Source organism: Drosophila kikkawai, unplaced genomic scaffold (assembly GCF_030179895.1).
Source record: "Drosophila kikkawai strain 14028-0561.14 unplaced genomic scaffold, DkikHiC1v2 scaffold_179, whole genome shotgun sequence".
Classification (NCBI taxonomy): domain Eukaryota; kingdom Metazoa; phylum Arthropoda; class Insecta; order Diptera; family Drosophilidae; genus Drosophila; species Drosophila kikkawai.
The window spans coordinates 34245-102026 of record NW_027222514.1 but is presented as its reverse complement, the minus strand read 5'-3'; the positions used below and the strand labels follow the sequence as shown (position 1 = coordinate 102026).

Genomic DNA, 67782 nt, shown 5'->3' with positions numbered 1-67782 from the left:
ATAGTTGTTTATTTTTAGTTATCGTAGCAATATGCAGGGCAAGAGTTACTTTTATGGTTATGAGTTTAGCGATTTAGTTTAAATTTTAAATTTAAGTTTATGTTTTGTTTCTGTTTTGATTGGTTACTGATTTGAATCTTGTTAACGGTTTGGGTGTGTATGTTGAGTAAAATTTAGTACTGTTTTTATAACTTGGTCTTTAAGGAGTGAGTTTGCTACGATGCGAGGGGTGAGTTGCTACAGTGCCTCGGGGGCTGGAGGTTTGAAATTGCCAACGAACAATTTATAACTCTCCAGCTTCCCCAAGGTGGAGCTGGTCCAGTTTAGGTTGAGATTTTGTGGTTATCGCAGCTGTTAGCAAGGCAAGAGTTATTTTTAGGAGTTATGTGCAGAGTCTATAGGTTTTAAATTATTGATTTAGTTTTTAAGTTGTATGTTTTATGCTTCAGGTTGTTAGTTGACTGTTAGTCATTGTTTACTGTTTAGTTGCGTATGTTTAGGTAATTATAGGCTTGACTGTTTTGGTCGTTATCATTTTAGGTTTTGTTGTTTAGTTAATTCAAGTATTACTGTTGTTGCAGTCTTAGTCTCTTATTGATAGGTTGGTTGAGTGTAGCGGTGTAATTTTGTATTCGTTGTAGCATGAACAGTCAGTTGTGGGTTTGTGTGTGTGTGTGTGTGTTTGTATCGATTGGTTCTTGGTGGGTATGGGATTTATGAATTTAGTTTACCTTGGAGGGCAGTTTATATGGATTTTAGTGTTGCTTTTTCAGCTGATTCTTTTTAGTCGGACTAGTTGGGGTATGGGGGGTGGGGAAGGATAGGATACTGATGTTGAGCATGGAGGTTCAAGTTACCAGTAGGCAAGATGTGGCGCTCCATACTTTGCGATAGCATAACTTAATGTTTAGGTTTGGTTTGGGAGTAGGCTTAAGGTTTTGCATTTGCAATTAGCTATAATATAGGGTTAGTTATTATAGCTAGTATTTCGGCGCCATCGTCCTTTGGGCGGATTGCGCAGACTTCCAGGGGTGCATCTCATTGTTGATGGGCCAGTTCCTTATTTCAGGAGGCGTTAGTAATGGTAGCCCCAAGTTTGCTACGCAGTTAGGGGCTACAGATGGTTGTGGCTTGCATCCCGTCTTCAGCTTGCTATTATGCCGTTGCAGCAGGGTTTCCAGAGTCCACAGGGCTTGTATAGAACTGTTGATCCAGCATCAGGTCTAGTGCAGTTCCCAGGGCATGTTTGGTAGCCCTGCTTTCCAATGATCAACCAAGTGGCTGAAGGCATCGTGGGTACAGACATGCAGGCTCTATGGAGGGCAAGCCACAAGGTCGCTACGCAGTTAGTGGCTCGCATCCATTAAGTCCGAGTTTAGTCTTCTGAGCTAGCTGTGTGCTGGCTTGCATTTTGCTACAGGCTCGAGCCACTCATTCGCATACGCTGTTGGCGGCCCAAGATGGCGGGGGTTGGGAGCTGGTTGAATTAGCGCGTTCACGCTTCAGATCGTTTATAAAGTCCTCTTAATGGGTGCTGTCCACGTATAGCGTCCCACGCCTGTAGTTTTGCAGCATTATATTGGGCCCTTTGGCCTACTGCTGTGCTGCTGCATCAGGGTTGGCAGTGTGCTTGGAACTTATATAGATCAGCTGGGGCAGCAGCGGGTCTATGGCAGTCCACAGGCAGGTTTGCTAGCCCTGGATTCGCAGTACTTTGCCATAGGCTTTGGGCTTTTTTCATTGTTGTATGCAGCATAGGGGTGGGGGTTTTGGCTGAAGCTCCAGGTGGTCGTTTGTCATCTCATCAAGTGTGCTGACTCAGTTGCAGTATGGGCCACGCAGGCGCTACGCAGTTGGTGACCCATGTCAGTTGTTGTTGCTCGGTAGCCATGCGAGCTGCGCGATCGCATACGCAGTTGGCAGCTCGTGGCAGATAGGGCTGAGTGGGGATTGGTCTGCGTATCACATGGTGCAAGGCGGCTGCTTTACATGTCTCTGCCGTTTTAGGTATGCAGCCATCAGCGTACGTCCTTTATCTGCATGTAAAAGATGCCAATCCCAGTCCAGTGGAGCAGTTGGAATGCACGGCAGCGTCCAGTAGGGAGGTAAGGAGCCTTTCAGAGCAGGTTGGCATAGGTAGCAATCCAGTGGAGGCTTGTAGATTAACTGGTCATATTTGCAGTGGTGATGGTTGATCTGTTGAGTTAGGGAATGTATGAGTGCTTTGCAAGTTATATGGGGGAGGGACTGGGTGAGTATGGGATAGGTGTGGGGGTCTGATGTTTATTATTTTTAATTTTCAGCATCAGTGTTAGCATCTTGGCTTTGGTTCGGCCATATGGCAGGTATCGCACAGGCATGTTCGATGAGAGTTATTTAGTTTAATATTTAGCTATGTTGGCTGTGTTCTGATTGTCTCTGGGTGTACATTTGAGTGATATTTTGGCAGTCATCGAAGGTTTTGATATTGCAGGGTGCATGTCAGGATGTTTGGCATTTGTTCTGGCCTTAAGGGCAGGTCACGCACAGACTTAACTGCTGAGTTGTGCAATCAATTGTTTTGCAGTATATGTTTTGTTAATTCGCCCTCTGTTTGGTGTTTCAGGGAGTTCCAGTTGGTGCCGTTGGACAGCCGAAATATCGCTGCTGCCGCTCATGTGGGACTGGATGTTACAAAGTGCACGGTAGGATGCAGGTGCAGTGTAGCAGGGGTTCGTGTCTTTGCCTTTTCCAGGCTTGTGGTCACCGCTGAACGTCTCTCGACCGCCACACGGGAGTGGGACGCAATTCGCTGGGTTGTTTCGTCGCATGGTGAGCGTGCCCGGAAAGATGTCAATCCCGGTCCAGTGCAGCAGTCAGGATGCGCAGCAGCGTCCAATAAGGAGGTGCAAGGCCTTTAAGGATGGATTGGCGTGAGTTAGCGTTCGGTTCGTCAATCTGGCAGTTAAAGAGGACATATGAGTGTTTGCTTTTTGATTTCAGGTTTTCGTGCAGGTGTATGCAGGTTTGTTTGGGTCGTGCAGTCGTGGCTCGTCTCAAGTTTAGCTTCATATGAGTGCTGGTGTCCTGGCGTAAGCTGCTTTCCAGTGGGAGAATATGTGTCAGGCTGATTGGGTACCAAGCATCGTTTTTGTATGGCCCTAATAGGCTTCTACGAGGGAAATTCAGTATGTTATATGTTTATGTAATTGTTGATAATAAATGCAATTAACTATTAATTTTTTTTATATTGTTCTGTAGTTTTATGGGAGGGGAATTGTAGGTTATCAGAGTATTTCCTTATTTAAGTTTCTGATTAGTGCTGTCATATCTGCATTTGGCAGTAAGTGAGTTTATTGGCTGGTTTGTATTAATTTGTTCTGGCATCTAGTCCAAATTTTGATATTTCAATTATTTTGCAGTGTATGTTTTGTTAATTCGCCCTCTGTTTGGTGTTTCAGGGGGTTCCAGTTGGTGCCGTTTGACAGCCAAATATCGCCGCTGTCGCTCGTATAGGGCTGGATGCTACAGGTTGCACGGCAGGGTGCGAGTGCAGTGCAGCAGGTACTCATGTTTTTCCTTTTGCAGACTTATGGTCGCTGCTGAACGTCTCCGTCCGCCACATGGGAGTGGGGCGCAATTCGCTGGGTTGTTTCGTCACATGGTGAGCGTGCCCGAAAAGATGTCAGTCCCAGTCCAGTGCAGCGGTTGGGATGTACGGCAGCATCCAATCGGAGGGTGCAGAGGTGAGTTGGCATATTTATCGTTCCAGTGGAGGCTTGATTTTGATAGGCGTATTTGGTGCTGAGATTATCAATCTGGCAATTAAAGAGAACATGTGAGTATTTGCTTTTGATTTCTAGTTATGTGCAGTAGTGCAGTGTTGTTTGGACCATGCAGTCACGGTTCGTCTCGGGTTTGGTTTTATCTGGATATTGGCGTCCTGTCAGAGGCTGCTTTCCGGTGAGGGTGCATATGTCTGACTGCTGAGTGCCAGGGCATCGTTTGTGTGTGGCCCTAGTGAGCTTCTGCGAGGAGGGTGCGGCATATAATAGTTAGTATAAGTTATAATGGTAAGTGTATCTTATATCTTGATTGTAATCTGTTAGATTTATGTTGTTTTGTGGTTTTGTTAGAGAAAATTTTTGTGGGTTATCAAAGAGCTTTTTTACTTGGGTTTCTGAGTAGTGCTGTCATATCTGCATTTAGCGGTAAGTGAGTTTATTGGCTGTTTTTGGCTGTTTATTGTGCTGATTTAATTCTGGTATCTGATCTGAATTTGGTATTTATAAAAGCGGTTGGTCTAGAATAACCAGAGAGAGAGTTTTGGCAAGGTAACTAGTCTATTTAGTTTTTGCATTTAGTTATTACTTGGTTTTCTTGTCTTTATCTAGTAACTGTGTTATGCAGTTTAGCAGTAGGTCCATCTTTTTAGTGAGGGAGTTGACTGCTGCTAAGTTTCCCTGCACTGCCACTAATATGAGTTCAGAATTACCGGTTTGTCCCTGATTTGAGTTCTGACTTATGGTGTAGTAGCTACTGTTAAGAGGCATGTTGTTGGCGATTATATTTCTAAGGTTTAGGCTTCCTGAACTATTCATGTTTTGGGTTACAGGTTGCATTTGTTGCTGGTTTGCATTGTTGCTTGCAATAGGCGCAGCGCTTACTGCTAGTGGGGAGGGGTCAGCATCATTTGTTGCTTCAGGTTCTCTAAGTTCTCTGCGCTCTTTGCGCTTTAATATCTTTTGAAGCTGATCTCTATAGTAGCTGCAGCCCTTGTAGCTAGCTACATGGCTCTCTTTACAGTTGGCACATGTGGGGGCGTCGTCATCTTGCAGGTTACATTCCGGGCTGCGGTGATTTCCTGAGCATTTTACGCAAACTATGGGCTTATTGCAGTAGTTCTTTGTGTGCCCAAATGCTTGGCATCTGTGACACTGTACAGGTGTGGTTCTCTTCTTCTGTCTTTCTATTCTAACGGCCTGATTTGCAATGGAAGTTATATTGTAAACTGCTTGGTCTTTTGGGTCTTTGGGAGGGTCAAGCTCTACTTCAAAAACATCCATGGGCAATCCTGTTTTGTAATATTTAAGGTTATTGACATACCTTACTTTGTGTCCTAATTTCCCTAGTTCGAGTTTAATGTTATCTATAGGAGTGGTGTGATGTAGGTTTTTAATGATGATTCTCCAGCCCCTGTTGGCTACGTGCTGATAGGTATAATGATTTCTGCCTGTTTGTTCAAGGTGTTTCAATATCTCACTGTGCGAGTTTATATCAATACAATCTATTCTAATTCCCGTGGCTCTGTGGCTAGAAATGACAAATTTTTCGTGGTTTTCTGTGCTATTCTCGCTGTTTGTGCCATTTATTTCTTTTAATTCGTTAATTAGGGGTAGAATGGAGGTGATATTGGTGAGGTAAATGGAGGGAGGCTTAGCTGTTCTGCGTTGTCTTGCAGCATGTAGTGGGGAGGAGATAACGATTCTTTTAGATGTAGATTTGGTAATGGTCATATTAGAAAGAGGGCTTTTATTTCCTGGTTCTACTTCTGATCTATTCCTTTTTGGCCCTGGGGAATTGATAGAGGCGCTGCTGTCAGAAGAGGGAATTCTCTGCCTATTTTTTGGTGGCCCATTAAAGTTAACAGTCCTTGTGATTTTCCTTCTTTTGCTGTGGAAGTTATTCTTATATATTGGTTTGCCCTTGCGAGGTGGGATTTTGGGATCTCTATGATTTTTTATAATAGTGGGATGGTTTTCAGGAGTGGTTTCAGAGGGTATATCAATGGTGCTCATAAATGGATGAGCATCACTGTCGTCATCTATGGCGATGAAGGACGGTTCCCTATCTGAGCTATCCTCCCGGGTAAGTTGTGCTTTTGGCTTCCTCTTAGGCATATTGTTGCTCTGTAGCTGGTCACTGTTAGTAGTGAAAAAGTTGTTAACAGTTGATGTAATGTAATAGTCGATGTCAGATTAGCAGTATCAGTTAACAGTGTGTTAACAGTGGGCGTTGACGTTTGTAATAGTGTCAAGGCAGTGTATGTGAGCAACTTGCTCTTATTTGTGTTAGTGCGTAAGTGGAGAGGGAGAGATTTGTGTGCTTTGCACTGAGTGAGTGGTGAGAGTTTGTGTGTATAGGGAGGGAGAAGATAGGCTGCCAAGGTGCAGTTATGATTGGTAGGCCTCTGCTCCGTTTCTTACTTCTCTCCTCGGTTTCTCTTTTCCACGGGGCGGCGCAATGGAATTTTCCGTCAGCTTTTGCGCGCAATTGCCCTGGCATAAATTTTTGATTTGGCGGGAGTAATTTGCAATTTGCCGTCCCGCCAATATGCCCAGGAAGCAAACGGGGACTATGGCTAACCTACGGTCCAATAGTCTGTGGGCCTAAATTGCTCCCTTTTATGCGGTTCTGGCGTATCGCACTAAATACGCTGGACATAAAACACTAAACAATTAGGACGACAGAGATTTGCCCTTTGCACTCTATTTGGAGTGGCGACAGGCTGATCCAGAATACTCCGGCCCTTGCTAGAGTCAGGGCAAGGGTGCGTGGGAGTAAGGACAGCCTGCGGACAAATTTATGGACTACAGGAATTGACACTTATCACGCTTGCTTACCAACTTGGGAAGAGGTCTGGTCTAACATGAATTGTGGAGCTTAATAGTCGTCAGGTTAATCAGTGTGGTTCAGTACGTTTTTAGGTTATGTTTAATTGCCACTCATAACTTACGTACGCAATGCTATGAACCTTTTGCACTAAGAAATCACTCACAGTACTCTTAAAGCTTTGGTATATTTCTTTTGTTATATTTAATATTTGTTTTGTTTTAATAAAATTTTATTTGATTTCAATTTGGCTATTTATGGTTTAATTGGTTCTATGGTTTTTATTCTCCTTCCACTCTAGTCACGCGGTTTCGTTGCATAACTGGGCAACTCAGGTCCAGTTATTCGGCTTATATTAACTTTCAAGTGGCTTTGAAGTTAATTTTTTCCACAGAGATTATTTGCACAATATATGCACGATTTATTAGGTCGAAATTAAGGCCATCTAGTATTTCAAATTTATATTTGTTGTATTGCTATGAGCAGCTAGCAGTTCGGTTTAAGAAGTTTAATTATTTATTTATATTTTGTTTTAATTACAGCTCCAACTTTGCTGTTTTTGTTCGATAATTGGGTCTTAGTGTTTGTGTGACGATTTTAACGGTTTTGTTTTAATTACGTATGACTTCGAAGTCATTCTTTTCGCACTGGTTTAGTTCCCATTAGTTAAACAATTGGTCAGTTAATTTTGGTTTGTCACTGAATTCTTGTTTGGAGTAGCGTATATGCCAACTCAAATCTAGCTATGCCTTCAAAAGTGAGAGGGCAGCTTATTTATTCTGTTGCGTAAAATAATGGGATTTACATGTACAGCTTTAGGTCGGGTACAAGAGCCTTATACAATAATGGGCCATAGAGTGTGGTAGTCTGGGACGTTAGTATTGGTGAGATTTTGGGAGAGGGGTACAGCGCTGTAAGTTAAGCTTAACATTTGTTAAGCTCAGCTTACAGCGCTGTTCCCTCTATGTTTACATGTTGGCTTTTTTATGCCGAGTTCACTTAGACTAGAGGGTACATTTAATCATGAAGACATTGCTTTTGCAGCTTACTCTTTAAGATGTATTGTGGGTGTGGGTGGGGGGTGGGGGAGGGGTGGGTTTATGGAGCCTCAGGGGCAAAGAGGCTCAAGGTTGCCAACGAACAACCTGAGCTCTCCGTGCTTCCCCAAGAGGGAGCTAGTCCGAGATAGTTGTTTTATTTTTAGTTATCGTAGCAATATGCAGGGCAAGAGTTACGTTTATGGTTATGAGTTTAGCGATTTAGTTTAAATTTTAACTTTAAGTTTATGTTTTGTTTCTGTTTTGATTGGTTGTTGACTTGAATCTTGTTAACGGTTTGGGTGTGTATGTTGAGTAAAATTTAGTACTGTTTTTATAACTTGGTCTTTAAGGAGTGAGTTTGCTACGATGCGAGGGGTGAGTTGCTACAGTGCCTCGGGGGCTGGAGGTTTAAAATTGCCAACGAACAATTTATAACTCTCCAGCTTCCCCAAGGTGGAGCTGGTCCAGTTTAGGTTGAGATTTTGTGGTTATCGCAGCTGTTAGCAAGGCAAGAGTTATTTTTAGGAGTTATGTGCAGAGTCTTAGGTTTTTAAATTATTGATTTAGTTTTTAAGTTGTATGTTTTATGCTTCAGGTTGTTAGTTGACTATTAGTCATTGTTTACTGTTTAGTTGCGTATGTTTAGGTAACTATAGTCTTGACTGTTTTGGTCGTTATCATTTTAGGTATTGTTGTTTAGTTAATTCAAGTATTACTGTTGTTGCAGTCTTAGTCTCTTATTGATAGGTTGGTTGAATGTAGCGGTGTAATTTTGTATTCGTTGTAGCATGAACAGTCAGTTGTGGGTTTGTGTGTGTGTGCGTGTGTTTGTATCGATTGGTTCTTGGTGGGTATGGGATTTATGAATTTTAGTTTACCTTGGAGGGCAGTTTATATGGATTTTAGTGTTGCTTTTTCAGCTGATTCTTTTTAGTCGGACTAGTTGGGGTATGGGGGGTGGGGAAGGATAGGATACTGATGTTGAGCATGGAGGTTCAAGTTGCCGGTAAGCAAGATGTGGCGCTCCATACTTTGCAATAGCATTGCTTGGTGTTTAGGTTTAGTTTGGGGGTAGGCTTAAGGTTTTGCATTTGCAATTAGCTATAATATAGGGTTAGTTATTTATAGCTAGTATCTCAGCGCCTCGTCCTTTAGGCAGGTTGCGAAGACTTCTAGGGGAGCATCTCCTTGTTGGTGGGCCAGTTCCTTATTTCAGGAGGCGTTAGTAATGGTAGCCCCAAGTTTGCTACGCAGTTAGGGGCTACAGATGGTTGTGATTTGCATCTCGTCTTCAGCTTGCTGTTGTACTGTTGCAGCAGGGTTTCCAGAGTCCACAGGGCTTGTATAGGACTGTTGATCCAGCATCAGGTCTAGTGCAGTTCCCGAGGCATGTTTGGTAGCCCTGCTTTCCAGTGATCAACCAAGTGGCTGAAGGCATCGTGGGTACAGACATGCAGGCTCTATGGAGGGCAAGCCACAAGGTCGCTACGCAGTTAGTGGCTCGCATCCATTAAGTCCGAGTTTTAGTCTTCTGAGCTAGCTGTGTGCTGGCTTGCATTTTGCTACAGGCTCGAGCCACTCATTCGCATACGCTGTTGGCGGCCCAAGATGGCGGGGGTTGAGAGTTGGTTGAATTAGCGCATTCACGCTTTAGATCGTTTATAAAGTCCTCTTAATGGGTGCTGTCCACGTATAGCGTCCCACGCCTGTAGTTTTGCAGCATTATATTGGGCCCTTTGGCCTACTGCTGTGCTGCTGCATCAGGGTTGGCAGAGTGCTTGGAACTTATATAGATCAGCTGGGGCAGCAGCGGGTCTATGGCAGTCCACAGGCAGGTTTGCCAGCCCTGGATTCGCAGTACTTTGCCATGGGCTTTAGGCTTTTTTTTTTTTGTTGTATGCAGCATAGGGGTGGGGGTTTTGGCTGAAGCTCCAGGTGGTCGTTTGTCATCTCATCAAGTGTGCTGACTCAGTTGCAGTATGAGTCACGCAGGCGCTACGCCGTTGGTGACCCATGTCAGTTGTTGTTGCTCGGTAGCCATGCGAGCTGCGCGATCGCATACGCAGTTGGCAGCTCGTGGCAGATAGGGCTGAGTGGGGATTGGTCTGCGTATCACATGGTGCAAGGCGGCTGCTTTACATGTCTCTGCCGTTTTAGGTATGCAGTCATCAGCGTACGTCCTTTATCTGCATGTAAAAGATGCCAATCCCAGTCCAGTGGAGCAGTTGGAATGCACGGCAGCGTCCAGTAGGGAGGTAAGGAGCCTTTCAGAGCAGGTTGGCATAGGTAGCAATCCAGTGGAGGCTTGTAGATTAACTGGTCATATTTGCAGTGGTGATGGTTGATCTGTTGAGTTAGGGAATGTATGAGTGCTTTGCAAGTTATATGGGGGAGGGACTGGGTGAGTATGGGATAGGTGTGGGGGTCTGATGTTTATTATTTTTAATTTTCAGCATCAGTGTTAGCATCTTGGCATTGATTTTTGCCATATGGCAGGTATCGCACAGGCATATTTGATAATGGTTATTTGATTTAGTATTTAGCTCTATTAGCTGTAATTCTAGTTGTCGCTGAATATTCATCTAAGCAACCAATTGTTTTGTGTTGTATGATTTGTTTATTTATCCACTGTTTGGTGTTTTCAGGGAGTTCCAGTTGATGCCATTGAACGATCAAGTTTCGCCGCTGTTGCTCGTTTGGGACTGGATGCTATAGGTTGCAAGGCGGGATGCAGATGCAGTGTATAAGGAACTCGTAACTTTGTCTTTTCCAGGCTTGAGCTTGCCGCTGAACAACATGTTGACCGCCACACGGGAGTGGGACGCAAATCACTGGGTTGTTTTATCGCAAGGTGATCGTGCCCGAAAAGATGTTAGTCCCGGCCCAGTACGGCAGTCAGGATGTATAGGAGGAGTGCAAGGCCTTTGAAGATAGGATTGGCGTAACTAGCTTCCAATGGAGGCTTGAAAGTAGATGGTCATGATTTGAGGTTGAGTTTACCAATCTGTTGAGTTGTATAATTATATATTAGCATTGTGTGCTTTTATTAATTTGCCCTATGTTTGGTATTTCAGGGAGTTCCAGTTGGCGCCAAAGGGCAGCCAAGTGTCACCGCTGCTACTCATGTGGGATTGGATATAACGGGGTGTACAGCAGAATGCTGGTGCAATGCAGCAGGAACTCATGTTTTGCCTTTTTCAGGCTTGTGGGCGTCGCCGATCATCTTACAGCCACCACACAGGAGTGGGACGCGATTCACTGGGTTGTTTCGTCACATGGTAAGCGTGCCCAAAAAGATGACAATCCCAGTCCAGTGCAGCAGTCGGGATGCGTGGCAGGGTCCATTAGGAAGATGTAAGGCCTTTAAGAATGAGATTGGCATAGTTAGTGCTTAGTTTATCTACCTGGCAGTTTAGGAGAACATATGAGTATTTGGTTTGATTTCAGGTTTTCGCGCTAATGTAAGCAGGTTTATTTGGACCGTGCAGTTATAACATTACTATTTATAACAGTCGCTATGTTCATTGCTGGCAGGTGGGAGTCAGTAGCAATTGTTGCAGTTGTTGCAATTGTTGCAAAAGGCTCCCTAGATTCCCAGTGCTCGTTATATAGTTGGATTGAGTTTTGGCCAGCAGCTGCTTCTATTTCCGTGAGAGCAGTGCAGGAGCAAGGCAGGGCTTGGTATCGGGAAGGAGAGGCTGTGTTGTCAGTAACAAACCGCCGGTTTTTAGAGTTTTGTTTTAGTTTTATTTTAGATTTTTCATAGCGACAAGCGATAATGTTTTGAGCCAAGTACTCATTTATTTATTAATTTAAATATAGAAAATTAATGGCTTGATTACATTGTATTCTGCCAGTTTGCGGCATATTAAGTTTTACATTTGTCGTTTCATTCGATGGTGTTGAGTATTTGTAACTTTGTAATGTAAGATATAACAAAACATAACATAACATAATATAATAACTAAGGGATTTCTTTCATTTTTTAAGTTAGTTTGGTAGCTTAGTAGTTAGTACATGACTACTATTGATTACTACTTTTGACCTTTTAGGTTGAATATTTCGATATTATCGTTTGTATCTCTGCACTGCCTGTGCGTTTTATTTATTGATTCAATTATTTTTATTATTGCCTTATTGGCTTTGTTCACGAACTTCAGCATAGTTTCGTCAAAGTTTTCGATACCGCAGTCACAGTTTCGATTTGTAGGTAGACTTGGCTTCCTGCGGCGTGGGCATGGGGTTTCACAACTATACCTGGCTGCTTCAGTGTCTCCTCGCTGAGCTGTCTTGGCAGTTGATATGTTATTGCGGCGACGAGATCGTTTGGTGGGACGCGTGCTTTCCTTGGTCTGCGTCTCCTCTGTGGTTGGATGTGCTGTTTGGGTTTGGATTGGCGCCTGTTGCGAGAGGACTTCATCCCTTCCTAGGTTGGGGGTGAGATTTAGGCATCTTAGAGAGACGGAGCTGCAGGGCATTTGTTCCTCCAGGGTTGTTTCGTCTGAGTTTGCGGCTGCATTATAGTTGCGAGTTTGAAGGGAGCTATCAGCCAGTTGATTGGTTTCTTGGTTGTTTGAGTTTTCGTCAGGCATCGGAAGTTCGCGTATGGCCGGGTCTAGTTGCGTTTGGGATGCCAGATTTCTGCGGCGTCTGGGTTTGTCTCTATATGTGGCACAGCTTGCCGATGCGCCTGTAGACAGTCTGGTAATTGGTTTATTTGGCATTTGGGTCAGCTTTAATTGCCTCCTGTCTATTTTATTGTTGGGTTTGCCATAGACAAGCTGTTTAAGCGGGATTTCATCTTCGCTTTCATCTTCAGAGTCCTCAAGCAATTGCCTCTTGATTTCATCGTTTTGCCTCTTGTATAAGTCTTGTAGAGACTTTACGAGGAGTTTATTGGTGTCCCTGCTAAAGGGGGTTGGAGAGGTCAATAAGAGTCGTTCTAGCTCCGTTCCTCTGGGCTTCTCAGCTGGCTCCTCTATTTTGGGGGTGAGCAGAGGTTCCGGCGGAGGGGAGGTGGTGCCTGGTTCCAGATTGACATTCTCTTTCTCCATGTTTAGTAGGGGGGTCGAGGTCATATTTGCCTGCTCCTGTTGGTGTAGCCAGTTCTCAGTATATGCTGTTTTTATTTTGTTGATCCTGGGATCTCTTATGTTTTCTGGTCTGTAGCGATGGCGTTTGCTCGTGTTCATACCAAGGGGGTTCAGCGCAGAAAGATATGACGGATATTGCTCGGCTCCAACGGGATTTGTGGTGACAGTGTCCTGCATTTGCTAGAATGAATACGGGTGAGTTTCATTGGGGATTTGATTCCAGTTCTTGGCAGGCTGCAGTATGCGAATTGCCGCTTACTATTTTAGCAGAGTTTTCTCAGGTGGGTGGGCCTAGTCACGGTGATCCTGGTATTTGGCTTATTGTGAAGTCTCTTATACGTTGCCTGGGGCAGGTATTTGTTGCTTAAGAGTTGAGTAATTTACTTATTTCCAAACAATTTGCAGATTTTAACACGCTTTGCTCTTCTTCTTAATTTGGTGTGACCAGAGTTGTTTTGTGAGGAAATGTTATTTTGCGCGTTTTTGTTTTAGTATATTATTGTTTGGCTGGGATTTGAATTGTGATTAGTTTATTATTATTGTTTATTATTTATTTTAGTTTTATTTTGTTCAGGCTGCTTTTATTGCTAGGTTTGGTAGTTTGGTTGATTTGAGGGGGGGGGGGGTATTCTTGGTGTTGGTAATTGTTGCAGTTTAATTTGTGTTAAGGGCCTCATGGTGAAAGATTTAAGGTGGCATTTGTAACTTTATTAGTTTGTAGCTGCTAATTAATTGTAATTATTTGTAATTATTCTTTGGCCACATATTTTGGGTAGGGATTAATTTGCAGAGATAACGTAATCTTTATTTAAAGTTTGGTTATTTATTTTGTAATTTAGGAATAGAAAAAGTTTGACAATGTGTATATGTTTTCATGTTATCATGTTTTCTTATTAGGTGAAGTCATTTATTCCTCTTCGTCTGACGTCACTGGGCTACGGATGAGGTTTGGGTTTGTTACCATGTTTGTGATGTTCATATCTGCCGCCATGCCGTCCAGTTTCGCAGCTACTACCTCTAGCATGGAGGCTAGTTTTTCAGCGCTATTGATAAGGGCTATGCGCGTGCGTCTGCAATTGCATGTGGATGGTTGTCCAAGTGCTACGGAGGAGGGGGCAGCTATGGTGGTTCTGCGTTGTTTGCTGCGGGATCCTTTCTGGCGTTGCCTTTTAGCCCTGGTGTTGGTGGTTGCTGTTCCGCATATCAAGGGCTCGTTATCTACGTGATTGGCATCTGGAGCTGTAGGGATGGCTGCGTCTTTAGTGAGAGTGTTTTCCTTGCCCGGGTTTGGATTCCCGTTTATGGTATCAGCTATTTTTTGGCATATGGTGGCACTAACTCCGAGTTCCATTAGTATACTTTGTGTGCCAGTGTTTAGCTTATTTGTCTCTGGTTTGGTTGAGGAGACAAAGATAACACTATCATCGTCGTTTGTGCCCTGTTCCGGAGGTAGCTCTAGCAGGTTGGGTGCTAGGGCTGGCGGCATTCCTGATGGCGTTTCCGGTGGCATCTCCTGAGCTTGAGTCTGGTTTTCTGGAGCGTGCTGGCACCTGGTTATCAGGTCTTTGGGGTGAGGGGGGCCCTGTATGGCGGTTTGCGGGAGCAGGGGGCTTGCTGCTATCGTGGTATTTTCCGGGATTCCAGTGATTGTCGGAGTGAGAGGGGCAGCACTTTGGAGCACCTTCTTTAGTAACTCAGCTTGCTGTAACTGCAGCTCACGGTTGTTATCGGAGGGGGATGCTTCGATTTCTGCTTGGTCTGCATGGGCTGTTGTTTGCGGCTGTATGTTCGCTTTTTCCGGACGACATTCGCTCGGGAGTTTCATACTGCCATATGCAAGGTGGCTGCTTATGGCTTGCCCAATTTCGTCGTTTTCCACATCTACATCGCTGTTCGCCTCTGTGCCTGAACCACGAGGATCCCGTTTTTCCATAGCTGTGGTCCGCATTGGTTTAAGTATTTTCTTTAGCCCTTGCACACGCTTTACACGGTGTTTTAGTAAGGTGGACACAGTAGGGGTTTTCTTGGGATTGTTTTGTGCAGATCTCATTTTAATTATTAGTTTTTTTGGTTTTCTTTCCATGTTTGCACTTTAACAATTTTTCCGTTTACTGATTCCGCCAGGGTTTTGGAGCGAACTACTGGTTCTTTGAGTTTTCTGGGAGCGGAGTTAGTGTGGTGAGTCGGCGTAGTGGATGATTTTGGTATAGGCGTGTTCGCATACTTGCTCATTGGTGAGTAAATTTGTCTATGTGTGTGTGCTCAGGGGGTATTTCAGTGTAGTGAGTCAGCGCGGTGAGAGAGTTTTGGTTTGAGCGTGTGCACTCACATGTTCAGGGGCGATGTATGTTGCTTGTGTGCTCGCTCTGGGGAAATTAGTGAGCAATTACTCAGGATTGTACTCGCTCTCTATATCGACTTATGAGTGAAGTTTGGTTATAGGGGGCACAGAGTAGTCTCGGAAGGTAAGTTCATGTTGGTTTATGCATTTGTTTTAGGTTTTGCTTCATACGTGCGTCGGTATGTGTGAGGAGTGGGAAGAAGGGGACAAATGTAGGATGATAATATCGGAGGGAAGCCGTTTGTATGGTATTCCTTTCCCTTCTCTTTATTATATGGCTATACAGCGTTTTAAATGCAAGTTATTTGATTGTGCTCGTTTTGTTAGGAATTTATGGCATTGTTTGTGTAAATTACGGAATTTTAAGGGAAAGAGAGAGTTTTATGTTATGTAATTTAGGGGTTTGAGTTTTCAGGTAGATTAATTAACAGTTTTGACTTATCTGTTTTCCATGCAAGGCGCCAGTGGTTGATTGTTATGCGGGGCATGATTTGGACTCTTTGGTGGCGGGATTGGGTTTGTAGGAATTGTTGCTTCGCAATTTCAATCAACTTTTGTTATCATCGATTTCAGTTATCCAAGGGAGGCTTCCTATACGGGTCAGTTTAGGCAATCAGGCGCGACTCTGGTCAGCTAGGTTTTCCGCTGGGTTGTAGGCAGGGCATCACTTGGGGTTCTTTAGTGGCGAATTGGTGGAGCTTAGGGGACTTTTTATGCACTTGTTTTTACTATTACATGGATCATGCTTTCAGGGCGTTGAAGACATGAGGCACGGGCAGGGTCAGTCCCTTTCAGAGGGCATCACTATCAGAAATCGGTGTAATTTTGAGTCTGTAGATGACGTATGGCCAGAAGGACGGTAGTTTGACATCTTTAGAGGTCAGCTCAATGTTATAGTGGTTGCTACTGATTTCTGTTTTATCTTTTTGAGGTTATACAGTTTATAAGTTTATTTGGTTATTGTTTTGTTGGTTTTATTCGTACTATTTGTTGGTGACTTGTTCATTTTGTTTATTGTTTAAGTGTGGAATTAGTTCTGTTTTGTTGGTTTATAATTTGTTGTTGCTGTTATTACTCTGTTCATTGATTTATTGGTCTTATTGGTTTATTAATTAATTTATTGTTTTATTGGTTTTATTTGTTTGTTAGTTGATTCTTGCTTAATTGTTTATCAGCTTATTAGTTTCCAGTGTTATTTACTGGCTAATTTGTTCAGACCATTTGTAGGTTAGGTTTAGTTGGCCTCGTGAGACGTGTTGAGTCTGCGCCCATTGCTACATGACATGTCATTGCAATTTTTTTTTTTTTTTTTTTTTTTTTTTTTTAACTTAGATTAAATATAAGTTAAGAATTAAAAGTTTATTATTTTATTTATTAGGTATTTTATGTGCTTTGGCTGTTTAATGCTTATTAATTTGTTCTAACGTGCGTTTCTTTGAAATTGTCTCTTTATATAGTTGTTATATATTGCATGGAAAATTTGTTTTAAAAATTTTGATTTAAAATTTTGCTTAGTCGTCAAATGGCGTTGCTTTAATTTCCGTAGTTCCGCACAGGATTATTTAGTAATGATTCGATAGCGACCGTAGTAGCATGACTTGGTTAGTTAGTTAAGTATGTTAACTAAGCATTTTAGAACGTTTCACTTTGTTTTATGGCATATTAGCAATTTATTAACTTTGACTTCACTTTGACATGACATTGATTTAACTTTGAAACGACATTGAAATAAAATTCACGGAGCACTTTTTTTTTGTTTGGAGTAGCGTATATGCCAACTCAAATCTAGCTATGCCTTCAAAAGTGAGAGGGCAGCTTATTTATTCTGTTGCGTAAAATAATGGGATTTACATGTACAGCTTTAGGTCGGGTACAAGAGCCTTATACAATAATGGGCCATAGAGTGTGGTAGTCTGGGACGTTAGTATTGGTGAGATTTTGGGAGAGGGGTACAGCGCTGTAAGTTAAGCTTAACATTTGTTAAGCTCAGCTTACAGCGCTGTTCCCTCTATGTTTACATGTTGGCTTTTTTATGCCGAGTTCACTTAGACTAGAGGGTACATTTAATCATGAAGACATTGCTTTTGCAGCTTACTCTTTAAGATGTATTGTGGGTGTGGGTGGGGGGTGGGGGAGGGGTGGGTTTATGGAGCCTCAGGGGCAAAGAGGCTCAAGGTTGCCAACGAACAACCTGAGCTCTCCGTGCTTCCCCAAGAGGGAGCTAGTCCGAGATAGTTGTTTATTTTTAGTTATCGTAGCAATATGCAGGGCAAGAGTTACGTTTATGGTTATGAGTTTAGCGATTTAGTTTAAATTTTAACTTTAAGTTTATGTTTTGTTTCTGTTTTGATTGGTTGTTGACTTGAATCTTGTTAACGGTTTGGGTGTGTATGTTGAGTAAAATTTAGTACTGTTTTTATAACTTGGTCTTTAAGGAGTGAGTTTGCTACGATGCGAGGGGTGAGTTGCTACAGTGCCTCGGGGGCTGGAGGTTTAAAATTGCCAACGAACAATTTATAACTCTCCAGCTTCCCCAAGGTGGAGCTGGTCCAGTTTAGGTTGAGATTTTGTGGTTATCGCAGCTGTTAGCAAGGCAAGAGTTATTTTTAGGAGTTATGTGCAGAGTCTTAGGTTTTTAAATTATTGATTTAGTTTTTAAGTTGTATGTTTTATGCTTCAGGTTGTTAGTTGACTATTAGTCATTGTTTACTGTTTAGTTGCGTATGTTTAGGTAACTATAGTCTTGACTGTTTTGGTCGTTATCATTTTAGGTATTGTTGTTTAGTTAATTCAAGTATTACTGTTGTTGCAGTCTTAGTCTCTTATTGATAGGTTGGTTGAATGTAGCGGTGTAATTTTGTATTCGTTGTAGCATGAACAGTCAGTTGTGGGTTTGTGTGTGTGTGCGTGTGTTTGTATCGATTGGTTCTTGGTGGGTATGGGATTTATGAATTTTAGTTTACCTTGGAGGGCAGTTTATATGGATTTTAGTGTTGCTTTTTCAGCTGATTCTTTTTAGTCGGACTAGTTGGGGTATGGGGGGTGGGGAAGGATAGGATACTGATGTTGAGCATGGAGGTTCAAGTTGCCGGTAAGCAAGATGTGGCGCTCCATACTTTGCAATAGCATTGCTTGGTGTTTAGGTTTAGTTTGGGGGTAGGCTTAAGGTTTTGCATTTGCAATTAGCTATAATATAGGGTTAGTTATTTATAGCTAGTATCTCAGCGCCTCGTCCTTTAGGCAGGTTGCGAAGACTTCTAGGGGAGCATCTCCTTGTTGGTGGGCCAGTTCCTTATTTCAGGAGGCGTTAGTAATGGTAGCCCCAAGTTTGCTACGCAGTTAGGGGCTACAGATGGTTGTGATTTGCATCTCGTCTTCAGCTTGCTGTTGTACTGTTGCAGCAGGGTTTCCAGAGTCCACAGGGCTTGTATAGGACTGTTGATCCAGCATCAGGTCTAGTGCAGTTCCCGAGGCATGTTTGGTAGCCCTGCTTTCCAGTGATCAACCAAGTGGCTGAAGGCATCGTGGGTACAGACATGCAGGCTCTATGGAGGGCAAGCCACAAGGTCGCTACGCGGTTAGTGGCTCGCATCCATTAAGTCCGTATTTAGTCTTCTGAGCTAGCTGTGTGCTGGCTTGCATTTTGTTACAGGCTCCAGCCACTAATTCGCATACGCTGTTGGTAGCCCAAGATGGCGGGGGTTGGGAGCTGGTCGAATTAGCGCGTTCACGCTTCAGATCGTTTATAGAGTCCTCTTAATGGGTGCTGTCCACGTATAGCGTCCCACGCCTGTAGTTTTGCAGCATTATATTGGGCCCTTTGGCCTACTGCTGTGCTGCTGCATCAGGGTTGGCAGTGTGTTTGGAACTTATATAGATCCGCTGGGGCAGCAGCAGGTCTATGGCAGTCCACAGGCAGGTTTGCTAGTCCTGAATTCGCAGTACTTTGTCATAGGCTTTAGGCTTTTTTCATTGTTGTATGCAGCATAGGGGTGGGGGTTTTGGCTGAAGCTCCAGGTGGTCGCTTGTCATCTCATCAGATGCACTGACTCAGTTGCAGTATGGGTCACGCAGGCGCTACGCAGTTGGTGACCCATATCAGTTGTTGTTGCTCGGTAGCCATGCGAGCTGCGCGATCGCATACGCAGTTGGCAGCTCGTGGCAGCTAGGGCTAGGTGGGGGTTGGTCTGTGTATCGCATGGTGCAAGGCGGCTGCTTTACATGTCTCTGCCATTTTAAGGTATGCAGCCATCAGCGTACGTCCTTTATCTGCATGTAGTCTCTAGTCTTCTCTTCAGGTGTATGGATACTGTTGCGATATGGGTCACACAGGCGCTACGCATTTGGTGACCCATGTCGGATGCAGTTTCGCAGTGACTATGCGAGTTGCACGATCGCTTACGCAGCTGACAGCTCATGATGACTAGGGATCCTACGTCTGCGTGTGGTTTCTTGTCTTCTCATCCGGTGTGTGGGTACAGTTGCGGTATGGGTCACACAGGCGCTACGCATTCGGTGACCCATGTCGGATGTTGTTGTCCAGCAGCAGTATGAGCTGCACGGTCGCATTTGCAGCTGGCAGCTCGTGTTGATAAGGGCTTTTACCGGCTTATGGGCGCCGTAAAATATCTCTCAGCTTCGCACAGGAAGGGACGCAATTCGCTGGGTAGTTTCGTCACATAGTGAGCGTGCCCGAAAAAGATGTCAATCCCAGTCCAGTGCAGCAGTTGGAATGCACGGCAGCGTCCAATAAGGAGGTAAGGAACCTTTCAGAACAGGTTGGCATAGGTAGCAATCCAGTGGAGGCTTGTAGATTAACTGGTCATATTTGCAGTGGTGATGATTGATCTGTTGAGTTAAGGAATGTATGAGTGCTTTGTAAGTTATGTGGGGGAGGGACTGGGTGAGTATGGGATAGGTGTGGGGGTCTGATGTTTATTATTTTTAATTTTCAGCATCAGTGTTAGCATCTTGGCATTGATTTAGCCATATGGCAGGTATCGCACAGGCATGCTTGATGAGAGTTGTTTGATTTTGATGTTTATCTCTGTTGGCTGCGTTCTAATTGTCTCTGAATATATGCATCTAAGTAATTAATTGTTTTGCGGTGTATGCTTTGTTAATTTGCCTTCTATTTGGTGTTTCAGGGAGTTCCAGTTAATGCCATTGGACAGCCAAATATCACCGCTGTCGCTCATATGAGACTGGATGCTACAGGTTGCACGGCAGGGTGCGAGTGTAGTGCAGCAGGTACTCATGTTTTGCCTTTTTCAGGCTTATGGTCGCTGCTGTACGTCTCCGGCCGCCACACGGGAGTGGGACGCAATTCGCTGGGTTGTTTCGTCACATGGTGATCGTGCCCGAAAAGATGTCAATCCCAGTCCAGTGCAGCAGTTGGGATGCACGGCAGCGTCCAATCGGAGGGTGCAAGGCCTTTCAGGGTGAGTTGGCATAGTTAGCGTTCCAGTGGAGGCTTGAAGTTTGATAGGCGTATTTGATGCTGGGTTTATCAGTCTGGCAATTAAAGAGAACATATGAGTATTTGTTTTGATTTCAGGTTATGTGCAGTAGTGCAGTATTGTTTTGGCCATGCAGTCACGGTCCGTCTCGGGATTTGCTTTATCTGGATGTTGGCGTCCTGTCAGAGGCTGCTTTCCGGTGAGGGTGCATGTGCCCGACTGCTGAGTACCAGGGCATCGTTTGTGTATGGCCCTAGTGAGCTTCTGCAAGGAGTATTGATAATAAATGCAGTTTATATCTTGGTTGTTATCTATTAATTTTATATTGTTTTATGGTTTTATGGGAGGGGGATTGTAGGTTATCATAGTGTTTCAGGATGTATTGGCATAGGTGGCAGTCCAGTGGAGGCTTATAATTTGGCTGGTCATGTTCGCAGTGATAGTGATTGATCTGTTGAGTTGAGAGGTACATGAGTACTTTATAGTTTATGTGGGAGGGGGGATTGGCTGAGTATGGGATAGGTGTAGGGTCTGATGTTTATTGTTGTGGTTTTCAGCATCAGTATTTGGCTTCTTGGCATTGATTTGGCCATATGGCAGGTAACGCGCAGGCATATTTGATGAGAGTTGTTTGGTTTAATGTTTAGCTCTGCTGTCTGTGTTCTAATTGTCACTGAATATACATTTAAGTGTTATTTTGGCAGTCATCTAGGGTTGTGATATTGCAGGGTGTATGTCAGAGTGCTTGGCGTTGGTTCTGGCCTAAAGGGCAGTTCACGCACAGACTTAACTGCTGAATTGTGTAATCAATATGTTTTGTTAGTTTGCCCTCTGTTTGGTGTTTCAGGGAGTTCCAGTTGGTGCCGTTGGACAGCCAAATATCGCCGCTGTCGCTCGTATGGGACTGGATGCTGCAAAGTGCATGGCAGGATGCAGGTGTAGTGTAGCAGGGATTCGTGTCTTTGCCTTTTACAGGCTTGTGGTCGCCGCTGAACGCCTCTCAACCGCCACACAGGAGAGGGACGCAATTAGCTGGGTTGTTTCGTCACATGGTGAGCGTGCCCGAAAAGATGTCAATCCCAGTCCAGAGCAGCAGTCAGGATGCACAGTAGCGTCCAATAAGAAGGTGCAAGGCCTTTAAGGATGGATTGGCATAATTAGCGTTCGGTTCGTCAATCTGGCGATTAAAGAGAACATATAAGTATTTGTTTTTTTTTTTTTTGATTTCAGGTTTTCATGCAGGTGTATGCAGATTTGTTTGGGCAATGTAGTCTCAGTACGTCTCAGATTTGGCTCCATCTGGGTGCTGGTGTCTTGGCAGAGGCTAATTTCCCAGTGGGAGTATATGTGTCAACTGTTGGATACCAAAGCATCGTTTTTGTATGGCCCTAGTAAGCTTCTACGAGGAAGATTCAGTATGTTATATGTTTATGTAAGTATTGATAATAAATGCAATTTATATATTGGTTGTTGTCTATTAGTTTTATATTGTTTTGTGGTTTTATGGGGGGGGAATTGTAGGTTATCAGAGTGTTTCCTTATTTGAGTTTCTGGTTAGTGCTGTCATATCTGCATTTAGCGGTAAGTGAGTTTATTGGCTGATTTGTACTAATTTGTTCTGGCATCTAGTCCAAATTTTGATATTTGTATAACAGTTAGTCTGGAGCAGTCATAAGGGGGTTTTAACAAGTTAGTTTGTCAGTTTTAATTAAGAGCGCTATATTTGTTGCTGCTTATAGCAAAGACCATTAACAGTCCGCTGTAATGCAACGATCAGTGTCAGTTAACAGTGAGTTAACAGTGAGCTTTGACGTTATAGTGGTGTTAAGTCAGAGTGAGAGCGGTCAGCGTTTGTGTGTATTGGTGCGTGAGAGGAGAGAGAAAATTTGAGTGCTTTGCGCTGAGTAAGAGGTGAGAGCTTGCGTGTGCTAGGAGAGAGAAGGTGTTCTGATAAAGTGCAGTTATAATTGGTTTACCGTATGTCAGCGCAGAAGTAGGGACCAATTACTTAGGCATGCTTGCAGGTTATGTTTAGTCGCCACTCATAACTTACATACGCAATGCTATGAACTTTTGCACTAGAAAATCGCTCGCAGCACTCTCTATGCTTCTAGCAACCCCATGTTTTGTTTGGTCAGCTATTTATTGATTTGCACAATTAACTTTGCTTTATTTTAATTTGATTCACTCCTTGCCAGCTCCAATCACACTGCTTCGTTGCGTAACTGGGCGAACTTAGGTCCAGTTATATTAGCTTGGTTTAACTTTCAAGCAACTTTGATTTAAATTTATAGGGGTTAATTTCTTTTCAACATGTGCGCGATTTATTGGGTTGGTTTTAATGGTTATCTGACATTGCACAATTTATTATAGGATTATGTTTTATTATATTGTTGTGAGCAGCCATGACTCAATTTCCAAAGAGTTTGTTATATATGTGTGTTTTTTAATTTCTTTTAATTTTGTTTCTATTATAGCTCCAGATTTGCGGTTTTATTTAGTAATTTGGGTCTATTTGCATTATGGATTTCAGGTTAGGTTTAATTTCCAGGGGGCTGCAAGGCCTTTTTCTTTCACTTCAACTTGGTTTTCAATAGTTTAAACAATTCGTCAGTTGATTTTCCGATTTTCTTCTGAATTTTTCAGGAGTTATCCAGACATTGGATAGCATTGCTTTAATTTCCATAATTCCGCACAGAATAAATTAATAATGATTAATAATGATTCGACTGCGACCGTAGTAGCATGACTTGACTAGTTGGATATATTAACTAAACATTTAATATATTTTCACTTTGTAAAATGACATAATAGTAATTATTGACTTTGACTTCACTTTGACATGACATTGATTTAACTTTGAAACGACATTGAAATAAAATTCACGGATTTTTTGTTTGGAGTAGCATGTGCCAACTCAAATCTAGCATTGCCTTCAAAAGTGAGAGGGCAGCTTATTTATTCTGTTGCGTAAAATAATGGGATTTACATGTACAGCTTTAGGTCGGGTACAAGAGCCTTATACAATAATGGGCCATAGAGTGTGGTAGTCTGGGACGTTAGTATTGGTGAGATTTTGGGAGAGGGGTACAGCGCTGTAAGTTAAGCTTAACATTTGTTAAGCTCAGCTCACAGCGCTGTTCCCTCTATGTTTACATGTTGGCTTTTTATGCCGAGTTCACTTAGACTAGAGGGTACATTTAATCATGGAGACATTGCTTTTGCAGCTTACTCTTTAAGATGTATTGTGGGTGTGGGTGGGGGGTGGGGGAGGGGTGGGTTTATGGAGCCTCAGGGGCAAAGAGGCTCAAGGTTGCCAACGAACAACCTGAGCTCTCCGTGCTTCCCCAAGAGGGAGCTAGTCCGAGATAGTTGTTTATTTTTGGTTATCGTAGCAATATGCAGGGCAAGAGTTACTTTTATGGTTATGAGTTTAGCGATTTAGTTTAAATTTTAAATTTAAGTTTATGTTTTGTTTCTGTTTTGATTGGTTGTTGACTTGAATCTTGTTAACGGTTTGGGTGTGTATGTTGAGTAAAATTTAGTACTGTTTTTATAACTTGGTCTTTAAGGAGTGAGTTTGCTACGATGCGAGGGGTGAGTTGCTACAGTGCCTCGGGGGCTGGAGGTTTAAAATTGCCAACGAACAATTTATAACTCTCCAGCTTCCCCAAGGTGGAGCTGGTCCAGTTTAGGTTGAGATTTTGTGGTTATCGCAGCTGTTAGCAAGGCAAGAGTTATTTTTAGGAGTTATGTGCAGAGTCTTAGGTTTTAAATTATTGATTTAGTTTTTAAGTTGTATGTTTTATGCTTTCAGGTTGGTAGTTGACTAGTTAGGTCATTAGTTTACTGTTTAGTCTGCGTATGTTTAGGTAACTATAGTCTTGACTGTTTTGGTCGTTATCATTTTAGGTTTTGTTGTTTAGTTAATTCAAGCATTACTGTTGTTGCGATCTTAGTCTCTTATTGATAGGTTGGTTGAAGTGTAGCGGTGTAATTTTGTATTCGTTGTAGCATGGACAGTCAGTTGCGGGTTTGTGTATGTGTGTGTGTGTTTGTATCGATGGGTTCTTGGTGGGTATGGGATTTATGAATTTAGTTTACCTTGGAGGGCAGTTTATATGGATTTTTAGTGTTGCTTTTTCAGCTGATTCTTTTTAGTCGGACTAGTTGGGGTATGGGGGTGGGGAAGGATAGGATACTGATGTTGAGCATGGAGGTTCAAGTTACCAGTAGGCAAGATGTGGCGCTCCATACTTTGCGATAGCATAACTTAGTGTTTAGGTTTGGTTTGGGAGTAGGCTTAAGGTTTTCCATTTGCGATTAGCTATAATATAGAGTTAGTTATTTATAGCTAGTATCTCAGCGCCTCGTCCTTTGGGCAGATTGCGAAGACTTCTAGGGGGTGCATCTCCTTGTTGGTGGGCCAGTTCCTTATTTCAGGAGGCGTTAGTAATGGTAGCCCCAAGTTTGCTACGCAGTTAGGGGCTACAGATGGTTGTGACTTTGCATCTCGTCTTCAGCTTGCTGTTGTAGCTGTTGCAGTAGGGTTTCCAGAGTCCACAGGGCTTGTATAGAACTGTTGATCCAGCATCAGGTCTAGTGCAGTTCCCGGGGCATATTTGGTAGCCCTGCTTTCCAGTGATCAACCAAGTGGCTGAAGGCATCATGGGTACAGACATGCAGGCTCTATGGAGGGCAAGCCACAAGGTCGCTACGCGGTTAGTGGCTCGCATCCATTAAGTCCGTATTTAGTCTTCTGAGCTAGCTGTGTGCTGGCTTGCATTTTGTTACAGGCTCCAGCCACTAATTCGCATACGCTGTTGGTAGCCCAAGATGGCGGGGGTTGGGAGCTGGTCGAATTAGCGCGTTCACGCTTCAGATCGTTTATAGAGTCCTCTTAATGGGTGCTGTCCACGTATAGCGTCCCACGCCTGTAGTTTTGCAGCATTATATTGGGCCCTTTGGCCTACTGCTGTGCTGCTGCATCAGGGTTGGCAGTGTGTTTGGAACTTATATAGATCCGCTGGGGCAGCAGCAGGTCTATGGCAGTCCACAGGCAGGTTTGCTAGTCCTGAATTCGCAGTACTTTGTCATAGGCTTTAGGCTTTTTTCATTGTTGTATGCAGCATAGGGGTGGGGGTTTTGGCTGAAGCTCCAGGTGGTCGCTTGTCATCTCATCAGATGCACTGACTCAGTTGCAGTATGGGTCACGCAGGCGCTACGCAGTTGGTGACCCATATCAGTTGTTGTTGCTCGGTAGCCATGCGAGCTGCGCGATCGCATACGCAGTTGGCAGCTCGTGGCAGCTAGGGCTAGGTGGGGGTTGGTCTGTGTATCGCATGGTGCAAGGCGGCTGCTTTACATGTCTCTGCCATTTTAAGGTATGCAGCCATCAGCGTACGTCCTTTATCTGCATGTAGTCTCTAGTCTTCTCTTCAGGTGTATGGATACTGTTGCGATATGGGTCACACAGGCGCTACGCATTTGGTGACCCATGTCGGATGCAGTTTCGCAGTGACTATGCGAGTTGCACGATCGCTTACGCAGCTGACAGCTCATGATGACTAGGGATCCTACGTCTGCGTGTGGTTTCTTGTCTTCTCATCCGGTGTGTGGGTACAGTTGCGGTATGGGTCACACAGGCGCTACGCATTCGGTGACCCATGTCGGATGTTGTTGTCCAGCAGCAGTATGAGCTGCACGGTCGCATTTGCAGCTGGCAGCTCGTGTTGATAAGGGCTTTTACCGGCTTATGGGCGCCGTAAAATATCTCTCAGCTTCGCACAGGAAGGGACGCAATTCGCTGGGTAGTTTCGTCACATAGTGAGCGTGCCCGAAAAAGATGTCAATCCCAGTCCAGTGCAGCAGTTGGAATGCACGGCAGCGTCCAATAAGGAGGTAAGGAACCTTTCAGAACAGGTTGGCATAGGTAGCAATCCAGTGGAGGCTTGTAGATTAACTGGTCATATTTGCAGTGGTGATGATTGATCTGTTGAGTTAAGGAATGTATGAGTGCTTTGTAAGTTATGTGGGGGAGGGACTGGGTGAGTATGGGATAGGTGTGGGGGTCTGATGTTTATTATTTTTAATTTTCAGCATCAGTGTTAGCATCTTGGCATTGATTTAGCCATATGGCAGGTATCGCACAGGCATGCTTGATGAGAGTTGTTTGATTTTGATGTTTATCTCTGTTGGCTGCGTTCTAATTGTCTCTGAATATATGCATCTAAGTAATTAATTGTTTTGCGGTGTATGCTTTGTTAATTTGCCTTCTATTTGGTGTTTCAGGGAGTTCCAGTTAATGCCATTGGACAGCCAAATATCACCGCTGTCGCTCATATGAGACTGGATGCTACAGGTTGCACGGCAGGGTGCGAGTGTAGTGCAGCAGGTACTCATGTTTTGCCTTTTTCAGGCTTATGGTCGCTGCTGTACGTCTCCGGCCGCCACACGGGAGTGGGACGCAATTCGCTGGGTTGTTTCGTCACATGGTGATCGTGCCCGAAAAGATGTCAATCCCAGTCCAGTGCAGCAGTTGGGATGCACGGCAGCGTCCAATCGGAGGGTGCAAGGCCTTTCAGGGTGAGTTGGCATAGTTAGCGTTCCAGTGGAGGCTTGAAGTTTGATAGGCGTATTTGATGCTGGGTTTATCAGTCTGGCAATTAAAGAGAACATATGAGTATTTGTTTTGATTTCAGGTTATGTGCAGTAGTGCAGTATTGTTTTGGCCATGCAGTCACGGTCCGTCTCGGGATTTGCTTTATCTGGATGTTGGCGTCCTGTCAGAGGCTGCTTTCCGGTGAGGGTGCATGTGCCCGACTGCTGAGTACCAGGGCATCGTTTGTGTATGGCCCTAGTGAGCTTCTGCAAGGAGTATTGATAATAAATGCAGTTTATATCTTGGTTGTTATCTATTAATTTTATATTGTTTTATGGTTTTATGGGAGGGGGATTGTAGGTTATCATAGTGTTTCAGGATGTATTGGCATAGGTGGCAGTCCAGTGGAGGCTTATAATTTGGCTGGTCATGTTCGCAGTGATAGTGATTGATCTGTTGAGTTGAGAGGTACATGAGTACTTTATAGTTTATGTGGGAGGGGGGATTGGCTGAGTATGGGATAGGTGTAGGGTCTGATGTTTATTGTTGTGGTTTTCAGCATCAGTATTTGGCTTCTTGGCATTGATTTGGCCATATGGCAGGTAACGCGCAGGCATATTTGATGAGAGTTGTTTGGTTTAATGTTTAGCTCTGCTGTCTGTGTTCTAATTGTCACTGAATATACATTTAAGTGTTATTTTGGCAGTCATCTAGGGTTGTGATATTGCAGGGTGTATGTCAGAGTGCTTGGCGTTGGTTCTGGCCTAAAGGGCAGTTCACGCACAGACTTAACTGCTGAATTGTGTAATCAATATGTTTTGTTAGTTTGCCCTCTGTTTGGTGTTTCAGGGAGTTCCAGTTGGTGCCGTTGGACAGCCAAATATCGCCGCTGTCGCTCGTATGGGACTGGATGCTGCAAAGTGCATGGCAGGATGCAGGTGTAGTGTAGCAGGGATTCGTGTCTTTGCCTTTTACAGGCTTGTGGTCGCCGCTGAACGCCTCTCAACCGCCACACAGGAGAGGGACGCAATTAGCTGGGTTGTTTCGTCACATGGTGAGCGTGCCCGAAAAGATGTCAATCCCAGTCCAGAGCAGCAGTCAGGATGCACAGTAGCGTCCAATAAGAAGGTGCAAGGCCTTTAAGGATGGATTGGCATAATTAGCGTTCGGTTCGTCAATCTGGCGATTAAAGAGAACATATAAGTATTTGTTTTTTTTTTTTTGATTTCAGGTTTTCATGCAGGTGTATGCAGATTTGTTTGGGCAATGTAGTCTCAGTACGTCTCAGATTTGGCTCCATCTGGGTGCTGGTGTCTTGGCAGAGGCTAATTTCCCAGTGGGAGTATATGTGTCAACTGTTGGATACCAAAGCATCGTTTTTGTATGGCCCTAGTAAGCTTCTACGAGGAAGATTCAGTATGTTATATGTTTATGTAAGTATTGATAATAAATGCAATTTATATATTGGTTGTTGTCTATTAGTTTTATATTGTTTTGTGGTTTTATGGGGGGGGAATTGTAGGTTATCAGAGTGTTTCCTTATTTGAGTTTCTGGTTAGTGCTGTCATATCTGCATTTAGCGGTAAGTGAGTTTATTGGCTGATTTGTACTAATTTGTTCTGGCATCTAGTCCAAATTTTGATATTTGTATAACAGTTAGTCTGGAGCAGTCATAAGGGGGTTTTAACAAGTTAGTTTGTCAGTTTTAATTAAGAGCGCTATATTTGTTGCTGCTTATAGCAAAGACCATTAACAGTCCGCTGTAATGCAACGATCAGTGTCAGTTAACAGTGAGTTAACAGTGAGCTTTGACGTTATAGTGGTGTTAAGTCAGAGTGAGAGCGGTCAGCGTTTGTGTGTATTGGTGCGTGAGAGGAGAGAGAAAATTTGAGTGCTTTGCGCTGAGTAAGAGGTGAGAGCTTGCGTGTGCTAGGAGAGAGAAGGTGTTCTGATAAAGTGCAGTTATAATTGGTTTACCGTATGTCAGCGCAGAAGTAGGGACCAATTACTTAGGCATGCTTGCAGGTTATGTTTAGTCGCCACTCATAACTTACATACGCAATGCTATGAACTTTTGCACTAGAAAATCGCTCGCAGCACTCTCTATGCTACTAGCAACCCCATGTTTTGTTTGGTCAGCTATTTATTGGTTTGCACAATTGACTTTGCTTTATTTTAATTTGATTCACTCCTCGCCAGCTCCAATCACGCTGCTTCGTTGCGTAACTGGGCGAACTTAGGTCCAGTTATATTAGCTTGGTTTAACTTTCAAGCAACTTTGATTTAAATTTATAGGGGTTAATTTCTTTTCAACATGCGCGCGATTTATTGGGTTGGGTTTAATGGTTATCTGACATTGCACAATTTATTATAGGATTATGTTTTATTATATTGTTGTGAGCAGCCATGACTCAATTTTCAAAGAGTTTGTTATATATGTGTGTTTTTTAATTTCTTTTAATTTTATTTCTATTATAGCTCCAGATTTGCGGTTTTATTTAGTAATTTGGGTCTATTTGCATTATGGATTTCAGGTTAGGTTTAATTTCCAGGGGGCTGCAAGGCCTTTTTCTTTCACTTCAACTTGGTTTTCAATAGTTTAAACAATTCGTCAGTTGATTTTCCGATTTTCTTCTGAATTTTTCAGGAGTTATCCAGACATTGGATAGCATTGCTTTAATTTCCATAATTCAGCACAGAATAAATTAATAATGATTAATAATGATTCGACTGCGACCGTAGTAGCATGACTTGACTAGTTGGATATATTAACTAAACATTTAATATATTTTCACTTTGTAAAATGACATAATAGTAATTATTGACTTTGACTTCACTTTGACATGACATTGATTTAACTTTGAAACGACATTGAAATAAATTCACGGAGCACTGTTTTTTGTTTGGAGTAGCGTATATGCCAACTCAAATCTAGCTATGCCTTCAAAAGTGAGAGGGCAGCTTATTTATTCTGTTGCGTAAAATAATGGGATTTACATGTACAGCTTTAGGTCGGGTACAAGAGCCTTATACAATAATGGGCCATAGAGTGTGGTAGTCTGAGACGTTAGTATTGGTGAGATTTTGGGAGAGGGGTACAGCGCTGTAAGTTAAGCTTAACATTTGTTAAGCTCAGCTTACAGCGCTGTTCCCTCTATGTTTACATGTTGGCTTTTTTATGCCGAGTTCACTTAGACTAGAGGGTACATTTAATCATGGAGACATTGCTTTTGCAGCTTACTCTTTAAGATGTATTGTGGGTGTGGGTGGGGGGGGGGGGGGAGGGGTGGGTTTATGGAGCCTCAGGGGCAAAGAGGCTCAAGGTTGCCAACGAACAACCTGAGCTCTCCGTGCTTCCCCAAGAGGGAGCTAGTCCGAGATAGTTGTTTATTTTTAGTTATCATAGCAATATGCAGGGCAAGAGTTACGTTTATGGTTATGAGTTTAGCGATTTAGTTTAAATTTTAACTTTAAGTTTATGTTTTGTTTCTGTTTTGATTGGTTGTTGATTTGAATCTTGTTAACGGTATGGGTGTGTATGTTGAGTAAAATTTAGTACTGTTTTTATAACTTGGTCTTTAAGGAGTGAGTTTGCTATGATGCGAGGGGTGAGTTGCTACAGTGCCTCGGGGGCTGGAGGTTTAAAATTGCCAACGAACAATTTATAACTCTCCAGCTTCCCCAAGGTGGAGCTGGTCCAGTTTAGGTTGAGATTTTGTGGTTATCGCAGCTGTTAGCAAGGCAAGAGTTATTTTTAGGAGTTATGTGCAGAGTCTTAGGTTTTTAAATTATTGATTTAGTTTTTAAGTTGTATGTTTTATGCTTCAGGTTGTTAGTTGACTATTAGTCATTGTTTACTGTTTAGTTGCGTATGTTTAGGTAACTATAGTCTTGACTGTTTTGGTCGTTATCATATTAGGCTTTGTTGTTTAGTTAATTCAAGTATTACTGTTGTTGCAGTCTTAGTCTCTAATTGATAGGTTGGTTGAGTGTAGCGGTGTAATTTTGTATTCGTTGTAGCATGAACAGTCAGTTGTGGGTTTGTGTGTGTGTGTGTGTGTTTGTATCGATTGGTTCTTGGTGGGTATGGGATTTATGAGTTTTAGTTTACCTTGGAGGGCAGTTTATATGGATTTTAGTGTTGCTTTTCCAGCTGATTCTTTTTAGTCGGACTAGTTGGGGTATGGGGGGTGGGGAAGGATAGGATACTGATGTTGAGCATGGAGGTTCAAGTTGCCGGTAAGCAAGATGTGGCGCTCCATACTTTGCAATAACATTGCTTGGTGTTTAGGTTTAGTTTGGGAGTAGGCTTAAGGTTTTGCATTTGCAATTAGCTATAATATAGGGTTAGTTATTTATAGCTAGTATTTCAGCGCCTCGTCCTTTGGGCAGGTTGCGAAGACTTCTAGGGGAACATCTCCTTGTTGGTGGGCCAGTTCCTTATTTCAGGAGGCGTTAGTAATGGTAGCCCCAAGTTTGCTACGCAGTTAGGGGCTACAGATGGTTGTGATTTGCATCTCGTCTTCAGCTTGCTGTTATACTGTTGCAGCAGGGTTTCCAGAGTCCACAGGGCTTGTATAGAACTGTTGATCCAGCATCAGGTCTAGTGTAGTTCCCGGGGCATGTTTGGTAGCCCCGCTTTCCAGTGATCAACCAAGTGGCTGAAGGCATCGTGGGTACAGACATGCAGGCTCTATGGAGGGCAAGCCACAAGGTCGCTACGCGGTTAGTGGCTCGCATCCACTAAGTCCGAGTTTAGTCTTCTGAGCTAGCTGTGTGCTGGCTTGCATTTTGCTGCAGGCTCGAGCCACTCGTTCGCATACGCTGCTGGCGGCCCGAGATGGTGAGGCACGCCTGTAGCATTGCAGCATAATATTGGGCCTTTTGGTCTACTGTTGTGTTGCTGCATCAGGGTTGGCAGTGTGTATGGAGCTTGCATAGATCCGCTGGGGCAGCAGCAGGTCTAGGGCAGTCCACAGGCAGGTTTGCTAGTCCTGATTTCGCAGTACTTTGTCGTAGGCTTTAGGTTTATTCGTTATTGTATGCAGCATAGGGGTGGGGGTTTTGGCTGAAGCTCCAGGTGGTCGCTTGTCATCTCATCAGGTGAGCTGACTCGGTTGCAGTATGGGTCACGCAGGCGCTACGCAGTTGGTGACCCATGTCAGTTGTTGTTGCTCGGTAGCCATGCGAGCTGCGCGATCGCCTACGCAGTTGGCAGCTCGTGGCAGCTAGGGCTAGGTGGGGGTTGGTCTGTGTATCGCATGGTGCAAGGCGGCTGCTTTACATGTCTCTGCCATTTTAAGGTACGCAGCCATCAGCGTACGTCCTTTATCTGCATGTAAAAGATGCCAATCCCAGTCCAGTGGAGCAGTTGGAATGCACGGCAGCGTCCAGTAGGGAGGTAAGGAGCCTTTCAGAGCAGGTTGGCATAGGTAGCAATCCAGTGGAGGCTTGTTGATTAACTGGTCGTATTTGCAGTGGTGATGGTTAATCTGTTGAGTTAAGGAATGTATGAGTGCTTTGCAAGTTATATGGGGAAGGGACTGGGTGAGTATGGGATAGGTGTGGGGGTCTGATGTTTATTATTTTTAATTTTCAGCATCAGTGTTAGCATCTTGGCTTTGGTTCGGCCATATGGCAGGTATCGCACAGGCATGTTCAATGAGAGTTATTTAGCTTAATATTTAGCTATGTTGGCTGTGTTCTGATTGTCTCCGGGTGTACATTTGAGTGATATTTTGGCAGTCATCAAAGGTTGTGATATTGCAGGGAGCATGTCAGAATGTTTGGCATTTGTTCTGGCCTTAAGGGCAGGTCACGCACAGACTTAACTGCTGAGTTGTGCAATCAATTGTTTTGCAGTATGTGTCTTGTTAATTCGCCCTCTGTTTGGTGTTTCAGGGAGTTCCAGTTGGTACCATTGGACAGCCAAAATATCGCTGCTGCCGCTCATATGGGACTGGATGTTGCGAAGTGCCCGGTAGGATGCAGGTGCAGTGCAACAGGAACTCATATCTTTGCCTTTTCCAGGTTTGTGGTCGTCGCTGGGCATCACACAACCACCACACGGGAGTGGGACGCAAGTCGCTGGGTTGTTTCGTCACATGGTGAGCGTGCCCTAAAAGATGTCAATCCCAGTCCAGTGCAACAGTCGGGATGCGCAGCAGCGTCCAATAAGGAGGTGCAAGGCCTTTAAGGATGGATTGGCGTAAGTTAGCGTTCCAATGGAGGCTTGAGGTTTGGTAGGCGTTTTGCCCCTCAATCTGGTGGTTAGAGAGAACTTATTATTATTTGCTTTTTAATTTCAGGCTTCGCGCAGGTGCATGTAATTTGTTTGAGCCATAGAGTCTCAGTCTGTTTGGATTTGGCCCTATCTGGATGCTGGTGTCCTGGCAAAGTCTGCTTTCTAGAGGCGTGTGTGTCATGCTGTTGGATTTCAAAGTAGTATGTTATATGGCATTTAGTAATCTTCTGCAAGGGAGATGTAGTATTTGTTAATATAAATTTTTAATAATAATTGTGATTTATATCTTGATTTCCTATTTTGGTTATAATGAATTACGCAGGAGAAGGGGATTTGTGGGTTGTCGGGGTATTTCTTTATTCGGTTTCCGATTTTGTGCTGTCATTTCTGCATTTTATAGTAAGTATGTTAATTGGCTGTTTGTATTATTTAATTCTGTCATCTGGAGCAGGTTTTAGTTCTTGTCCAGGCAGCTTATTCTAGGCAGCCATAGGGCATATTAATGTTCAGGTTGTTTCTGGATATTGTTATTCCTGCTACTGTTTGCACTTAGCGCTGCTGGCTATGTTCTAGTTTTGCTAAGTATGCTTTCCAAATGTATTGGTGTAGTTTCTGTTATTCATTACTAGCTGCTTCTAGCATTATTTGTTTCAAGTGCCGTGAAGGCTTCCCTCCCTTAGTTAGGCGTAGATTGAGTAATATTTGAATAAGGCTGACGTGTTCGTTTATTGATTTTGTTTTATATTTATGTATGTATGTATGTTTCTTTTACATAGTGAGATAAGGTGTCTTGCACAGCAAGTATAGGGTTTTATTATTGTATTTCCCTTAGTTTTAAACATAAAGAGGTTTATTCAAAAACAGATATGTATTTTGGGCATAATATATAATGAACTGATAAGTTCGTTAAGATTAATGAAGCTTGTTTCTTATGCTAAATGTTTAAGTCAGTAAATTAAAGAGCATTTTCATTGGTTTTACTGATTCCCATTTCTATTGGGGGTTTCTTAGATAGTTAATTTCAATATTGTCATTAGTTTCTCTGCATTGTCTGTGTATTTTGCCTATAGATTCTATTATCTTGATGATGGCCTTGTTGGCTTTTTTATGTTGTCGAGCATGACCTCATCATTGTTACCGATGCCGCATCCACAATGGTGCACTTTGGGTGTGCTCAGCTTCTTGCGTTGGGATCCAGTAGCTGCACGGGCTGCTTTCGTTTTCAGATGAACTCCTCGGTGAGTTGGCCTAGCTGGTACAGTCGCCCTTTGGCGTCGTGAGGAAACGGTGGGTGGCTCCTTGTTCTTCTTCTGTTCCGATCCCTCAGCAGTGCGCAGCATTTGGGTCTCCTGGGCCTGGATTGTGATAGCATTTTCATTTGTTGGTGTTGGGCTTTTGGCATGTTGGTTTAGGCTGCTTGAGCAGCAGGGCATATCCTCCTCTTTATTCTTCCTCATTTCGTTTGTTGTTATGTCACTGCCGTGGGCCAATGGAGGGTTGCCCGCAGTGAGACTGAGGGAGCAGAGGCTATCATTGTTATTGTTATTGTCGTCGTAAACTATAGGGTTTGCCAGATCAAGCTCCTCCGAAGTTCTGGGTGCCCGAGATCTAGAGCGCCTCTGTTTGTCCGCGTAGGAGACAGTTGTTTTGATCGCTCCCGTGATTCTTCTGGTGTAGGGCCTGTTTGCCGACTTCAAGGGTTTGAGGCGCTTTAGGTTTTGCCCTCTGATTTTCTTGCCAGAGACCAGCTGCTGCAAAGGTATGTTGCTCTCGCTGTCGTCATCACTGTCATTGAAGAGTTGCTTTCTGGTGTTTCCATTACCGCCTCCAGAGTTATACGTGGCTTGTAGTGACTGCATGATTAACAGATTCGCGCTCTTGTTGAAAGGAGTGGGAGAGGTCAGTAGCAGTCTTTCTAGTTCTGTTCCTCTTGACTTGGTGGGGGTATCTTCCACTTTGGGAATTATTGTGGGATCAAATTGAGGGGTGATGCAATCTCTGACCTTCTTATTTTCTTTTCCCTTGTAATTATCCATTTCAACTGGTTGTGTTATTGGTTGTGCCTCAGTTTGCGTTGTTGATTGGGAGCATATGGCGTTATTTGTTCCTGTTTTCTTATTGAGTCTAGGATCTCTGTTGTTCTCCGGTCTATAGTGATGTCTTTCCCTTATGCTCATTCCAGGCGGGTCTAATGCAGCCAGATATGCTGGAAGGTGCTCAGCTTCAGTGGCTTTAGCTGCGGCAGCATGTTTCATTTGCAGAAGCGTGGTATGGAGATTCCTGAAATGTTTTTCTGGGTCAGTAACGGGTGCTATAGAATTACAGGTCCTCACTATGATTCATGCTAAGCCTCTCCCTAGTAGCTGGTGGGAATGGTTTTTACCGTTTAATTGGAAGAATTTATCCTGAGTCAGTAGGGCTTGGTGCTTCTGGCGTCCGCCTTCTGTGTATTATTTGGTTGTTGGCTTTGGTAGCACTTAGGGCAGGTGCTCACTGGTGTATAGAATTATTCTGAGCCGTTGTGGTGCCTTGGAATGCGTTTTGTTGCTGGAGATTTGTAAAATTATTCTTATTTTGTTTAAATTTGCAAATTTGCCCACGCTTCTGTCTTCTTCTTTTTTTTTAGTGTGGCCAGAGTTGATAGGAGGGAAAAATACCTTCGTTATCGCTTTTCGTGTAATTTAGTAATTATTTATTTTTATTTTTATGTTGGTTGGGATCCGATTAAAGAGTTTTGTTTTATTTTATTTTGTGATTTAGTTGTTAGAGTTTAATTTCCCTAGGGGGTGGCGTGATGTTTGTGCAGTGTAGTTTCTTTCGTTAGTTTATTGGATTTTCTTATGTTTCAGTATTTGCGGGTTTCATGGTGTAAAAATTTAAGGTGGTGTGTTATTTGAAGGTGTTTTGGAATTTATTGTTTATTTTATTTAATTTTCAGTAACTTAAAGTGTAGATGGGAGTGACAGCTGGTTATGACAGTTTGTTTTCTTAGTAGTAGTTCATTCATCTTCATCTGAGAGCATGGAGCTCTTATTAGGGATAGGTTTTGTTATAATATTTGTAATTTTAGTGTCAGCGGCCATATTCTCGAGTTTGGTGGCCACCACTTCGAGCATGGAGGCTAGTTTCTCAGTGTTTTCCATCAGGATTTTCCGTGTGCTGCTACAGTTGCAGGTGGGCAGAGTGGGACGAGTGGAAGTGGAAGCGGAGGCGGAGGGGGTGGCTGGTCGATGTCCCTTGCTGCTGCTTCCTCCGCGAATTTGTTTCTTTGCTCTTGGTTTGGGATCTGATTTTCCGCTAGCAGGGGCAGTGTTCTCATCAGTGTGGGTGCCACCTTTGGCGTTATTATTATCCTCCTCATTTTCGCTATAGTTGGCGGCCATTGTTTCGGCGATTTTTTGGCATATGGTGGCGCTTACGCCAAGTTCCTTAAGGATTTTGCGCATGTCCGGGTTAAGGGCAGCAGTGTTCTGAGTGGATGAGGAGATGGATGAGGAAATGGAGATGATACTCTCATTGTCATCTTGTTCCGGTTGTGGAAGCTGGAATCCAGGTAATTGGAATGGTTCCGGTTCTGTAGTTTGGTTGGACTTGCCAGAGGCTTCTTGTTGAGTGGCAGTTTCATTCAGCTCATCAGGGAACAGGTTGCGGTTGGGAGTGGGCGTCCGTGGCTGTGGCTTAGATGTTGTGGCACGTGAGGCTGCATCGGATGTTGTCTCTTCTACTGAGTTGCCAGCTCCCAAGATTGGTGTCGGTGGTGGGTTTGTCTCTGTTATATTGGCTGCTTTTTCACAGAATTTATCAGGGAGCTGCATGGTTCCAGTTGTGAGGTGGTCATTTATCGCTTGGCCGACCTCGTCGTTTTCTACGTCAATGTCGGTGTCCACCTCTAATTCCGAATCATGAGGTTCGTGTTTTCTTGATGCCGGACTTTGCACTGGTTTTGCTAATTTTTTCATCTCCTGTGTGTGTTTCGCGTAGAACTGCAGCAGGGTGGATGTAGCCGTAATTGTTGTTGATTGATTTCCTGACGTTTTCTTCTTGGTGATTGTCTTTTTTGGTTTATTTTCCATTTTGCCTGTTTGTGGCTGCTTCGTGCTGGTTTCTTTTGATAGATTCCGGAGTGAACTACTGGTTCCGCGGGTGCGAGGGATGGATTTAGTATGGTGAGTCAGTGTGGGGAGAGAGTTTTTGGTTTGAGCGTGCGCGCATACATGTTCGGAGGCGATGTATGTTGCTTATGTGTTGTTTATGTGTTGTTTATGTGTTCGCTCTAGGGGGAATTAGTGAGCGATTACCCAGGATTGTGTTCGCTCTCTATTTCGACTTATGAGCGAAATTTGGTTATAGAGAGCACAGAGTAGTCTCAGAAGGTGAGTTCATGTTGGTTTATGTGTTTGTTTTAGGTTTTGCTTCGTACGTGCGTCAGTATGTGTAAGGAGTGGGAAGAAAGGGATAAATGTGAGATGATAATATTAGAGGGAAGTTGTCTGTATGGTAATCCTTTCTTTTCCTTTTTTTTTTTACATGGTTATACAGCTTTTTAATTGCAAGTTATTTGATTATGCTCATTTTGTTAGAAATTTGTGGCATAGCTTGTGTAGATTGCAGAATTTATGAGGGAAGGAGAGAGTTTTATGTTATGTAATGTAGAAGTTTGGGTTTTCAGGTAGATTAATTAGCGGGTATGACTTATCTGTTTTCCGTGCAGAGCATCAGCGGCTGATTACATGGCAGTATGGTCCTGTAGTTATTGTTCAGGTTAAGCCATTTTAAGGTTTATTTTGTTTAGTTTGTCTTTGAGGGCTATTAGTTTTAATTTATTAAGTTTATTGTTTCATTGGCTTTGTTTATTTGTTAGTTACTGTTGTTTTATTGTTTATCAGTTTGTTAGTTTCCAGTTCATTTATTGGCTTATTAGTTCAGACCATTTATAGGTTAGGTTTAGTTGGCCGCATGAATCGTGTTAAGTCTGCGCACCATGCTCTATAATTTGCCTTTTTTTAATTTGTTAACTTATGTTAGATAAAAGTTAAAAGTTAAAATTAGAAGTTTATTGTTTTATTTATTGATCGTTTTATATGCGTTGACTGTTTAATGCTTATTAAAAGCTTGGTTTAAGATTTTCTTCCAGACATTGAATAGCAATGCTTTGACTTCTGTAGTTCCGCACAGGATTATTCAATAATGATTCGATAGCGACCGTAGTAGCATAATTTTGGCTAGTTAAGTATGTTAACTAAGCATTTTAGCACATATTCACTTTGTGTTATGGCATATTACAATTTATTAACTTTGACTTCACTTTGACATGACATTGATTTAACTTTGAAACGACATTGAAATAAATTCACGGAGCACTTTTTTTTTGTTTGGAGTAGCATGTGCCAACTCAAATCTAGCATTGCCTTCAAAAGTGAGAGGGCAGCTTATTTATTCTGTTGCGTAAAATAATGGGATTTACATGTACAGCTTTAGGTCGGGTACAAGAGCCTTATACAATAATGGGCCATAGGGTGTGATAGTCTGGGACGTTAGTATTGGTGAGATTTTGGGAGAGGGGTACAGCGCTGTAAGTTAAGCTTAACATTTGTTAAGCTCAGCTTACAGCGCTGTTCCCTCTATGTTTACATGTTGGCTTTTTAAGCCGAGTTCACTTAGACTAGAGGGTACATTTTAATCATGGAGACATTGCTTTTGCAGCTTACTCTTTAAGATGTATTGTGGGTGTGGGTGGGGGGTGGGGGGGGGTGGGTTTATGGAGCCTCAGGGGCAAAGAGGCTCAAGGTTGCCAACGAACAACCTGAGCTCTCCGTGCTTCCCCAAGAGGGAGCTAGTCCGAGATAGTTGTTTATTTTTGGTTATCGTAGCAATATGCAGGGCAAGAGTTACTTTTATGGTTATGAGTTTAGCGATTTAGTTTAAATTTTAAATTTAAGTTTATGTTTTGTTTCTGTTTTGATTGGTTGTTGATTTGTATCTTGTTAACGGTTTGAGTGTGCATGTTGAGTAAAATTTAGTACTGTTTTTATAACTTGATCTTTAAGGAGTGAGTTTGCTACGATGCGAGGGGTAGGTTGCTACAGTGCCTCGGGGGCTGGAGGTTTAAAATTGCCAACGAACAATTTATAACTCTCCAGCTTCCCCAAGGTGGAGCTAGTCCGGTTTAATTGAAGTTTTGTGGTTATCGCAGCTGATTGCAAGGCAAGAGTTATTTTTAGGGGGTTATGTGTGGAGGCTTCAATTTTAAAGTGTTGGTTTAGCTTTTAATTGTTTGCTTTATGTTTTAAGTTGGTAGCTGACTGTTGGTCTTATTTACTGTTTAGCGGCGTGTATTTATGTAACTATAGTCTTGACTGTTTTGGTCGTTATCATTTTAGGTTTTGTTGTTTAGTTAGTTCAAGTATTTCTGTTGTTGCAGTCTTAATCTCTTATTGGTAGGTTGGTTGAGTGTAGCGGTGTAATTTTGTATTCGTTGTAGCATGGACAGTCAGTTGCGGGTTTGTGTATGTGTGTGTGTGTTTGTATCGATTGGTTCTTGGTGGGTATGGGATTTATGAATTTAGTTTACCTTGGAGGGCAGTTTATATGGATTTTTAGTGTTGCTTTTTCAGCTGATTCTTTTTAGTCGGACTAGTTGGGGTATGGGGGTGGGGAAGGATAGGGTACTGATGTTGAGCATGGAGGTTCAAGTTACCAGTAGGCAAGATGTGGCGCTCCATACTTTGCGATAGCATAACTTAGTGTTTAGGTTTGGTTTGGGAGTAGGCTTAAGGTTTTCCATTTGCGATTAGCTATAATATAGAGTTAGTTATTTATAGCTAGTATCTCAGCGCCTCGTCCTTTGGGCAGATTGCGAAGACTTCTAGGGGGTGCATCTCCTTGTTGGTGGGCCAGTTCCTTATTTCAGGAGGCGTTAGTAATGGTAGCCCCAAGTTTGCTACGCAGTTAGGGGCTACAGATGGTTGTGACTTGCATCTCGTCTTCAGCTTGCTGTTGTGCTGTTGCAGCAGGGTTTCCAGAGTCCACAGGGCTTGTATAGAACTGTTGATCCAGCATCAGGTCTAGTGCAGTTCCCGGGGCATATTTGGTAGCCCTGCTTTCCAGTGATCAACCAAGTGGCTGAAGGCATCATGGGTACAGACATGCAGGCTCTATGGAGGGCAAGCCACAAGGTCGCTACGCGGTTAGTGGCTCGCATCCATTAAGTCCGTATTTAGTCTTCTGAGCTAGCTGTGTGCTGGCTTGCATTTTGTTACAGGCTCCAGCCACTAATTCGCATACGCTGTTGGTAGCCCAAGATGGCGGGGGTTGGGAGCTGGTCGAATTAGCGCGTTCACGCTTCAGATCGTTTATAGAGTCCTCTTAATGGGTGCTGTCCACGTATAGCGTCCCACGCCTGTAGTTTTGCAGCATTATATTGGGCCCTTTGGCCTACTGCTGTGCTGCTGCATCAGGGTTGGCAGTGTGTTTGGAACTTATATAGATCCGCTGGGGCAGCAGCAGGTCTATGGCAGTCCACAGGCAGGTTTGCTAGTCCTGAATTCGCAGTACTTTGTCATAGGCTTTAGGCTTTTTTCATTGTTGTATGCAGCATAGGGGTGGGGGTTTTGGCTGAAGCTCCAGGTGGTCGCTTGTCATCTCATCAGATGCACTGACTCAGTTGCAGTATGGGTCACGCAGGCGCTACGCAGTTGGTGACCCATATCAGTTGTTGTTGCTCGGTAGCCATGCGAGCTGCGCGATCGCATACGCAGTTGGCAGCTCGTGGCAGCTAGGGCTAGGTGGGGGTTGGTCTGTGTATCGCATGGTGCAAGGCGGCTGCTTTACATGTCTCTGCCATTTTAAGGTATGCAGCCATCAGCGTACGTCCTTTATCTGCATGTAGTCTCTAGTCTTCTCTTCAGGTGTATGGATACTGTTGCGATATGGGTCACACAGGCGCTACGCATTTGGTGACCCATGTCGGATGCAGTTTCGCAGTGACTATGCGAGTTGCACGATCGCTTACGCAGCTGACAGCTCATGATGACTAGGGATCCTACGTCTGCGTGTGGTTTCTTGTCTTCTCATCCGGTGTGTGGGTACAGTTGCGGTATGGGTCACACAGGCGCTACGCATTCGGTGACCCATGTCGGATGTTGTTGTCCAGCAGCAGTATGAGCTGCACGGTCGCATTTGCAGCTGGCAGCTCGTGTTGATAAGGGCTTTTACCGGCTTATGGGCGCCGTAAAATATCTCTCAGCTTAGCACAGGAAGGGACGCAATTCGCTGGGTAGTTTCGTCACATAGTGAGCGTGCCCGAAAAAGATGTCAATCCCAGTCCAGTGCAGCAGTTGGAATGCACGGCAGCGTCCAATAAGGAGGTAAGGAACCTTTCAGAACAGGTTGGCATAGGTAGCAATCCAGTGGAGGCTTGTAGATTAACTGGTCATATTTGCAGTGGTGATGATTGATCTGTTGAGTTAAGGAATGTATGAGTGCTTTGTAAGTTATGTGGGGGAGGGACTGGGTGAGTATGGGATAGGTGTGGGGGTCTGATGTTTATTATTTTTAATTTTCAGCATCAGTGTTAGCATCTTGGCATTGATTTAGCCATATGGCAGGTATCGCACAGGCATGCTTGATGAGAGTTGTTTGATTTTGATGTTTATCTCTGTTGGCTGCGTTCTAATTGTCTCTGAATATATGCATCTAAGTAATTAATTGTTTTGCGGTGTATGCTTTGTTAATTTGCCTTCTATTTGGTGTTTCAGGGAGTTCCAGTTAATGCCATTGGACAGCCAAATATCACCGCTGTCGCTCATATGAGACTGGATGCTACAGGTTGCACGGCAGGGTGCGAGTGTAGTGCAGCAGGTACTCATGTTTTGCCTTTTTCAGGCTTATGGTCGCTGCTGTACGTCTCCGGCCGCCACACGGGAGTGGGACGCAATTCGCTGGGTTGTTTCGTCACATGGTGATCGTGCCCGAAAAGATGTCAATCCCAGTCCAGTGCAGCAGTTGGGATGCACGGCAGCGTCCAATCGGAGGGTGCAAGGCCTTTCAGGGTGAGTTGGCATAGTTAGCGTTCCAGTGGAGGCTTGAAGTTTGATAGGCGTATTTGATGCTGGGTTTATCAGTCTGGCAATTAAAGAGAACATATGAGTATTTGTTTTGATTTCAGGTTATGTGCAGTAGTGCAGTATTGTTTTGGCCATGCAGTCACGGTCCGTCTCGGGATTTGCTTTATCTGGATGTTGGCGTCCTGTCAGAGGCTGCTTTCCGGTGAGGGTGCATGTGCCCGACTGCTGAGTACCAGGGCATCGTTTGTGTATGGCCCTAGTGAGCTTCTGCAAGGAGTATTGATAATAAATGCAGTTTATATCTTGGTTGTTATCTATTAATTTTATATTGTTTTATGGTTTTATGGGAGGGGGATTGTAGGTTATCATAGTGTTTCAGGATGTATTGGCATAGGTGGCAGTCCAGTGGAGGCTTATAATTTGGCTGGTCATGTTCGCAGTGATAGTGATTGATCTGTTGAGTTGAGAGGTACATGAGTACTTTATAGTTTATGTGGGAGGGGGGATTGGCTGAGTATGGGATAGGTGTAGGGTCTGATGTTTATTGTTGTGGTTTTCAGCATCAGTATTTGGCTTCTTGGCATTGATTTGGCCATATGGCAGGTAACGCGCAGGCATATTTGATGAGAGTTGTTTGGTTTAATGTTTAGCTCTGCTGTCTGTGTTCTAATTGTCACTGAATATACATTTAAGTGTTATTTTGGCAGTCATCTAGGGTTGTGATATTGCAGGGTGTATGTCAGAGTGCTTGGCGTTGGTTCTGGCCTAAAGGGCAGTTCACGCACAGACTTAACTGCTGAATTGTGTAATCAATATGTTTTGTTAGTTTGCCCTCTGTTTGGTGTTTCAGGGAGTTCCAGTTGGTGCCGTTGGACAGCCAAATATCGCCGCTGTCGCTCGTATGGGACTGGATGCTGCAAAGTGCATGGCAGGATGCAGGTGTAGTGTAGCAGGGATTCGTGTCTTTGCCTTTTACAGGCTTGTGGTCGCCGCTGAACGCCTCTCAACCGCCACACAGGAGAGGGACGCAATTAGCTGGGTTGTTTCGTCACATGGTGAGCGTGCCCGAAAAGATGTCAATCCCAGTCCAGAGCAGCAGTCAGGATGCACAGTAGCGTCCAATAAGAAGGTGCAAGGCCTTTAAGGATGGATTGGCATAATTAGCGTTCGGTTCGTCAATCTGGCGATTAAAGAGAACATATAAGTATTTGTTTTTTTTTTTTTGATTTCAGGTTTTCATGCAGGTGTATGCAGATTTGTTTGGGCAATGTAGTCTCAGTACGTCTCAGATTTGGCTCCATCTGGGTGCTGGTGTCTTGGCAGAGGCTAATTTCCCAGTGGGAGTATATGTGTCAACTGTTGGATACCAAAGCATCGTTTTTGTATGGCCCTAGTAAGCTTCTACGAGGAAGATTCAGTATGTTATATGTTTATGTAAGTATTGATAATAAATGCAATTTATATATTGGTTGTTGTCTATTAGTTTTATATTGTTTTGTGGTTTTATGGGGGGGGAATTGTAGGTTATCAGAGTGTTTCCTTATTTGAGTTTCTGGTTAGTGCTGTCATATCTGCATTTAGCGGTAAGTGAGTTTATTGGCTGATTTGTACTAATTTGTTCTGGCATCTAGTCCAAATTTTGATATTTGTATAACAGTTAGTCTGGAGCAGTCATAAGGGGGTTTTAACAAGTTAGTTTGTCAGTTTTAATTAAGAGCGCTATATTTGTTGCTGCTTATAGCAAAGACCATTAACAGTCCGCTGTAATGCAACGATCAGTGTCAGTTAACAGTGAGTTAACAGTGAGCTTTGACGTTATAGTGGTGTTAAGTCAGAGTGAGAGCGGTCAGCGTTTGTGTGTATTGGTGCGTGAGAGGAGAGAGAAAATTTGAGTGCTTTGCGCTGAGTAAGAGGTGAGAGCTTGCGTGTGCTAGGAGAGAGAAGGTGTTCTGATAAAGTGCAGTTATAATTGGTTTACCGTATGTCAGCGCAGAAGTAGGGACCAATTACTTAGGCATGCTTGCAGGTTATGTTTAGTCGCCACTCATAACTTACATACGCAATGCTATGAACTTTTGCACTAGAAAATCGCTCGCAGCACTCTCTATGCTACTAGCAACCCCATGTTTTGTTTGGTCAGCTATTTATTGGTTTGCACAATTGACTTTGCTTTATTTTAATTTGATTCACTCCTCGCCAGCTCCAATCACGCTGCTTCGTTGCGTAACTGGGCGAACTTAGGTCCAGTTATATTAGCTTGGTTTAACTTTCAAGCAACTTTGATTTAAATTTATAGGGGTTAATTTCTTTTCAACATGCGCGCGATTTATTGGGTTGGGTTTAATGGTTATCTGACATTGCACAATTTATTATAGGATTATGTTTTATTATATTGTTGTGAGCAGCCATGACTCAATTTTCAAAGAGTTTGTTATATATGTGTGTTTTTTAATTTCTTTTAATTTTATTTCTATTATAGCTCCAGATTTGCGGTTTTATTTAGTAATTTGGGTCTATTTGCATTATGGATTTCAGGTTAGGTTTAATTTCCAGGGGGCTGCAAGGCCTTTTTCTTTCACTTCAACTTGGTTTTCAATAGTTTAAACAATTCGTCAGTTGATTTTCCGATTTTCTTCTGAATTTTTCAGGAGTTATCCAGACATTGGATAGCATTGCTTTAATTTCCATAATTCAGCACAGAATAAATTAATAATGATTAATAATGATTCGACTGCGACCGTAGTAGCATGACTTGACTAGTTGGATATATTAACTAAACATTTAATATATTTTCACTTTGTAAAATGACATAATAGTAATTATTGACTTTGACTTCACTTTGACATGACATTGATTTAACTTTGAAACGACATTGAAATAAATTCACGGAGCACTGTTTGTTTTTGTTTGGAGTAGCATGTGCCAACTCAAATCTAGCATTGCCTTCAAAAGTGAGAGGGCAGCTTATTTATTCTGTTGCGTAAAATAATGGGATTTACATGTACAGCTTTAGGTCGGGTACAAGAGCCTTATACAATAATGGGCCATAGGGTGTGATAGTCTGGGACGTTAGTATTGGTGAGATTTTGGGAGAGGGGTACAGCGCTGTAAGTTAAGCTTAACATTTGTTAAGCTCAGCTTACAGCGCTGTTCCCTCTATGTTTACATGTTGGCTTTTTAAGCCGAGTTCACTTAGACTAGAGGGTACATTTTAATCATGGAGACATTGCTTTTGCAGCTTACTCTTTAAGATGTATTGTGGGTGTGGGTGGGGGGTGGGGGGGGGTGGGTTTATGGAGCCTCAGGGGCAAAGAGGCTCAAGGTTGCCAACGAACAACCTGAGCTCTCCGTGCTTCCCCAAGAGGGAGCTAGTCCGAGATAGTTGTTTATTTTTGGTTATCGTAGCAATATGCAGGGCAAGAGTTACTTTTATGGTTATGAGTTTAGCGATTTAGTTTAAATTTTAAATTTAAGTTTATGTTTTGTTTCTGTTTTGATTGGTTGTTGATTTGTATCTTGTTAACGGTTTGAGTGTGCATGTTGAGTAAAATTTAGTACTGTTTTTATAACTTGATCTTTAAGGAGTGAGTTTGCTACGATGCGAGGGGTAGGTTGCTACAGTGCCTCGGGGGCTGGAGGTTTAAAATTGCCAACGAACAATTTATAACTCTCCAGCTTCCCCAAGGTGGAGCTAGTCCGGTTTAATTGAAGTTTTGTGGTTATCGCAGCTGATTGCAAGGCAAGAGTTATTTTTAGGGGGTTATGTGTGGAGGCTTCAATTTTAAAGTGTTGGTTTAGCTTTTAATTGTTTGCTTTATGTTTTAAGTTGGTAGCTGACTGTTGGTCTTATTTACTGTTTAGCGGCGTGTATTTATGTAACTATAGTCTTGACTGTTTTGGTCGTTATCATTTTAGGTTTTGTTGTTTAGTTAGTTCAAGTATTTCTGTTGTTGCAGTCTTAATCTCTTATTGGTAGGTTGGTTGAGTGTAGCGGTGTAATTTTGTATTCGTTGTAGCATGGACAGTCAGTTGCGGGTTTGTGTATGTGTGTGTGTGTTTGTATCGATTGGTTCTTGGTGGGTATGGGATTTATGAATTTAGTTTACCTTGGAGGGCAGTTTATATGGATTTTTAGTGTTGCTTTTTCAGCTGATTCTTTTTAGTCGGACTAGTTGGGGTATGGGGGTGGGGAAGGATAGGGTACTGATGTTGAGCATGGAGGTTCAAGTTACCAGTAGGCAAGATGTGGCGCTCCATACTTTGCGATAGCATAACTTAGTGTTTAGGTTTGGTTTGGGAGTAGGCTTAAGGTTTTCCATTTGCGATTAGCTATAATATAGAGTTAGTTATTTATAGCTAGTATCTCAGCGCCTCGTCCTTTGGGCAGATTGCGAAGACTTCTAGGGGGTGCATCTCCTTGTTGGTGGGCCAGTTCCTTATTTCAGGAGGCGTTAGTAATGGTAGCCCCAAGTTTGCTACGCAGTTAGGGGCTACAGATGGTTGTGACTTGCATCTCGTCTTCAGCTTGCTGTTGTGCTGTTGCAGCAGGGTTTCCAGAGTCCACAGGGCTTGTATAGAACTGTTGATCCAGCATCAGGTCTAGTGCAGTTCCCGGGGCATATTTGGTAGCCCTGCTTTCCAGTGATCAACCAAGTGGCTGAAGGCATCATGGGTACAGACATGCAGGCTCTATGGAGGGCAAGCCACAAGGTCGCTACGCGGTTAGTGGCTCGCATCCATTAAGTCCGTATTTAGTCTTCTGAGCTAGCTGTGTGCTGGCTTGCATTTTGTTACAGGCTCCAGCCACTAATTCGCATACGCTGTTGGTAGCCCAAGATGGCGGGGGTTGGGAGCTGGTCGAATTAGCGCGTTCACGCTTCAGATCGTTTATAGAGTCCTCTTAATGGGTGCTGTCCACGTATAGCGTCCCACGCCTGTAGTTTTGCAGCATTATATTGGGCCCTTTGGCCTACTGCTGTGCTGCTGCATCAGGGTTGGCAGTGTGTTTGGAACTTATATAGATCCGCTGGGGCAGCAGCAGGTCTATGGCAGTCCACAGGCAGGTTTGCTAGTCCTGAATTCGCAGTACTTTGTCATAGGCTTTAGGCTTTTTTCATTGTTGTATGCAGCATAGGGGTGGGGGTTTTGGCTGAAGCTCCAGGTGGTCGCTTGTCATCTCATCAGATGCACTGACTCAGTTGCAGTATGGGTCACGCAGGCGCTACGCAGTTGGTGACCCATATCAGTTGTTGTTGCTCGGTAGCCATGCGAGCTGCGCGATCGCATACGCAGTTGGCAGCTCGTGGCAGCTAGGGCTAGGTGGGGGTTGGTCTGTGTATCGCATGGTGCAAGGCGGCTGCTTTACATGTCTCTGCCATTTTAAGGTATGCAGCCATCAGCGTACGTCCTTTATCTGCATGTAGTCTCTAGTCTTCTCTTCAGGTGTATGGATACTGTTGCGATATGGGTCACACAGGCGCTACGCATTTGGTGACCCATGTCGGATGCAGTTTCGCAGTGACTATGCGAGTTGCACGATCGCTTACGCAGCTGACAGCTCATGATGACTAGGGATCCTACGTCTGCGTGTGGTTTCTTGTCTTCTCATCCGGTGTGTGGGTACAGTTGCGGTATGGGTCACACAGGCGCTACGCATTCGGTGACCCATGTCGGATGTTGTTGTCCAGCAGCAGTATGAGCTGCACGGTCGCATTTGCAGCTGGCAGCTCGTGTTGATAAGGGCTTTTACCGGCTTATGGGCGCCGTAAAATATCTCTCAGCTTCGCACAGGAAGGGACGCAATTCGCTGGGTAGTTTCGTCACATAGTGAGCGTGCCCGAAAAAGATGTCAATCCCAGTCCAGTGCAGCAGTTGGAATGCACGGCAGCGTCCAATAAGGAGGTAAGGAACCTTTCAGAACAGGTTGGCATAGGTAGCAATCCAGTGGAGGCTTGTAGATTAACTGGTCATATTTGCAGTGGTGATGATTGATCTGTTGAGTTAAGGAATGTATGAGTGCTTTGTAAGTTATGTGGGGGAGGGACTGGGTGAGTATGGGATAGGTGTGGGGGTCTGATGTTTATTATTTTTAATTTTCAGCATCAGTGTTAGCATCTTGGCATTGATTTAGCCATATGGCAGGTATCGCACAGGCATGCTTGATGAGAGTTGTTTGATTTTGATGTTTATCTCTGTTGGCTGCGTTCTAATTGTCTCTGAATATATGCATCTAAGTAATTAATTGTTTTGCGGTGTATGCTTTGTTAATTTGCCTTCTATTTGGTGTTTCAGGGAGTTCCAGTTAATGCCATTGGACAGCCAAATATCACCGCTGTCGCTCATATGAGACTGGATGCTACAGGTTGCACGGCAGGGTGCGAGTGTAGTGCAGCAGGTACTCATGTTTTGCCTTTTTCAGGCTTATGGTCGCTGCTGTACGTCTCCGGCCGCCACACGGGAGTGGGACGCAATTCGCTGGGTTGTTTCGTCACATGGTGATCGTGCCCGAAAAGATGTCAATCCCAGTCCAGTGCAGCAGTTGGGATGCACGGCAGCGTCCAATCGGAGGGTGCAAGGCCTTTCAGGGTGAGTTGGCATAGTTAGCGTTCCAGTGGAGGCTTGAAGTTTGATAGGCGTATTTGATGCTGGGTTTATCAGTCTGGCAATTAAAGAGAACATATGAGTATTTGTTTTGATTTCAGGTTATGTGCAGTAGTGCAGTATTGTTTTGGCCATGCAGTCACGGTCCGTCTCGGGATTTGCTTTATCTGGATGTTGGCGTCCTGTCAGAGGCTGCTTTCCGGTGAGGGTGCATGTGCCCGACTGCTGAGTACCAGGGCATCGTTTGTGTATGGCCCTAGTGAGCTTCTGCAAGGAGTATTGATAATAAATGCAGTTTATATCTTGGTTGTTATCTATTAATTTTATATTGTTTTATGGTTTTATGGGAGGGGGATTGTAGGTTATCATAGTGTTTCAGGATGTATTGGCATAGGTGGCAGTCCAGTGGAGGCTTATAATTTGGCTGGTCATGTTCGCAGTGATAGTGATTGATCTGTTGAGTTGAGAGGTACATGAGTACTTTATAGTTTATGTGGGAGGGGGGATTGGCTGAGTATGGGATAGGTGTAGGGTCTGATGTTTATTGTTGTGGTTTTCAGCATCAGTATTTGGCTTCTTGGCATTGATTTGGCCATATGGCAGGTAACGCGCAGGCATATTTGATGAGAGTTGTTTGGTTTAATGTTTAGCTCTGCTGTCTGTGTTCTAATTGTCACTGAATATACATTTAAGTGTTATTTTGGCAGTCATCTAGGGTTGTGATATTGCAGGGTGTATGTCAGAGTGCTTGGCGTTGGTTCTGGCCTAAAGGGCAGTTCACGCACAGACTTAACTGCTGAATTGTGTAATCAATATGTTTTGTTAGTTTGCCCTCTGTTTGGTGTTTCAGGGAGTTCCAGTTGGTGCCGTTGGACAGCCAAATATCGCCGCTGTCGCTCGTATGGGACTGGATGCTGCAAAGTGCATGGCAGGATGCAGGTGTAGTGTAGCAGGGATTCGTGTCTTTGCCTTTTACAGGCTTGTGGTCGCCGCTGAACGCCTCTCAACCGCCACACAGGAGAGGGACGCAATTAGCTGGGTTGTTTCGTCACATGGTGAGCGTGCCCGAAAAGATGTCAATCCCAGTCCAGAGCAGCAGTCAGGATGCACAGTAGCGTCCAATAAGAAGGTGCAAGGCCTTTAAGGATGGATTGGCATAATTAGCGTTCGGTTCGTCAATCTGGCGATTAAAGAGAACATATAAGTATTTGTTTTTTTTTTTTTGATTTCAGGTTTTCATGCAGGTGTATGCAGATTTGTTTGGGCAATGTAGTCTCAGTACGTCTCAGATTTGGCTCCATCTGGGTGCTGGTGTCTTGGCAGAGGCTAATTTCCCAGTGGGAGTATATGTGTCAACTGTTGGATACCAAAGCATCGTTTTTGTATGGCCCTAGTAAGCTTCTACGAGGAAGATTCAGTATGTTATATGTTTATGTAAGTATTGATAATAAATGCAATTTATATATTGGTTGTTGTCTATTAGTTTTATATTGTTTTGTGGTTTTATGGGGGGGGAATTGTAGGTTATCAGAGTGTTTCCTTATTTGAGTTTCTGGTTAGTGCTGTCATATCTGCATTTAGCGGTAAGTGAGTTTATTGGCTGATTTGTACTAATTTGTTCTGGCATCTAGTCCAAATTTTGATATTTGTATAACAGTTAGTCTGGAGCAGTCATAAGGGGGTTTTAACAAGTTAGTTTGTCAGTTTTAATTAAGAGCGCTATATTTGTTGCTGCTTATAGCAAAGACCATTTACAGTCCGCTGTAATGCAACGATCAGTGTCAGTTAACAGTGAGTTAACAGTGAGCTTTGACGTTATAGTGGTGTTAAGTCAGAGTGAGAGCGGTCAGCGTTTGTGTGTATTGGTGCGTGAGAGGAGAGAGAAAATTTGAGTGCTTTGCGCTGAGTAAGAGGTGAGAGCTTGCGTGTGCTAGGAGAGAGAAGGTGTTCTGATAAAGTGCAGTTATAATTGGTTTACCGTATGTCAGCGCAGAAGTAGGGACCAATTACTTAGGCATGCTTGCAGGTTATGTTTAGTCGCCACTCATAACTTACATACGCAATGCTATGAACTTTTGCACTAGAAAATCGCTCGCAGCACTCTCTATGCTACTAGCAACCCCATGTTTTGTTTGGTCAGCTATTTATTGGTTTGCACAATTGACTTTGCTTTATTTTAATTTGATTCACTCCTCGCCAGCTCCAATCACGCTGCTTCGTTGCGTAACTGGGCGAACTTAGGTCCAGTTATATTAGCTTGGTTTAACTTTCAAGCAACTTTGATTTAAATTTATAGGGGTTAATTTCTTTTCAACATGCGCGCGATTTATTGGGTTGGGTTTAATGGTTATCTGACATTGCACAATTTATTATAGGATTATGTTTTATTATATTGTTGTGAGCAGCCATGACTCAATTTTCAAAGAGTTTGTTATATATGTGTGTTTTTTAATTTCTTTTAATTTTATTTCTATTATAGCTCCAGATTTGCGGTTTTATTTAGTAATTTGGGTCTATTTGCATTATGGATTTCAGGTTAGGTTTAATTTCCAGGGGGCTGCAAGGCCTTTTTCTTTCACTTCAACTTGGTTTTCAATAGTTTAAACAATTCGTCAGTTGATTTTCCGATTTTCTTCTGAATTTTTCAGGAGTTATCCAGACATTGGATAGCATTGCTTTAATTTCCATAATTCAGCACAGAATAAATTAATAATGATTAATAATGATTCGACTGCGACCGTAGTAGCATGACTTGACTAGTTGGATATATTAACTAAACATTTAATATATTTTCACTTTGTAAAATGACATAATAGTAATTATTGACTTTGACTTCACTTTGACATGACATTGATTTAACTTTGAAACGACATTGAAATAAATTCACGGAGCACTGTTTTTTGTTTTTGTTTGGAGTAGCATGTGCCAACTCAAATCTAGCATTGCCTTCAAAAGTGAGAGGGCAGCTTATTTATTCTGTTGCGTAAAATAATGGGATTTACATGTACAGCTTTAGGTCGGGTACAAGAGCCTTATACAATAATGGGCCATAGGGTGTGATAGTCTGGGACGTTAGTATTGGTGAGATTTTGGGAGAGGGGTACAGCGCTGTAAGTTAAGCTTAACATTTGTTAAGCTCAGCTTACAGCGCTGTTCCCTCTATGTTTACATGTTGGCTTTTTAAGCCGAGTTCACTTAGACTAGAGGGTACATTTTAATCATGGAGACATTGCTTTTGCAGCTTACTCTTTAAGATGTATTGTGGGTGTGGGTGGGGGGTGGGGGGGGGGTGGGTTTATGGAGCCTCAGGGGCAAAGAGGCTCAAGGTTGCCAACGAACAACCTGAGCTCTCCGTGCTTCCCCAAGAGGGAGCTAGTCCGAGATAGTTGTTTATTTTTGGTTATCGTAGCAATATGCAGGGCAAGAGTTACTTTTATGGTTATGAGTTTAGCGATTTAGTTTAAATTTTAAATTTAAGTTTATGTTTTGTTTCTGTTTTGATTGGTTGTTGATTTGTATCTTGTTAACGGTTTGAGTGTGCATGTTGAGTAAAATTTAGTACTGTTTTTATAACTTGATCTTTAAGGAGTGAGTTTGCTACGATGCGAGGGGTAGGTTGCTACAGTGCCTCGGGGGCTGGAGGTTTAAAATTGCCAACGAACAATTTATAACTCTCCAGCTTCCCCAAGGTGGAGCTAGTCCGGTTTAATTGAAGTTTTGTGGTTATCGCAGCTGATTGCAAGGCAAGAGTTATTTTTAGGGGGTTATGTGTGGAGGCTTCAATTTTAAAGTGTTGGTTTAGCTTTTAATTGTTTGCTTTATGTTTTAAGTTGGTAGCTGACTGTTGGTCTTATTTACTGTTTAGCGGCGTGTATTTATGTAACTATAGTCTTGACTGTTTTGGTCGTTATCATTTTAGGTTTTGTTGTTTAGTTAGTTCAAGTATTTCTGTTGTTGCAGTCTTAATCTCTTATTGGTAGGTTGGTTGAGTGTAGCGGTGTAATTTTGTATTCGTTGTAGCATGGACAGTCAGTTGCGGGTTTGTGTATGTGTGTGTGTGTTTGTATCGATTGGTTCTTGGTGGGTATGGGATTTATGAATTTAGTTTACCTTGGAGGGCAGTTTATATGGATTTTTAGTGTTGCTTTTTCAGCTGATTCTTTTTAGTCGGACTAGTTGGGGTATGGGGGTGGGGAAGGATAGGGTACTGATGTTGAGCATGGAGGTTCAAGTTACCAGTAGGCAAGATGTGGCGCTCCATACTTTGCGATAGCATAACTTAGTGTTTAGGTTTGGTTTGGGAGTAGGCTTAAGGTTTTCCATTTGCGATTAGCTATAATATAGAGTTAGTTATTTATAGCTAGTATCTCAGCGCCTCGTCCTTTGGGCAGATTGCGAAGACTTCTAGGGGGTGCATCTCCTTGTTGGTGGGCCAGTTCCTTATTTCAGGAGGCGTTAGTAATGGTAGCCCCAAGTTTGCTACGCAGTTAGGGGCTACAGATGGTTGTGACTTGCATCTCGTCTTCAGCTTGCTGTTGTGCTGTTGCAGCAGGGTTTCCAGAGTCCACAGGGCTTGTATAGAACTGTTGATCCAGCATCAGGTCTAGTGCAGTTCCCGGGGCATATTTGGTAGCCCTGCTTTCCAGTGATCAACCAAGTGGCTGAAGGCATCATGGGTACAGACATGCAGGCTCTATGGAGGGCAAGCCACAAGGTCGCTACGCGGTTAGTGGCTCGCATCCATTAAGTCCGTATTTAGTCTTCTGAGCTAGCTGTGTGCTGGCTTGCATTTTGTTACAGGCTCCAGCCACTAATTCGCATACGCTGTTGGTAGCCCAAGATGGCGGGGGTTGGGAGCTGGTCGAATTAGCGCGTTCACGCTTCAGATCGTTTATAGAGTCCTCTTAATGGGTGCTGTCCACGTATAGCGTCCCACGCCTGTAGTTTTGCAGCATTATATTGGGCCCTTTGGCCTACTGCTGTGCTGCTGCATCAGGGTTGGCAGTGTGTTTGGAACTTATATAGATCCGCTGGGGCAGCAGCAGGTCTATGGCAGTCCACAGGCAGGTTTGCTAGTCCTGAATTCGCAGTACTTTGTCATAGGCTTTAGGCTTTTTTCATTGTTGTATGCAGCATAGGGGTGGGGGTTTTGGCTGAAGCTCCAGGTGGTCGCTTGTCATCTCATCAGATGCACTGACTCAGTTGCAGTATGGGTCACGCAGGCGCTACGCAGTTGGTGACCCATATCAGTTGTTGTTGCTCGGTAGCCATGCGAGCTGCGCGATCGCATACGCAGTTGGCAGCTCGTGGCAGCTAGGGCTAGGTGGGGGTTGGTCTGTGTATCGCATGGTGCAAGGCGGCTGCTTTACATGTCTCTGCCATTTTAAGGTATGCAGCCATCAGCGTACGTCCTTTATCTGCATGTAGTCTCTAGTCTTCTGTTTGTGCATGAGCTAAGTCAAACACCAAAGTGGGCAGCTCTCCCCGGGGGGAGACTGCTTTTATTTATTTTTTCTGTTTCGAGTTTTTAACAATATAACACATATACAGAAGTACTTATGGGTAAGAGTCTCGAATAACGTTTCACAGACTAGTATTAATCAGGCTTATGCCAGAGTAGTAATGGGCAAGAGCGAGAGGATTCATGGTGTGGGGGTGGGCTTGGCACAGCCAAGCCCCACCCACATCATGAAGACTCCCATTTTTTAGCTAACTTTTTTAGTAGGAGCTTTGGGCTCCTTAAGATTTGTAATTTTAGCTTAGATTTATAGTTTTAACTCGGATCTCTCCTGTGTTCCGGTTTGTCGTCATCTTGTCATCAGTGGGCTGGTTTGGGCTCCCCCAACTCCACAGTGGTTCAGAACACCATAAGGTGAAGTGTAGCGCACTGTGTAGCTAAGGGAGTGTTAAGGATGGTGTATATCAGGCTCCAGGGTCCACTTGTTGCAGGTGCGACAGTTGTAATCATGTCCCTAGCGGATTCTAGGTGACAGGAGTCGGTGTGAGTCAGCATGAAGGCTCCCCAGGGTGGCGACAACTCGTGATATATCTTCTAGGGCTGCCAGAGGTTCCAGGTAATGGAGTTGTAGTAGGTTCCAGCAACTGCTGTGTATAGTAGCCTGGCGGCCGTTAGACAGATGTATGGTTGACGGTAGTTTGCTTTGCTTTTGCGTGCAGCATGTTTGTGGTTTAAGTGACTTGTTTTATCAGCCGGAGGTATATGCTCAGGTTTTAAATGGTCGCTAGGGTGTATTGTTTGATTGATATTTTGCTATATCTTTTTTGCGGCCAAAACGCAATACTCGATGCCCAGAACAGCCGTGAATCTCCACTGCTTCGGATGCTAACAAAGCTCGTAGGCAAATGGTAGAGCGGCGTTCGGATAACAGAGAAGCTTATGTTGGTTTATCTGCTGTTTATCATTGTTCTATCAGTCTGTGGCCAGGACACAGTGCCTCTTTCCCCTAAGCAGTCTGATTCCCTTTCGCGTCTGGTGACAAGGTGAGTCCCATAGGCAGAAAGTGGAGCAACTCTTGGGTACATATGGGCAGCTCATGTAGGTTTAGTTGTTTATCTATTTCTATATTTGCTGCCAGCAAGCATGCTTCTGTGTTGTTGTTGTTGTGGTGGCCAAGGCTCATCATGAATGGTCATAACTCCGTTCCCAGTTGGGATGTAAGTTTCTGGTTTCGGGTGGTGATAGCAATGATATCGAGCTATTGCTTAAGCATATTTCCAGGCATAAAGGCTGATCTGGTCGGTCAGCATAATCAATTTTCTTCTCAGCCAATCAGATTGCAGTGGGTAGGGTTCTATTTTATGGGGGGTTTGTTTGGGGATGTTTTACTATCTCTGTCTCTTTTTGTTGCATGGTGTAATCTATGCCATATGGAATTGTTTATATCTCCGATCTGGGTTGGGATGGAGGTTTGAATTTTGGATGGTAAGGAGTAGAGCAGATGTGGGTTCGTTTCATTATATTCCCAGACGTAAGGACCTACATCAGTGGTTTGTGCGGCTCCTTTCTTATCAGCCAATCAGGTGTAAGTTCAGCTGCCAGGTTGGCTCCATATGGGCATGAGATGTTCGGTTTAGCAGGGATATGACTCAGCATAATAGGCATTTGATGTTTATTCCTGTTTTCCGTTAGCAGCTTCGTAGGATAATCAGTTTTGCAGGTCTTTGTAGTTATTGTACTCATTGCCTAGTGAGAGAGAATAGTTTTTATTGTTGTTTGGGTAGGGAGGGAAGGGGTGTAATGGGTATTTTGAGCTGATGTTAATATTTTTAGTTTCTCATCAGTTCAGGATTGCATCTTGGCTTGTTTTACAGTTTTAACGTTGGATTTTATTCCATTCAGTCTGTATTTGAAGTTTTATCTTGGTTTGCCTTTGTTTTCAGGTTTGAATTTAACGTATTTTCCTTTTTATAGGGTGAGTTTTATGTTTGTGTGGTTTAGGCTCTCCAGGTTATTGGTCTGCATGGCATATCAGGTGTGAGGCTTTCTACAGATTTTCAATTATTATTGTTTGAATAAAAGGAGATTATAATTTCCTTTTTCAAATTTAAATTTTAAATTCTGTTTTAGCTAGGGCTGAGAGTTGTGCGATGACATTAATTGGTGTTCGATAGTTGTAATCGATAGTTCCATGTGGGTGCAAGTTGGTTATCGCAGCCAACTTAACTCCTGTTATCGGGTGTAATGCTATCTCTAGCTTGTTTACATTTAATTTTTTACAATTATTTGCACAGAAGATTGTTTCTCAGGCCTCCAATAGGAAACTAGCCAGTGTCCTATGACCAGGCTACAATGGATTCGAGTGTCTAGGAAGGAGGCACTGCATCATCCAGGTTGGCCAGCCAGGAGAGGACAACTTTGTGCAAATTATGCAGCAAGCAGGAGGCACCACATCACGAGGAGATAGCCAGCAGTTTTTAGTGAGTATATTAAGATCTACCAGTGTTCATGTTCATAATATGAGTTATATTCTACAGGAATGGCAGCAGGAGGGCAGACATAGCTATCTCTCAACAGTTTGGCTTCGCGTGAGAGGAGGTACGACCCCTAATCAGGAGAGGCACGAGGCAGTAGTCGCACAGGCGCTGCTCATCTCATAGGTCTCTCATTGCAATTCCAGGAAGCTCATTTGTAGAGTATGTAGGCGTTGTAGCGGATCTTTATATTCTGTGGGACTGTTGTGATTCCAGTTGTGTTCAGTTTTAACTTTGGCTTTGTTCGTATAATTTGTTTTTGTTGGTTCCAAGTAGTTGTTTAGCTGTTTCATTGCACTGTTTATCATTAAGGGCTTCTTACTTTATCAGAGTATTGTTTTATTTAGTTTTAATTAATTTTAGCATGTTTTGTTATTGATTTAATGGCTTTCTTTTTCCCTTTTTGGAGTTGCGTTAGGCTTTAGTTTGTGCTTTAATTTGTTTGGATGCATACTGTATTTACTGATGCCATATTTTAATGCTTTCAGGTGGCCAGATGAGGGCACACACGGGACAATTACAGGACATGTCTGACGAGAAGGTGGCAGCTCGGAGGCATCAGGACAGCCTCCAAGGAGCGTTTCGGGTATCTCATTGAGTCATTTGCAGAAGCTTGGTAAATATATTCATGTTTTAAATGCTCTTATTTTGACGTACCATATGCTTTTAGGAGGGCAGTTTTTCGGAACTCAGATGAGGCCGTCCCTCCTAAGAGGATACCCGTGTGGAGGCAGTTATATCGCAGTGCCAAGATGGAAGGGGCAGCTGACGCGGGGGCCGCCGTCTCGTCCCGTAGCTCGTCCATTTCGTCAGGAGCTCGTATGGGCTCAGCCATAGGACATGTGAGTTGCATATGCATTAATTGTTTCAGGAGAGGTTTTAATTGTCTGTCTTTTGATATATTGTTTAGTTTTAGCTGATTTTGGGGTTTCTTTTATTCGTTTTGTCTTTGAGGCTTTTTATTATTTATGAGTAGTATTTGTTTATGTGTTTTTGTTGTAATTATTTACTATATTCCTCTTGTTATTTATGAGCTTGCTCTGAGTTTTAGCTTACATGTTGACTTAGGAAGTGGCCTTCAAGCCTAAGTTGTATAATGTCCGCTAACTGTCATTTTTAAGGCTTGCATGTGCTAATCTTTTGTCGGTTTGACATCAATGACTTTCGGCGTCCAAGGACAGGGCATCCCGTGCAGGCTCATTCAGCCAGTCAGGCACAACTCTGTCTGGTTGAGTTTCTCTGCAGGGTTTTAGGTAGTGCATGACTTGGACTCATTGGTGTCAGGTTGGATGTATATATTTTATAGTTTACGTTTATATTATAAGATTAGGCCTTCTAGTCCAAAATGGTAAGACGTTGGTTTTATCAGGATTTTTGATAATTTCCCTTTGTTGCTTCTTTACTGAGTGTGTGGTGATCCTTTATCAACTTTGGTGTCAATGTTTTCAGATGTCCAAGAGAGGTTTCCCGCGCAGATCGATCCATCCAGTCAGGCGTGACTCTGGCTGATCAGACTTATCTGCAGGGTTTTGGCAGAGCATCACTTGGAATTCATTGGTGACGAGTTGGTGAGCGCTTCGAGGACTTTTCATGCTCTCGTTTTTACTAATACGTGTTTCAAGTTTTCAGGGCGTTGAGAACATGGAGCACGGGCACAAAATCAGTCCTCTTCAGAGGACATCGCAAGGAGGAATCGATGTAGCTCCGCCGTTGTGGATGACTCAGAGCCAGAGCAACGATGGTTCAACGTCATTCAGAGGTCAGCTCAATGTCACAGCAGTTGTTGTTTGTTGCTGCTTTGTCTGTTTGAGGTTATATAGAATTAATATTAGTTTATTTTATTTTATTTGTTTATTGATTTATTGTTCAGTTTGTTTATTTATTTATTTATTTATTAGCTTATTGCTCTATTATATTATTATTTTATTATTTTATTAGTTAATTTATATATTTATTAATTTATTGTTTTATTAATTTATTAATTTATTAAGTTATTGTTTTATTGTTTATTGATTTAATTATTTTATTAATTTATTATTATTTTATCAGGTTTATTGATTTATTATTTTATTAATTTATTTGTTTATTTTATTGTTTTATTGTTTTATTAATTTATTAATTTATAGGTTTATTGTTTTATTCATTTTTATTAGTTTTTATTGTTTTATTAATTTAAACCATTTATAGGTTAGGTTTAATTAGGCCTCATAAGACATATTGAGTCAGCTCCCCTTGCTCAGTGACTTGTCATTTCAATGTATTAACTTAAATTAAATAAAAGTTAAAAATTAAAAATTATGTCGGTTTTATTCATTGAGCGTTTTATTTGCGTTGTCTGTTTTAACGTTTTCTAATTTTTGTTTTAACTTGTGCCAATTTCCATTTGTTTATTGTTTATAATTATTTATGTAACAAGGAAGGCAAATTTGCAATCCTGTTTTATGTCCATTACATAATATGCACGTGTTCAGATTGTTGCATAACTATTATTAAGCCTTGTGTTTTAAAATTTAATTTAAAATTTGCTTAATAGCCAGTGAGCTCTTTTTAGTTTTATATTAATTTATTATTAATATATTTATTTGTTTATGATACGAGGGGATTACTTTCCCATTACTGTATTTAACTTGGCGTTAAATTTTCCACGAGATGGTAATTTTTCTTCCATATTGCATAACTAGCACATGTGGTTTTAACATTGAACATTTAAACAGTTATTTAACACATTTAACATGATTGCATTCATGTTTTCTTTATATGATTCGAACAGTTATAACTTGAACTGATTTTAGAAATTGTTTAAATAAATTAATTTTACTTAAGTTGAATCATTTTCACGGAGCTCTTTTCTTTTCTGTTTGTGCATGAGCTAAGTCAAACACCAAAGTGGGCAGCTCTCCCCGGGGGGAGACTGCTTTTATTTATTTTTTCTGTTTCGAGTTTAAAAATATAACACATATACAGAAGTACTTATGGGTAAGAGTCTCGAATAACGTTTCACAGACTAGGATTAATCAGGCTTATGCCAGAGTAGTAATGGGCAAGAGCGAGAGGATTCATGGTGTGGGGTGGGCTTGGCACAGCCAAGCCCCACCCACATCATGAAGACTCCCATTTTTTTTAGCTAGCTTTTTTAGTGGGAGCTTTGGGCTCCTTTTCTGTTTGTGCATGAGCTAAGTCAAACACCAAAGTGGGCAGCTCTCCCCGGGGGGAGACTGCTTTTATTTATTTTCTGTTTCGAGTTTTTAAAGATATAACACATATACAGAAGTACTTATGGGTAAGAGTCTCGAATAACGTTTCACAGACTAGGATTAATCAGGCTTATGCCAGAGTAGTAATGGGCAAGAGCGAGAGGATTCATGGTGTGGGGTGGGCTTGGCACAGCCAAGCCCCACCCACATCATGAAGACTCCCATTTTTTTTAGCTAACTTTTTTAGTAAGAGCTTTGGGCTCCTTAAGATTTGTAATTTTAGCTTAGATTTATAGTTTTAACTCGGATCTCTCCTGTGTTTTGGTTTGTCGTCATCTTGTCATCAGTGGGCTGGTTTGGGCTCCCCCAACTCCACAGTGGTTCAGAACACCATAAGGTGAAGTGTGGCGCACTGTGTAGCTTAGGGAGTGTTGGGCATGGTATATCTCGGGCTCCAGGGTCCACTTGTTGCAGGTGCGACAGTTGTAATCATGTCCCTAGCGGGTTCTAGGTGACAGGAGTCGGTGTGAGTCAGCATGAAGGCTCCCCAGGGTGGCGACAACTCGTGATATATCTTCTAGGGCTGCCAGAGGTTCCAGATAATGGAGATGTAGTAGCTTGCAGCAACTACTGTGTATAGTAGCCTGGCGGCCGTTAGACAGATGTATGGTTGACGATAGTTTGTTTTGCTTTTGCGTGTAGCATGTTTGCGGTTTAAGTGGCAGAGGTGACTTGTTTTAATAGCCAGAGGTATATGCTCAGGTTTTAGATGGTCGCTAAGGTGTATCGTTTGATTGATATTTTGCTTATCTTTTTGCGGCCAGAACGCAATACTCGATACCCAAAACAGCCGTGATTCTCCACTGCTTCTGATGCTAACAAAGCTCGTAGGCAAATGGTAGAGCGGCGTTCGAATATCAGAGAAGCTTATGTTGGTTTATCTGTTGTTTATCATTGCTCTATCAGTCTGTGGCCAAGACACAGTGCTCCTTTCCTCAAGCAGCCTGATTCTCTATTGCGTCTGGTTTCCGTATTCACTGCCAGCAGGCATGCTTCTGTGTTGTTGTTGTTATGGTGGCCGAGGCTCATCAGGAATGGTCATAGCTCCGTTCCCAGTTGGGATGTAAGTTTCTGGTTTCGGGTGACGATAGCAATGATATCGAGCTATTGTTTAAGCGTATTTCCAGGTGTAAGGGCTGATATGGTCGATCAGCATAATCAATTTTCTTCTCAGCCAATCAGGTTGCAGTGGGTAAGGCTCTATTTTGTGGGGGGTTTGTTTGGGGATATTTTACTATCTCTGTCTCTTTTTATCGCATGGTATAGCCTATGCCATATGGAATTGCCTATATCTCCAATCTGGGTTGGGATGGAGATTTGAATTTTGGATGATAAGGAGAAGAGCAGATGTGGGTTTGTTTCATCCTATTCCCAGACGTAAGGACCTACATCAATGGTTTGTGTGGCTCTTTTCTTATCAGCCAATCAGGTGTAAGTTCAGCTGCCAGGCTGGCTCCATATGGGCATGGGGTGATCAGTTTAGCAGGGATATGACTCAGCATAATAGGCATTTGACATTTGTTCCTATCTTCTGTTAACGGCTTCATAGGATAATCAGTTTTGCAGATCTTTGTAGTTATTGTAGTCATTGCCTAGTGAAAGAGAATAGTTATTATTATTGTTTGGGTAGGGAGGGAAGGGGTATAGTGGGTGTTTTGAGCTGATGTTAATGTTTTTAGTTTCTCATCAGTTCAGAATTGCATCTTGGCATGTTTTACAGTTTTAACGCTGGATTTTATTCCATTCAGTCCATATTTAAGGTTTTATCTTTGTTTGCCTTTGTTTTCAGGTTTGAATTTAACGTATTTTCCCTTTTATGGGGTGAGTTTTATATTTGTGTGGTTTAAGCTCTTCAGGTTATTAGTCTACATGGCATATCAGGTGTGAGGCTTTCTACAGATTTTCAAATTTTTATTGTTTGAGTAAAAGGAGATTGTAATTTCCTTTTTCAAATTTAAATTTTGAATTTTGTTTTGGCTAGGGCTGAGAGTTGTGCGATGACATTAATTGGTGTTCGATAGTTGTAATCGATAGTTCCATGTGGGTGCAAGTTTGTTATCGCAGCCAACTTAACTCCTGTTATCGGGTGTAATGCTATCTCTAGCTTGTTTACATTTAATTTTTTACAATTATTTGCACAGCAGATCGTTTCCCAGGCCTCCAATAGGAAATTAGCTAGTGTCCTATGACCAGGCTGCAATGGATTCAGGTGCCCAGGAAGGAGGCACTGCATCATCCAGGTTGACCAGTCGGGAGAGGACCATTCTGTGTAAATTCTGTAGCAAGCAGGAGGCACCACATCACGAGGAGTTGCCAGCAGTTGTTGGTGAGTATATTGAGATCTTCCAGTGTTCACGTTCATAATACAAGTTATGTTCCGCAGAAATGGTAGCAGGAGGACAGACACAGTTGTCTCTCAACAGGTGGTCATCTCGTAGGAGGAAGTACATCCCTTTACCAGGAGAGGCATAGGGGAGCGGACGTAGAGTCGCTGCTCATCCCATGGGTCCTTCTTTGCACACCAAGCAGCTTCATTTATGGACCATGTAGGCATTGGAGTAGATCTTTAAGGTATGCGGGCTATTTTGACCAAGCTTGTTTTCAAATTTTCTATAATTCGTTTTGGCCTGTTTCGAGTAATTGTTTAGTAGTTTCCTACATTGTTTGATTAGTAAGGCTTGTTTGATTTAATAAGGATATTGTTTTCCCTATGTTTGTATTTGCTTTGGGTTAGATTTGATTGTTTTAGTGGTTTTTCGTTTATTAGTTTATGCCATTTTGCATTATGTTTTATTTTGCATTTGACTTGAGCTTGATGGTTCTTTGATTAGTATTTTGCATTGTTTCTGTTTCTGTTTGTGCATGAGCTAAGTCAAACACCAAAGTGGGCAGCTCTCCCCGGGGGGAGACTGCTTTTATTTATTTTCTGTTTCGAGTTTTTAAAGATATAACACATATACAGAAGTACTTATGGGTAAGAGTCTCGAATAACGTTTCACAGACTAGGATTAATCAGGCTTATGCCAGAGTAGTAATGGGCAAGAGCGAGAGGATTCATGGTGTGGGGTGGGCTTGGCACAGCCAAGCCCCACCCACATCATGAAGACTCCCATTTTTTTTAGCTAACTTTTTTAGTAAGAGCTTTGGGCTCCTTAAGATTTGTAATTTTAGCTTAGATTTATAGTTTTAACTCGGATCTCTCCTGTGTTTTGGTTTGTCGTCATCTTGTCATCAGTGGGCTGGTTTGGGCTCCCCCAACTCCACAGTGGTTCAGAACACCATAAGGTGAAGTGTGGCGCACTGTGTAGCTTAGGGAGTGTTGGGCATGGTATATCTCGGGCTCCAGGGTCCACTTGTTGCAGGTGCGACAGTTGTAATCATGTCCCTAGCGGGTTCTAGGTGACAGGAGTCGGTGTGAGTCAGCATGAAGGCTCCCCAGGGTGGCGACAACTCGTGATATATCTTCTAGGGCTGCCAGAGGTTCCAGATAATGGAGATGTAGTAGCTTGCAGCAACTGCTGTGTATAGTAGCCTGGCGGCCGTTAGACAGATGTATGGTTGACGATAGTTTGTTTTGCTTTTGCGTGTAGCATGTTTGCGGTTTAAGTGGCAGAGGTGACTTGTTTTAATAGCCAGAGGTATATGCTCAGGTTTTAGATGGTCGCTAAGGTGTATCGTTTGATTGATATTTTGCTTATCTTTTTGCGGCCAGAACGCAATACTCGATACCCAAAACAGCCGTGATTCTCCACTGCTTCTGATGCTAACAAAGCTCGTAGGCAAATGGTAGAGCGGCGTTCGAATATCAGAGAAGCTTATGTTGGTTTATCTGTTGTTTATCATTGCTCTATCAGTCTGTGGCCAAGACACAGTGCTCCTTTCCTCAAGCAGCCTGATTCTCTATTGCGTCTGGTTTCCGTATTCACTGCCAGCAGGCATGCTTCTGTGTTGTTGTTGTTATGGTGGCCGAGGCTCATCAGGAATGGTCATAGCTCCGTTCCCAGTTGGGATGTAAGTTTCTGGTTTCGGGTGACGATAGCAATGATATCGAGCTATTGTTTAAGCGTATTTCCAGGTGTAAGGGCTGATATGGTCGATCAGCATAATCAATTTTCTTCTCAGCCAATCAGGTTGCAGTGGGTAAGGCTCTATTTTGTGGGGGGTTTGTTTGGGGATATTTTACTATCTCTGTCTCTTTTTATCGCATGGTATAGCCTATGCCATATGGAATTGCCTATATCTCCAATCTGGGTTGGGATGGAGATTTGAATTTTGGATGATAAGGAGAAGAGCAGATGTGGGTTTGTTTCATCCTATTCCCAGACGTAAGGACCTACATCAATGGTTTGTGTGGCTCTTTTCTTATCAGCCAATCAGGTGTAAGTTCAGCTGCCAGGCTGGCTCCATATGGGCATGGGGTGATCAGTTTAGCAGGGATATGACTCAGCATAATAGGCATTTGACATTTGTTCCTATCTTCTGTTAACGGCTTCATAGGATAATCAGTTTTGCAGATCTTTGTAGTTATTGTAGTCATTGCCTAGTGAAAGAGAATAGTTATTATTATTGTTTGGGTAGGGAGGGAAGGGGTATAGTGGGTGTTTTGAGCTGATGTTAATGTTTTTAGTTTCTCATCAGTTCAGAATTGCATCTTGGCATGTTTTACAGTTTTAACGCTGGATTTTATTCCATTCAGTCCATATTTAAGGTTTTATCTTTGTTTGCCTTTGTTTTCAGGTTTGAATTTAACGTATTTTCCCTTTTATGGGGTGAGTTTTATATTTGTGTGGTTTAAGCTCTTCAGGTTATTAGTCTACATGGCATATCAGGTGTGAGGCTTTCTACAGATTTTCAAATTTTTATTGTTTGAGTAAAAGGAGATTGTAATTTCCTTTTTCAAATTTAAATTTTGAATTTTGTTTTGGCTAGGGCTGAGAGTTGTGCGATGACATTAATTGGTGTTCGATAGTTGTAATCGATAGTTCCATGTGGGTGCAAGTTTGTTATCGCAGCCAACTTAACTCCTGTTATCGGGTGTAATGCTATCTCTAGCTTGTTTACATTTAATTTTTTACAATTATTTGCACAGCAGATCGTTTCCCAGGCCTCCAATAGGAAATTAGCTAGTGTCCTATGACCAGGCTGCAATGGATTCAGGTGCCCAGGAAGGAGGCACTGCATCATCCAGGTTGACCAGTCGGGAGAGGACCATTCTGTGTAAATTCTGTAGCAAGCAGGAGGCACCACATCACGAGGAGTTGCCAGCAGTTGTTGGTGAGTATATTGAGATCTTCCAGTGTTCACGTTCATAATACAAGTTATGTTCCGCAGAAATGGTAGCAGGAGGACAGACACAGTTGTCTCTCAACAGGTGGTCATCTCGTAGGAGGAAGTACATCCCTTTACCAGGAGAGGCATAGGGGAGCGGACGTAGAGTCGCTGCTCATCCCATGGGTCCTTCTTTGCACACCAAGCAGCTTCATTTATGGACCATGTAGGCATTGGAGTAGATCTTTAAGGTATGCGGGCTATTTTGACCAAGCTTGTTTTCAAATTTTCTATAATTCGTTTTGGCCTGTTTCGAGTAATTGTTTAGTAGTTTCCTACATTGTTTGATTAGTAAGGCTTGTTTGATTTAATAAGGATATTGTTTTCCCTATGTTTGTATTTGCTTTGGGTTAGATTTGATTGTTTTAGTGGTTTTTCGTTTATTAGTTTATGCCATTTTGCATTATGTTTTATTTTGCATTTGACTTGAGCTTGATGGTTCTTTGATTAGTATTTTGCATTGTTGATTTAATGGTTTCCGTCATTTCCTTTTTTGTAATTTGCACTGGGTTTCAATTTACGTTTCAATTTATTTTAAGCGTTTTCTAGACTTTACTAATGTTGTGTATTAATGTTTTCAGGTGGTCAAGTGGGGACACACACAGGACGATTACAAGGAACATTGGATGAACGGAAGTGGACCAGGAGACGCCAGAACCATCTCCAGAACGCGAAACTGGTATCGTAGTGGATCACCTGCAGAAGCCTGGTAAGTATGTCCAAGTTTTTAAATGTTCTCATTTGTGGCATATTGTATGCTTTTAGCAGGGCGGTTTCGTGAGCTCAAGTGAGTCCGTTCCTCGTCAAGGATACCCATGTGGAGGCAGTGATTTCACAGTGCCAGGGGTAGGAGAGGGCTACTGGCACAAAGGCCACCATCACGTCCCACAGTCCGTCCATCTCGTCGTGCCTCGTATAGAGGTTCTACCTTAGGACATGTGGGTATCATATGGTTTAATTGTATCAGGACAGGTTTATATTATTTGTCTTTTGATTTCATATAGATATTGTTTGGATTTAGCTGTTTTGGGGTTTCTTTTATTTGTTTTATCTTTGAGGCTTTTATTTATTTATGATTTAATAGCTATTTATTTATTTTAGATTGTATAATGAGTTATTTACTATTTTCCTCTTTTATTTATGAGCTTGCTCTGAGTTTTTAGCATGCAATTTGGTTTCAGTTTTAGGAAAGGCTTTCAGGCCTAGATTGCGTAATACTTGCTCTGTTTAAGTTTTGAGGCTTGCATGTAGTAATTCTTTGCCAACCTGGGCATCAATGACTTTCGGCGTCCAGGAGGAGAGCATCCCACGCGGATCTGTTCAGCCAGTCAGGCACAACTCTGATTGGTTGAGTTTCTCCATAGGGGTTAGGTTGAGCATGGTTTGGACTCATTAATGGCAGGTTAGGTTTGTCTGAAATTACTGCTTCTTATTTTAATTGCAATAGAGGCCTTCTGGACCAAAATTGCATGATGTTTGTTTTATTAGGATTTTGAGAATTCCCGTTTGTTGCTTCTTAGCTGAGTTTATAATGATCCTTTATCAACTTTGGTATCAATGATTTCAGATGTCCAAAAGTGGCTATCCACGCAGGTCAAATTAAGCCAACCAGGCGCGACTCTGGCAGGTCAGACTTCTCTGCAGGGTTTTGGTAGCGCATCTCTTGGAACTCATTGGTGACGAGTTGGTGAGCGCTTCAAGGACTTTTCATGCTCTCGTTTTTACTATTTCGTGTTTCATGTTTTCAGGGCGTTGAGAAAATGGAGCACGGGCACAAAACAGTCCTCTTCAGAGGACATCGCAAGGAGGAATCGATGTAACTCCGCCGCTGTGGATGACTCAGAGCCAGAGCAACAATGGTTCAACGTCATTCAGAGGTCAGCTCAATGTCATAGCAGTTGCTGTTAGTTGCTATGCTGTCTGTTCGAGGTTAAAGTTGATTATTAATTTATTTATTTTATTTTATTTATGTAGTTTATTGATTTATTGTTTTATTAGTTTATTAAGTTATTGTTTTATTTGTTTATTGATTTAATTTGTTTATTAATTTGTTATTATTTTATCAGATTTATTGGATTATTTTATTGATTTATTTGTTTATTTTATTGTTTTATTATTTTATTAATTTATTTATTTATTAGTTTATTGTTTTATTCTTTTTATTAGTTTTATTG

The 67782-nt window shown here is 42.8% G+C and overlaps 8 protein-coding genes and 1 long non-coding RNA gene across 13 annotated transcripts; 5 read left to right on the top strand and 4 right to left on the bottom strand.

Annotated features, from left to right (window-relative positions):
• Positions 1-1399: 1399 nt before the first annotated feature.
• LOC138929378 (uncharacterized) lies at positions 1400-4462 on the bottom strand. Its single transcript, XR_011445760.1, has 2 exons — positions 4351-4462; positions 1400-4007 (listed from the first exon to the last, which is right to left on the bottom strand). It is a non-coding gene; the product is annotated as an uncharacterized lncRNA (long non-coding RNA).
• A 5735-nt stretch (positions 4463-10197) lies between these two features.
• LOC138929381 (uncharacterized) lies at positions 10198-20842 on the top strand. Its single transcript, XM_070288819.1, has 5 exons — positions 10198-10620; positions 10706-10909; positions 20213-20282; positions 20340-20506; positions 20623-20842. Exons 3-5 carry the CDS (start codon positions 20274-20276, stop codon positions 20840-20842), a joined length of 396 nt encoding a protein of 131 aa, XP_070144920.1. The 5' UTR covers positions 10198-10620; positions 10706-10909; positions 20213-20273.
• LOC138929374 (uncharacterized) lies at positions 11648-13308 on the bottom strand. The gene is made up of 2 exons (XM_070288815.1): positions 12984-13308; positions 11648-12904 (listed from the first exon to the last, which is right to left on the bottom strand). Exon 2 carries the CDS (start codon positions 12899-12901, stop codon positions 11666-11668), a length of 1236 nt encoding a protein of 411 aa, XP_070144916.1. The 5' UTR covers positions 12902-12904; positions 12984-13308; the 3' UTR covers positions 11648-11665.
• A 5880-nt stretch (positions 20843-26722) lies between the features above and the next one.
• Positions 26723-27445, top strand: LOC138929380 (uncharacterized). Its single transcript, XM_070288818.1, has 4 exons — positions 26723-26757; positions 26816-26885; positions 26943-27109; positions 27226-27445. The coding sequence occupies exons 2-4, from the start codon at positions 26877-26879 to the stop codon at positions 27443-27445; spliced, it is 396 nt and encodes a 131-aa protein (XP_070144919.1). The 5' UTR covers positions 26723-26757; positions 26816-26876.
• A 564-nt stretch (positions 27446-28009) lies between these two features.
• LOC138929376 (uncharacterized) lies at positions 28010-33604 on the top strand. 4 transcript variants are annotated; one of them, XM_070288816.1, is made up of 4 exons: positions 28010-28179; positions 33027-33105; positions 33156-33333; positions 33434-33604. In XM_070288816.1, the coding sequence occupies exons 1-3, from the start codon at positions 28026-28028 to the stop codon at positions 33319-33321; spliced, it is 399 nt and encodes a 132-aa protein (XP_070144917.1). In that variant the 5' UTR covers positions 28010-28025; the 3' UTR covers positions 33322-33333; positions 33434-33604. The 4 variants fall into 4 exon arrangements, 1 of the variants encoding a protein (XP_070144917.1); XR_011445759.1 differs by lacking the exon at positions 28010-28179 and adding an exon at positions 32865-32879 and having other exon boundaries at positions 33027-33098; XR_011445757.1 differs by lacking the exon at positions 28010-28179 and having other exon boundaries at positions 32896-33105; positions 33156-33367.
• A 532-nt stretch (positions 33605-34136) lies between these two features.
• Positions 34137-35892, bottom strand: LOC121502083 (uncharacterized). 2 transcript variants are annotated; one of them, XM_070288821.1, is made up of 2 exons: positions 35753-35892; positions 34137-35649 (listed from the first exon to the last, which is right to left on the bottom strand). In XM_070288821.1, the coding sequence occupies exon 2, from the start codon at positions 35622-35624 to the stop codon at positions 34446-34448; it is 1179 nt and encodes a 392-aa protein (XP_070144922.1). In that variant the 5' UTR covers positions 35625-35649; positions 35753-35892; the 3' UTR covers positions 34137-34445. The 2 variants fall into 2 exon arrangements, with proteins under 2 accessions (XP_070144922.1, XP_041630773.2); XM_041774839.2 differs by having other exon boundaries at positions 35703-35881.
• Positions 35893-36368: 476 nt separating this feature from the next.
• LOC121502093 (uncharacterized) lies at positions 36369-37442 on the bottom strand. The gene has a single exon (XM_070288820.1). The coding sequence runs from the start codon at positions 37440-37442 to the stop codon at positions 36369-36371; it is 1074 nt and encodes a 357-aa protein (XP_070144921.1).
• A 4590-nt stretch (positions 37443-42032) lies between these two features.
• LOC138929379 (uncharacterized) lies at positions 42033-42755 on the top strand. The gene is made up of 4 exons (XM_070288817.1): positions 42033-42067; positions 42126-42195; positions 42253-42419; positions 42536-42755. Exons 2-4 carry the CDS (start codon positions 42187-42189, stop codon positions 42753-42755), a joined length of 396 nt encoding a protein of 131 aa, XP_070144918.1. The 5' UTR covers positions 42033-42067; positions 42126-42186.
• A 5877-nt stretch (positions 42756-48632) lies between these two features.
• Positions 48633-49355, top strand: LOC138929373 (uncharacterized). The gene is made up of 4 exons (XM_070288814.1): positions 48633-48667; positions 48726-48795; positions 48853-49019; positions 49136-49355. The coding sequence occupies exons 2-4, from the start codon at positions 48787-48789 to the stop codon at positions 49353-49355; spliced, it is 396 nt and encodes a 131-aa protein (XP_070144915.1). The 5' UTR covers positions 48633-48667; positions 48726-48786.
• Positions 49356-67782: the final 18427 nt, after the last annotated feature.

Excerpts from the sequence above, each read along its gene's own strand:
- LOC138929374 (XM_070288815.1), bottom strand. The coding sequence starts at position 12,901 with ATGCAGGACACTGTCACCACAAATCCCGTTGGAGCCGAGCAATATCCG.
- LOC138929381 (XM_070288819.1), top strand. Across the intron at positions 20,507-20,622 it reads AGGGTGCAAGGCCTTTCAGG|GTTATGTGCAGTAGTGCAGT; the intron begins GTGAGTTGGCAT and ends TTTTGATTTCAG.
- LOC138929380 (XM_070288818.1), top strand. Across the intron at positions 27,110-27,225 it reads AGGGTGCAAGGCCTTTCAGG|GTTATGTGCAGTAGTGCAGT; the intron begins GTGAGTTGGCAT and ends TTTTGATTTCAG.
- LOC138929376 (XM_070288816.1), top strand. The coding sequence starts at position 28,026 with ATGGGACTGGATGCTGCAAAGTGCATGGCAGGATGCAGGTGTAGTGTA. Across the intron at positions 28,180-33,026 it reads CTGGGTTGTTTCGTCACATG|GGAGTTCCAGTTGGTACCAT; the intron begins GTGAGCGTGCCC and ends TTGGTGTTTCAG. Across the intron at positions 33,106-33,155 it reads TGGATGTTGCGAAGTGCCCG|GTTTGTGGTCGTCGCTGGGC; the intron begins GTAGGATGCAGG and ends TGCCTTTTCCAG.
- LOC121502083 (XM_070288821.1), bottom strand. The coding sequence starts at position 35,624 with ATGAAACATGCTGCCGCAGCTAAAGCCACTGAAGCTGAGCACCTTCCA.
- LOC121502093 (XM_070288820.1), bottom strand. The coding sequence starts at position 37,442 with ATGGAAAATAAACCAAAAAAGACAATCACCAAGAAGAAAACGTCAGGA.
- LOC138929379 (XM_070288817.1), top strand. Across the intron at positions 42,420-42,535 it reads AGGGTGCAAGGCCTTTCAGG|GTTATGTGCAGTAGTGCAGT; the intron begins GTGAGTTGGCAT and ends TTTTGATTTCAG.
- LOC138929373 (XM_070288814.1), top strand. Across the intron at positions 49,020-49,135 it reads AGGGTGCAAGGCCTTTCAGG|GTTATGTGCAGTAGTGCAGT; the intron begins GTGAGTTGGCAT and ends TTTTGATTTCAG.